General features: G+C 30.8%; 7 protein-coding genes and 2 long non-coding RNA genes across 12 annotated transcripts; 6 read left to right on the top strand and 3 right to left on the bottom strand.

Annotated features, from left to right (window-relative positions):
* The first annotated feature begins 9780 nt into the window (after nt 1–9780).
* On the top strand, nt 9781–12619 carry LOC105121387 (autophagy-related protein 8f-like). The gene is made up of 6 exons (XM_011019997.1): nt 9781–9931; nt 10547–10588; nt 10687–10742; nt 11511–11563; nt 12138–12256; nt 12358–12619. The coding sequence occupies exons 2-6, from the start codon at nt 10552–10554 to the stop codon at nt 12459–12461; spliced, it is 369 nt and encodes a 122-aa protein (XP_011018299.1). The 5' UTR covers nt 9781–9931; nt 10547–10551; the 3' UTR covers nt 12462–12619.
* Nucleotides 12620–15500: 2881 nt separating this feature from the next.
* On the top strand, nt 15501–17668 carry LOC105121386 (uncharacterized). Its single transcript, XM_011019996.1, has 4 exons — nt 15501–15693; nt 15819–16044; nt 16464–16525; nt 16866–17668. The coding sequence occupies exons 1-4, from the start codon at nt 15586–15588 to the stop codon at nt 17019–17021; spliced, it is 552 nt and encodes a 183-aa protein (XP_011018298.1). The 5' UTR covers nt 15501–15585; the 3' UTR covers nt 17022–17668.
* Nucleotides 17669–18483: 815 nt separating this feature from the next.
* On the bottom strand, nt 18484–24715 carry LOC105121385 (uncharacterized). Of its 2 annotated transcripts, XR_841541.1 has the most exons (5): nt 24273–24715; nt 22747–22823; nt 22572–22657; nt 19801–19946; nt 18484–19724 (listed from the first exon to the last, which is right to left on the bottom strand). It is a non-coding gene; the product is annotated as an uncharacterized LOC105121385 (long non-coding RNA). The 2 variants fall into 2 exon arrangements; XR_841540.1 differs by having other exon boundaries at nt 18484–19946; nt 24273–24714.
* Nucleotides 24716–33616: 8901 nt separating this feature from the next.
* Nucleotides 33617–35892, top strand: LOC105121382 (L-lactate dehydrogenase B-like). Of its 2 annotated transcripts, XM_011019995.1 has the most exons (3): nt 33617–34317; nt 35062–35539; nt 35694–35892. In XM_011019995.1, exons 1-2 carry the CDS (start codon nt 33709–33711, stop codon nt 35503–35505), a joined length of 1053 nt encoding a protein of 350 aa, XP_011018297.1. In that variant the 5' UTR covers nt 33617–33708; the 3' UTR covers nt 35506–35539; nt 35694–35892. The 2 variants fall into 2 exon arrangements, with proteins under 2 accessions (XP_011018297.1, XP_011018296.1); XM_011019994.1 differs by having other exon boundaries at nt 35062–35710.
* Nucleotides 35608–36025, bottom strand: LOC105121384 (uncharacterized). Its single transcript, XR_841539.1, has 2 exons — nt 35918–36025; nt 35608–35881 (listed from the first exon to the last, which is right to left on the bottom strand). It is a non-coding gene; the product is annotated as an uncharacterized LOC105121384 (long non-coding RNA).
* A 4227-nt stretch (nt 36026–40252) lies between these two features.
* On the top strand, nt 40253–44479 carry LOC105121381 (NADH dehydrogenase ubiquinone 1 beta subcomplex subunit). 2 transcript variants are annotated; one of them, XM_011019993.1, is made up of 4 exons: nt 40253–40539; nt 40625–40711; nt 41323–41418; nt 42161–43208. In XM_011019993.1, the coding sequence occupies exons 1-4, from the start codon at nt 40402–40404 to the stop codon at nt 42194–42196; spliced, it is 357 nt and encodes a 118-aa protein (XP_011018295.1). In that variant the 5' UTR covers nt 40253–40401; the 3' UTR covers nt 42197–43208. The 2 variants fall into 2 exon arrangements, with proteins under 2 accessions (XP_011018295.1, XP_011018294.1); XM_011019992.1 differs by lacking the exon at nt 42161–43208 and adding an exon at nt 44094–44479 and having other exon boundaries at nt 40255–40539.
* A 3785-nt stretch (nt 44480–48264) lies between these two features.
* On the top strand, nt 48265–48846 carry LOC105121380 (pEARLI1-like lipid transfer protein 1). Its single transcript, XM_011019991.1, has one exon. The coding sequence runs from the start codon at nt 48289–48291 to the stop codon at nt 48640–48642; it is 354 nt and encodes a 117-aa protein (XP_011018293.1). The 5' UTR covers nt 48265–48288; the 3' UTR covers nt 48643–48846.
* Nucleotides 48847–64912: 16066 nt separating this feature from the next.
* On the bottom strand, nt 64913–65732 carry LOC105121379 (14 kDa proline-rich protein DC2.15). Its single transcript, XM_011019990.1, has one exon. It carries the CDS (start codon nt 65623–65625, stop codon nt 65203–65205), a length of 423 nt encoding a protein of 140 aa, XP_011018292.1. The 5' UTR covers nt 65626–65732; the 3' UTR covers nt 64913–65202.
* Nucleotides 65733–69241: 3509 nt separating this feature from the next.
* LOC105121378 (14 kDa proline-rich protein DC2.15) lies at nt 69242–69922 on the top strand. Its single transcript, XM_011019989.1, has one exon. The coding sequence runs from the start codon at nt 69322–69324 to the stop codon at nt 69715–69717; it is 396 nt and encodes a 131-aa protein (XP_011018291.1). The 5' UTR covers nt 69242–69321; the 3' UTR covers nt 69718–69922.
* Nucleotides 69923–71521: the final 1599 nt, after the last annotated feature.

Here is a 71521-nt window from a genome sequence, read left to right as displayed (position 1 = left end):
ACAGTTATGCAAATCTAAATTCCACCAAGGATCTATATTAATATCCCTTGATAAATAGATCGATGGGGAGCTCTTTGCTTTCATGACCTGTCCTGCTAACAGATGTTTCCATCTTCGTAAAAGAAAATAAAAAAAGAAGGGGCGGAAAGGAAATAAAAACAAGTCAAAGTTTGAACGGTCCAAATTATGTGACTCACGTTTTCCTTTATATTTATGATCATCATCTGTTGGCTCATAGCCTTGCGTCTGGGAAGGATAGTCCATGTTCTTTCCTCCACCTCCAAGAAACTATAGCTCAAAAACAACTGTGAGGTATATTAATTGCTTCTTGCAATAGGAATTACATTCCTTGATTATTTTTCAATCTCAAGCATAAACGGGGATCAATCCCACACTGTGTGCTTGAAATGATACCAAACTAAGCTAACTATCCACAAACGAAAATAATGTATAAATAAACTCTTAATTCTAAATTCTTTGATGTGGTAATCTATGAGTAGTAAAGTGAGTTTTATGAATTTTAATTAAGTGATTGGTTTGCTATGAAAAAAGTAACCACAGCCTATATTTATATAAAAAAATTTATTATATAGTATCGAATGAAAAAATATTGCATTTTATATAATTAAACGAAGACAACTATCGCAATAATTGAACAGAGAAAGTGAGAACGGAGGGAAATGAATGAACAGCACAATCACGACACAAACAGTCAAAACTCTCAATTTTCAAGCTTTTAGAGAAAAGATAAGGCAAAAGGTTGGTTTCATTCATCCGCATCATATGTATCAAGCGAATGGAACGATCCTACAGCATGCAAACGACGAGAAAAATGTGGAGATTATGATAAACATGTATACAAAAACGACTTAGGAAGAATACTAACATGCATGCACGGAGGATGGAAAATTTCAGACCGGATCCATCTTGTAAGACACGATCAGATTTCTAGACTGAATCGAACGTCTTGGTCAGAATAAGTTATCATATTATATGCGTCCTTCCCATCCCCAGTCCAATCCTATGAAAATGAGGTTTGTTCAAACGTACAGTGGTAATGACTCCTCTAATTCTGATTGGAGGGAAGACGTGGGAGTTAAGACAAGGCCGAGAAGAACAGGTAATAGAAGGTGGCTGGTGGTTTTCATGTCATGTGGGCATGGCTATATATTGTACTAGCGTGTTCGTTGAAATGATGGCCTACAGATATGTCGTCTGACAACTGGGGAAGCTGTTCACTTTAGTTGATTGGGCAGGGGTGTTCTGTATCTCATCGCTGTCGCCTGTTAGGGGCGTTATCAGTCTTCGGTGATTTTAGAACTTCACTCTGGTACGCGTCTCCTCCTTTTTGGAGATTCTGCAGCATGGCTCTAAAACCTCGTCCGGTTGAACCGGTAAGAAACTAAAAGGAGAGAAAAATATGATTATTCGGTAAAAAACTAGGATTAATCTCATTACTTGATTAACTTGATAAAATTTAATTAAAAATTTAATTATAATTCATTGATTATTTATTTATTTTTAATAAAAAAATATTATTTTAATATATAAAAAGATATTATATATCTAAATAACTCAATCAAAAATTTATAACCTGAGTCAGCCACCAAATATAAAACATATTGTGTTGTGGATTGTTGCGGTGGAATAATATCCTTACCCTTCATTACAACAAATGAATGACCTTTATAAATGAATAAGATGGTTTTTTTAAAAAAAATTATTTTATATTATGAAATTAATTGAGTATATAATGATCTATTAACCTTTTTCACACAATAAAATTAAATAATATACCCTTGACATGTTAGCAAAAATGAAAAGATGAGAGGGCATTTGCATCATTTTTTTTTTTTAAGAAAAATATTTCATCGTCCTTTAGTTAAAAAATCTTTTTTTTTTTAAGACAAATATTTCATCGTCCTTTAGTTAAAAAAATAAATAAGGGGTGAAAGGATATTTTAGTTTTTTTATTATGGTTTCTTGTTATAATTTATTCAAATTAGGGGTAAATTAATATTTTAACATGTATTAAAAAAATAATTGAGATATCATTGAGTGGTCACTGTTCATACCTTTCAAATAACATATATGGTGTCTTTCGACAGCTAAAAAGATCCAACTACCGTGTCATCCAAATGACACAACGTTCAGTGGTTGCAAAGCTAATGGAAGGATGCATGTAGTCCAATTCATGGTGTGTTGATGCTGAGTGCTTTTCTTCTCCTCCTCTTCTTTCTTCTCTCTTTTCTCCTTGAAATTTATGTTAGGTTTGTCAAATTTTAGAGTTGTCTTCTCATTTGGTTTTCTTTCAATCGTGGTTCTTCTTTTGATTGGTATTTGTTTGTTTTGAATTTGTTTTGATATATTTTTTATCAATTTATCTCTTTCTAGTTAGTTTTATATATTTTGTCATGTCAAACATGATACTCATCCTTTTTATTGTTGTTTTTAATCCTTTTCTTGATTTGTTTATTTTTTAGTTTTTATCCTCATTCTTGTATTATTTTCCTAGTTTGTTTTTTTAATTTTACATCCTAATATTTGATTTCACTTAGTTTTTTTATCCAATTTTAGTCCTTATTCATTCAGTTGCTCCTTTTTTTTTATCATTTTCTTAATTTTTTTTCATTTTATCCATAAATATTTCATTTTATTTATTTATTATTCAAATTAGATCTTCATTCTTTTAAATATTATTTTTTTATGAGGCAACCCCTAGTTCTAGGTTGACCAAGTGAACCTAAATTGTTTTGAATTTTTATTTTATTTTTTAAAATCATTTCCATCCATTGATATTAGATCCTGAGCTTTTGTTTTTTTATGTTTTTTCTTTATATAATATTATCCCAGGTTGTAGATTAACCCAATATAATTTAGATTTTTTTAATATTTTATTTAAATTTAATATTTTTTATAGGTTATTTTTTGAAAAATAAATATTTAATTTCCTATCTAATATCACAAGTGATAAATTAATAAAATTAATCTAGATTCATTCAGGTTTTTTCTTCGAAATATTATGAAACGATTTTCTTACTCCCTCGGCCCACCAACCCCTCCCCCCCCCTCCCCACCAAACAATTCAATAATTAATAGTAAGAGCATTCTTGATAAAAATTAAACGAGCAAATTTTTTTATTACTCGTCAAGAAATATTTCTATTAAAAAGTTTTTTTCTTCAAAAAATATCAAACTAGGCTAAACAAAGCGTGAATTGACTCACTAAAATGATAGTATGAATCTTTTTTAAAACTGGGCTCAAGCGCGATGTCGTGTCCTGTATCAATTTACTAATCTGGATTAGATTTTATAATTGGGTTGCAAAGACACCATGCTCCGTTAAATAAAATAAAACCAACACTTAAAACTTTATTGGGTAATGTGATTTAATTTATTTTTAAATTGTTTTTCAAAATATTTTTCATTTTAAAAATATTAAATTAATATTTTTGAAATATTTTTAATTTTTTTTAAAGAACTAAAATTAAAAATATATATATAAATATTTTAATACTGAAAAGCATTTTTACATTGCATTACAAAATCATTATTACCACAATGATTTGATTAAATCATTATCACGAAACACACACTGCGCTGTATTTATTTGGTAATGCTTTATTAAAGGCATGAAGCCAAAGCAATGATATGTCATGTGATCTTTTCCTAGATACTCCTATTGGAAATCATTATTACCATCGTTCTAAGTCATGATTACCATTTTCTACTCTGAAAGAGTTATCAACTCAAGCAAGAACACTTTCATGTTTACAAGTACCCTTTTTATAGTATTTTGAATTTTTTTTACTTTTTATTTTAAATTAATATATTTTTAATATTTTTAAATTATTTTAATAAGTTGATATCAAAAATAATTTTTAAAAAATAAAAAAAATATTTTAATATATTTATAAATAAAAAAATTTAAAAAAACCACAATCACACTTCTAAACATATTAATATAAAATTATTAAAATCTTCCTTCAATCATAAATCCAAGACCCCGGCCCATGCGAAAATTCTTCTTTTTTCCCCTACTTTTCCTTAAATAATTATAAATTTTACCCCTCTATCTAAATTTTTATTTCTAAGTTTTTACCCCAAACCTAGTATCCTGCCTGTAACCATCCTCCAATATGCACACCTTTTCACTCTTGGGCTATTTAAAGTCTAAGGGACCTGCGTAAGCCTTGGGGCTTGGGAAAGATCACTCTGGATTAAGCCCAGCTCATCAAAATGCAGCAATGGCATGGACCATACCTTGCCTGACCACATAACAGTATAAAGATATCTTTATCCCTCCCACCCAAAAAAACTTGTATCTAGAGGCATTAATATTTTTCACAAGACGGATTGGCCATTTCAAAATTAATGTAGTATATTTATGTATCTTTTAATTTTGAACACATTGTGAAAACACCAAAATATCCTTAAAAACAAAAATATCAATATTGGCATCAAGAAGCAATATAGTATTTTTATAATATTTTTTTTTATTACCATATAAGATGACAACCAATTTCATATTTAGATAAGTATAATAAGATAAAAATAAATAAATAAAATACAATGAAACAATCAAAATTCCATTAGAATTCGAAAAATTAAAATTGGTCTCGATGGGTTTTTTCCAAAGGTTTTTTCGATATTAACATTCTAGATCATGGGCAATTTGGTACTTAGTTAAAAAAAAAAGGATAAGTGCGTGTACAATACTCAACGATGCAAACAAATTTTGAATAGTGTATGCGGTGTCCCTAATATCCAAAAATGTTTTTTCATTATATTTTTGAAAGTGTCATTGTATCATATTCTTGTTACATGTCTCTGATGATGGTTAATTTTGTCACTAGTAATCTTCTATTGCTAGTAATTTTTTTTTTCTTAAAAAATTATAACGTAGTTATTTTGATTGATAACATTTTAATTTTAATTTTAATTTTTTATTCTTAGTAATTTTATAAAAATTTTATTTATTTTCAATTTCATCATTCACTCTTAATTTACTAAATATTTTTTTCTTAACATTTTTATAAAATTTTTATTAGTTTTTAATTTTATTATTTAATTTAGAATTAGGTATTATATTTTTTTATCCTTATAATTATAATTTTTAATTTTTAATTTTTTTATAAAAATTATTTTTTTTAATTTTATCATTGTAGCATTATTTTTATATTAATTATTATTATTATTATTTTAAAACAAATTTATCAATTTACAAAACACGGTCACCAAAGCTGTCACTTCATCTAATAAAATCACCATGACCTTGCAAATGGGAAGCTCCATATGGATGAGTAGTCAATGCTTAAAAAACATTTTATTATTAATTTTTTTAATAAATCCTCTGTCTCGAAACAATGTCAAGCATTTCTCCATTCAAACTAACCACTCCATAAACTTGCTCCGAAGCTTTTAGGCATCTCAAGTAGTCTTCGTGTTTATGATATAAGTGATTAACTAATTAGTTATCTACTTAATTTGTACTATCGTCTTTTGAATGATTAGTGTAAAGTATAATTAACATGAAGAGTGCTGATCTTTAGTTATCTTCCAAACTGTAAAACTGGTAGCGTTTTGCTTACAGTAATTCACTAGATCTCAGATTTTTTATAGTGTAAAAAAACATATGAAGAAAAAGCAAGTTATTGACTCGGTTAAATTTAATAAATTTGACTAATTCAAATAAAATGAACCAAAAAAAATACAAAGATAATAAAAAATTAAAAAGCAAAAAAATAAATTCTTCTCTCCACATGGAACGAATGGCAGAGAAATGAATTTTACATGAAATGACATAAAATCCTGAGAAAAATAAAAACAACAAATGCTACACACTAAAAATTTAAAGACCTTTCACCAAATTTGGATTTAAATCATCTTTTAGTCACCAAAACTAGTCTCAAACACTGTCCTAGAGTTAGAGCAAATACACCTTCGGTTGTAACAATGGCATGATTAAGAGAAATTAGCAGATGTGTTTTTCAGAGATGTGAGAAGAAAAGGAGGAAGGAGAAGGTTGAATAATTTTGTTACGTAGGAAAGAGAGAAGGGGAGAGGTTGACGAAGAAGAAGACGGGTGAAAATGATGCTGTGAGAGAAGAGGAGAGGGTAGGGTCGGTTCAGGCGAGAAAGAAGGACGACTCTAGGTGAAAAGGGGTCCGGGACAATAAATGAGGAACAAAAACATGCTGTCACATCATCATTAAGAGCTAATTTAAAGTAAAATAATTTTTTTGAGTCAATCATTCCGGGTTGATATTTTTGACCTGGATTTTGTCCCGACCAGCTCTGTCTGTATCCGATTATAATAACTATGCACTTTTTGTATTTTTTTTAATTAATAATTTTATGGTCTATTAAACATTTGACAAGTCCAATAAATAGGTAAGACATCATGGGAATGACAGACATACCAAATAAAGAGGACCCAATAAAGACACGAAAGGAATAACTTTCCAGCCCCACTCCCACTAAGACTCAAACCTAAATTCAAAGGAAGAAGAGCTGCCCAACAACAACTTAGCCACGACTCTGTTGGTATACACTTCAAAAACCCAATAAAAATATGAAGGGAACAACTCTTCAATCTCACTTCTACCAGGACTCGAATCTAAATTTGAAAGAAAGAGAATTGCTCAATAACAAGTGAGCCACGACTCTGTTTGTATACACTTCTTTGTATTTGAAAATATAAAAGCTTGTTATAGTTTTTTTTTATTTTAAAATATATTAAAATAATATTTTATATTTTATAAAAATTATTTTTAACATTAATATATTAAAATAATAAAACAATATTAAAAAAATAAAAAAATTAATTTGATGTAAAGTTTTCTCGCAGTAAGAAAAGATCTGCAAATGCCTTTCAAGGATATAGTTACATCATCCAAATGTCATTCGAAGAACTGCCTGATTAAGTTGATGAAGCCTGATGATCCATGACAGGGAGGGCCAATCACTTGCCAAACAGATTAATGGCGTCCGGTTGCCCTCGTCCTCCAAAAGGAAGAGGAAGAGGAAGAGGAAGAAGTCTGGCTTGTAGATGAGCTTGCTTGTTGACACTTGTATAAGCTAATTTCTTTTTTAACCTTGCTAAATGAGGCAGCAAGAAAAAAAGGACACCATGAACAGCATAGCCTGAACGGCAAGAACATCCATCTATATCTGAAACCTCATTTAATACCTTACATTAAAAAGTAATTAATTGCCTCCCAATTGGACTAATCTAATTTGCCGAAACTTTCTAGCAAACTTTAACAGACTCAAGCACTTTAAATGAAGAAAATCAAAATCTTACAATTATAGTTATGATCTACAGATGAAAGTGGAAGCAACAGAAATTAGAAATTGTTTATTTGATGAAAAATAATTTTTTTACAAAGTAAATTTTTTAAAAGTTAATTTTAAAAAAATAAATTATTTTTTGATATGTGGTAATGTAATGAAAAATAAACTGAAAAATATTTTTCAGTATTTGATTGTATTATGAAAAATAACTTATTAATTTTATATTTTTTTAAGTTTATTAAAATAATTAAAAAAATATTAGAAATTAAAAATTTGAATGATAATAAAATTGAAAAAATATAATTTTATAAATTATCTCATATAAAATAAATAATAATCAAAATAATATAGATCAAATCTAACAAATAAATAAATTGAAAGATAAAAAAATTAAAATAATAATAATTACTATTTCATAAATTATCTCAAATAAAAAAGTAACAATTAAAAGAATGAGAATCAAATTTGATAAATAAAAAAATTTAATTAAAAAATAATAAGAAAAAAACAAATAAAAATTATAAAAATAAGGACTAGAATTAATATAAAAATCAAATTTTAAGAGATAAATTTGAAAAATACTCAAAACAATATACATAACAATCAAAGTTTGAGGACCAAGTTTGATGTAATTAGTAAATAATATGATATTTCTAAATTTTTTACAACTTCTGAAAAGCGTTTTGTGCTCAAAATAAAAGAAAAATATTTTATTGAAAAACAAGCCATTTTTTTTTTACTGAAAAATGTTTTTCATTGATCAACTATATTAACAATAATTAAACACAAGAAAATTTAAAAAATAATTTTTTAAAAATATTTTTTTATCAAACAAACAAGATGAGTGTTTGACCATTTAGCAATTTTTAAATATATGTTTTTTATTTAATTATATGTTGATTAAAATAAATATTTGTAAGAGTTTAAAATATTTAAATTATAAAAGAGAAAATGTGTTTCTTAAGTTGAAGACCTCATTTGTTATTTGTGTGTTTTTTTAGTTTTGATGAAAAAACTTATTTTTTAGTAACAAAGTTATTTTATAATATAAACATTTTTCTTAAGTTGAAGACCTTATTTCTTATTTGTGTGTTTTTTTAGTTTTGATGAAAAAAATTATTTTTTAGTGACATAGTTATTTTATAATATAAACACAATATAATTAAAATAAATATTTTCAAGAATCTCAAGAAGTGAAAATTTTTTTGCGGAGGCAAAATTCACATTTCAAGAATTTTTTTATTAGTATTATGTTTTTTTAAGCAAAAAGAAATATCATAACATAAAAAGAATTTTTCAAAAAAAAATAAAATATCTTCATGGTTTTTAAGCGGCTATATGAAAAAAATTAAAGAATAATTAATTCATAAAAACCATATAAAAATAAAAAAATTATTTAGTTTCCATTGAATATTCATATGAATTTCTTACAATTTATAACATAATAGGCTCACGTGTAATTGTTAAAAAAGTTATTGCAAATATAATAAAAGAAGGATCTAGTCTCATTTAAAAAGTATGACATAATTTTTTAAATGGCATAATAATTATTAATTTAAATAATAATTAATTTTAAATCTAAAAAAAAAAAAGTTTGAAGGAGATTTGAAGCCAAACCCACGCGGTTAACCTCAGAAAAAGAAATGCATGTTTGCCTGCATACTAATAGGTTTCGGATGAATGATGTGATGTACGCTCCATGTAAAACAATTTACAATCACCTGTATCGTATGCTAGAATATTTTTTATTTATTTTATTTTATTAATTAATATTTGATTCATTTTATTTTTATTCTAAGCTTGATTTTTATTTTTGTAATTATTATTTATTTTATTTTTAATTTTTTTGTTTGATATTTTTTTTATTTTAAATTAATTTCTCAATATTTTATTAGATAAAAATTTAGTTTTATAAATTTTTTAAATCTAATTTTTATAAAATTAGTCTTGATTTTATAACACTTGTCGCTAGTTGTATGTTGGTTTTGATATTTTTTTTAAAAATTTATTGAAAAAATAATTTTTTAATTATTTTAATTGAATTTCATAACTTTTTAAATTTGTTTTTTATAAAATTATTTTGTTTCTATATTTGAGTTACAAACTTAGTGAGTTACCTAGGTTGATTAACATATTTTTTTTGTTGTTTTATTTAATAATTTATTATTATTTCATGATTATGTTACATATTTATTAAGTTAATTTAAGTAAAATTAAATTATTATTTTTTAATTTTATTATTTAACATTTAATTTATTGATAATTTAATTTATTTTAAATTTATTATCAATTGATTTCATTGAAATATTTTAATAATATTAAAAGAATATCTTCCCATAATATTAAAAAATATTATTTTTTAAATTGATATTTATATATTTTCTTAATTCGATTTTTATAATTATTACTTTTTTTATTATATTAATAAATTAATCAAGTCATGCTCCTCCGAGTCTCAAATTTTTATCCTCAAAATCTTTTTTTACGTTGGGACGCGCGGGAACCAATGTGGTAAAAAACCAAACTAAAGCAGCTTTTACTTAATCTGCAACCAAACCAAACTTAACACCCACGAGTTTTTCATCTTCATCAACAACAGCAACTCTTTTTTCTCTTCTGGCTTCGTATTCACAAGGTTAGGCTCGCACCTATTGATTCACTGTACTTGATTTTCCTAACTTAGCATTGTAATTTCTTCGTCTCCTTCTTGAATTATGCAGTTGGGTTTGATTTTTCCTTTATTCTTTTCACGTGGTGGGTTATTGATGTCGACAAAGATGGCTGAGTTAAAAGTTAGTTCTTTTTGTTTCAGTGAAGTCTTAGATTATTGTTGTTTAGGTTTCAACATGGGCTTTTGATGTTTTTGAATAGATGGTTGTTATTGTTGTCTGAAACTATTAGCTTAGGGTTCGTGTTGTGTAATTTTGTTTTTTTTTTTTTTAATTTACTTTGGGGTTTATTTTGGATAATTCATTTCTGTTAATAGTATACCATGTACCGTGATCATTTAGCCCCCCCCCCCCCCCCCCCTGTTTTTTTACTTGGGAAAAGAAAGGGGAAAAGTTAAATATTGTGTAAGTTTAGTTATGGATTGAAGCTGATATTCTCATGGACCTTACGTTTTGAAGAATTGAAAAAAGGGTTTTAGTTGCTATGTTGTTGATCGGATTAATGCATGCAAGTTCTCATTTCCTAGAGGGGTGATGGGCAAAGACTAAGGATTTTTACTTATTCCTTGTGCTGTTTTCAGGAGGAATGGCGAAGAGTTACTTCAAGCAAGAGCATGGTCTTGGTATATACTTTGAATTTTGTAGGATTTTTTTGTTTTGATCATGGCAAATTGACGAAAAGTGTTGACTTTTTGTTCTTTTACTTTTTTCTTTTCTTCAGAGAAGAGGAGGGCAGAGGCTGCTAGGATCAGGGAGAAGTACCCAGATAGGATTCCGGTGATTGACCAATGATAATTTCCTCTCCCAATTGTTGGTCATTGATTCTCATGCGTGAAATCTTTTGCATTAGAACCAATAATGAGATTATTATTCTTCTGTTTGTAAATTGGTGTCTTGTATCTCCATTTATTACCAAGGTTGAATATATGGTGGAAAGTTGGCTGCAGAATGGTGCATTACTTTCCATGTGGACAATATATTTCCGGAATTTATTTTAAAAAATCTTTTGGGGTTTTGACAGTTTAACACATGAATATGATGAAAGCCTTGAACAGTAGTCTTTTGTCCAAATAATCTACAACAAACTGCTTCTGCTTTTCTATGGAACCAGGTTGAACAATGGGTTAATTCTGTTTGCAATTATCATTCATAGGGTTGCCTCATGGGTGTTATTTACAATAATTGGTTGGAAAGTTTTAAAAACGAGGAAATGCAGTAGATGATGAATGCATGGTGCATTGCACAGAAAGTAAAAAAATGGATCTGCTGCATGCTCTGGAAACTTCTCTTTTCTCTGGGTTGTATTGAAAAGTGCCATATATTTATGATCTGTCTTTGTTCTATTATGTAAATAATATTACTAGTCAGTTGAATTAAGTTTCTTTTTTTTGCAGGATACAAAACTTGATTAAAATGTCTCCCCTCAGAAAATATTTCATGATTTAATCTCTGACTTTACTTTCTAGTTGCTGTATACAATTGCATGAGTTGTGTTTGTTTGTTTTTAAGGTGACCTGTCTCTAATTGTGCTTGTTTGTTTTTAAGGTGATCGTGGAGAAGGCAGAAAGAAGTGATATACCAAACATAGACAAGAAAAAGTGAGTAGAGTGGATAGCTTTCTGATTTTCTTCATATCTCAACTTTGCCACCATTCACATGAAGGGGAACCCAGCACAAATGATTTCTAGTTTCTTTGACAGCCTATGAGTATGCATGTGGGAACACACCACCCATTCCTGCAGGTTGCTAAAATATAACCTAATGCTCTTAACCTGCTAGAACTTAAAGATGATTAGAAAACTGACGATTGCAAAATTGTTTTTGCATGAAAGGGAAACACCATATAACCTACAGTTTCTACCTTCATTATTTTCATTTCTGATTGCCAGAATATACCAGAGGTATCCCCGCCACATCCCCCCCCCTCCCCAGACCAGCCCTATAACACCTGAGCACCTTTATATCATTGTGTCACTGGAATAGTTTATCTTACATCTTTTTTTATCACTGTGGGATGGTCTGCCTTTCCATCTTTTAATTATGGCCTGTTCTCAAGTGGTTTAGCCCTAGAAAATATCTATTTTTTTTATTTTTTATTACTGGGATTTTGATAAGCTGCTATGATTAATGGCATTGAGCTTTCTCCCTATAAGCTGAACCTGAAAATTGCAGGTACCTTGTTCCAGCTGACCTGACTGTAGGACAGTTTGTCTATGTTATCCGCAAAAGAATCAAGTTGAGTGCAGAAAAGGCAATCTTTATATTTTTGGATAATGTCCTCCCACCCACAGGTAAACTCTTGCGCATATATATAGTCTTTCTCTTAAGATCTTGTCATCAGCCTCTGGATCGGTAAAGGTGCATGACATTTTCATCTGTTTGCTGTTTGCAGGTGCTATCATGTCTGCCATATATGAGGAGAAAAAGGATGAAGACGGGTTTCTCTATGTTACCTACAGCGGAGAGAACACTTTTGGGTCTCAGATTCCACTGTAGACATCTGTGGTTGCCTCGTTTATTTCCTGGTTCCACCAAATTATCTGTCATCACTATTGTCTTCACCCCCTCGTGTCAATCGCTCTTTGTTCTGCCTAATTGTAAAGATATTTGCAGTCATGTATATAAGCTTGACGAACCCTTTCATTCCCAAGTCATCGTTTAATACTTCACAAAGGGCTTTTTAATCGAGTGGTTTCGATTTCAGCCTTTATCTTGAAAATAAAGCAAATATTAATCAAATTGAAATGTCAAAACGAGGTCAAGTTGGTAGACCCCAGAAGACGGTGAATATATCGAGGCCTTAGTGACAGTCCGATGCCAGGCAATTCAGGAGGGACGGACTTTCGATGATGGCTTATGTGCCGTCACTTGGAAAAATCTCTGGTGTATTGCGGTTCACGCTCTACTGTTTGTGTTGTGGGTCTTGCTAATGGTTCTCACGGTTGTAACAATGGCGTACTGGGCTTCCATTGTCGTGGGATTTTGTCCTCTTGTAAAATCAGTATAGACTATGCAGTGTAGAACTCCTTATTATATAAAATAAATCTGTGCAAGGTGATAACACAGAAAATTATCAACAAATTAAAACCTGAAATCCTTTAAAAAATTATAGAAAATCCTATTTTCCTTGCATTATTTCATTTCTTTCGACAAAGCCCTTATCATTGTTTATTCAGTGTAGCTTTAAATGTCTTTCCCTCAACTTGCAACCGAATACAGTGTCATTCATCTGTAAGCTGGGAAGAAAAAGAACTAGCCACCATGTAAATTCTATCTTTACTCCATTTAAGAATCGGGGAAAGCAACAGAATGGTGAATGTTAAGCATTAAGAGTAAATTCTTCAACAGTTTTGTTATGTATATTGTCATAAAACGAACTCAGAAATTAGGTTTAGCCGTTTACATGTGGTATTGATCAATCATAAAGGATTTAACTGTGACCTTCAATATTTTTATTTGTTTTTCGAAACGAAATGGAAATTGTACGAGCAACTTGCAACGTTAGGATCATATTCTTCGGAATGCATTGCAGATGTTAAACGAAATTGTTTGGCAGGTTTCTCCTCGTCAATTGGATGTCCACATCCTTCCCAGTTGTCTAGGTCAAAGCTCCCTCTCCCTGCTCCTAGTTAAATTGACCCTTGAGAAAACCATGAAACCAAGAGATCACCACAACATGATTAAAACACATTGCCTTGCTTGGGCTACCAATGGGAGGCCCAAGATTCTGACATGGTAATGCCGTGTTTATGTGAATAGCACATGGTTTACCTGCCTAGTTGATGCTCGTTGTAGGCGGTGAGAGAGGGCTTCGGACCCTCTCATGTCCCATTGAGGAGGTGCAAGTTATGGTCTAGTCATGCACCTTTGTCGCTCCAATTTTCTGTCCCCACCTATGTCCCTAGTGTTTCAACTTGCTCTTGAAAAGATTTAAGACACCGCTCTCTGATCAGGCCAGGTTTCACTTGGTTTTATATGGACGTACCATATCCATACATACTGCATAATTAACTCCTTTTAGCATTGCAGTATGGATTAATCTCCAGGAAAGAAAAGAGAGAGAAACAATCAATAACACTTAGCATGGATAATTAATGATATTAAGAATCAGAGCTATATATCAATATCATTGAAAATTAAAGAAATCGATGTGAGGAAAAAAAAAAAAAACCTTAGTCTGATCAAGTCGGTGACAGGACATTGCCAACTTAAATGGTGATATATATGAAACAACAGCTGTTACATATATGATGTTTCTGTTTGCTTCTGTGAGTTCCAAACAATGCCATGAGCTGAGTTTTCTTTTATCTAGAAATGTCATGAGAAGCCAGCAGCAATTGGTAAACAAGAACAGAAAGCATATATTTTAAGGACGATCATGTTCTATCGATGCCTCCCCGTCACCGCCCTTCTTCTCCTTCCATTCCTTTCTTTATGTTTTTTTTGGTATTCTAGCAAGTGATATGAGGTCTATGCTCATATATCCTTCATGAAATCGTGTTCTGTTTCGTGCGTCGGCGCAGAAAATCGTTATATTATGCTTGTTTATCAATTAATTAATTATTATCAGCTAAATTAATTCAGAAATGGTCATGAATAAAATCGAAATGAAAATGAAACTAATGAAAGACCGCTGCATTGTTAATATCATGCAATGTCTGGCCTAATAAAAAGGGAGTAATAATTATGCACAGTAAATGGTCATGAACATTGACTGGTCACCCCTTTCACAGGTTAGATTAAATTCTCCATGGAAATAATGTCAACAAAGATCAAAAACGTTTGTCTCAACTGACAAGCCCATATGCAGTTAGTAAATCCCATGCAGAAAATAAGACAAGGAACGGAATTCCTCTGTAGAAACACATGGGTCGGACCTATAGATTTGTTTTTTTTATATTGCTGTATAGAGCCTCAAGTGTATCATGTACTAGTAGTTCTTAATTTACCATGGTGGATCCTATACATGCTGATAGAAAATAGAATCGCCCAACTTGTTTTCTGGTAAGAAAAGAAGAAGAAGAAGACGTCTTATAGCTTCAGATGGATGCAAGAAGGCATGCAAAATAACTTGATCGTCTGCAATGTCAACCTGTTTAAATTATTTTCCCTGGAATATTGTTCCTGCAGATCAGCAGAAATTAACATTACTCGTGCTAAGAAACCATTAGACTAGCTAACTGGTTGTCTTTGAGTTACAACATAAACAGACTGAGAAATACTGTTGGTATATACATTAAACATATATTTTAAAATTCAAATTTGAGGAAAACCACCACCACCACCACCACCACCACCATGCACATTTTCATTATGTGGCTCTCTAATGAAGTTATCTATTTTCTTGGTTCTCCACGATTGATTTTAAATGTGTGTATGTGTGAGAGAGAGAGAGAGACAAAGGAGGCCCCCGAATATCTTCGATTTCGTTTTCAAGGTTCATCACCCAAACATTTGCATGTTCTCTTGTAGAAAGTCTCCCAGACCATACAAAACCTGCATTAAATGCTCTTGCTACTCCAAGCATTACAAATACTTATGAGCCCTGACGGTGAACTCACCAAACAAACTTTAACAATTATTCATTCTGTGACATCGATTTCCAAGATCATCTCTCGCCATGTCTACTCTCTTTCTTTTGCTTCTCATCTGTCTTTCTTTGCATGCATGCAATGCTCGCTTTCTTCGCCTCACTGACAAGGAAACCAAAAAACAAGTCCTGAACAAGGTTATTGATATAAAAAATAATAAAAGTGAACGTATACATTTAAGTTCATTTTGCTTTTATAAAACATTTCAGTTTTGGTCTATACTTTTTTACGTCCACGATAATTGATGCAGTCGGATTTTCAGGATTTGGTGCAAGATGTCGATAAACTGAATATCGATAGAACTACTTTAGCTCCATCGGAGATGATGCCTCCAGTTTCAGAGGAGCAAGGAGCACAAGGACAACAAGTAGTTGGAAGAGATGATACAATTACTCGTAAGATCAGTTTACTTAGTGCAACCACTATGAAAAAGAAAGACGAAGAAGCTTTTATGAAGCAAGAAGAAGGCACAAAAGGAGCAACTTCAGGTAATTTTCCAACTCAGAATGCAACCTACCATAAATAAAACATATACAAACAAACCCTTACAATAACAAACGCGATAGCTTGGCCTAGAGGATCCTAGGTTAGTCTTCAATGAACTAGTAGCATTGTCGAAAATCAATCATGCAATTCAAGTTCTGTAATCTACTTATTCAGCTTATCTAGGGTTCCAAATATTTAATACGGTATTGAGTCTCTTCAAGTACCCCTAACTAGATCTTAAGATACCCATGTCTTTGCTAAAGGAAAAACTAAATCTTCTACTCAATAATCTATGGACATGGAGAAATGATGTCTAGCCTTTGTCTTATAAATATTTGTTCAATGCTTACATGTTAAAAGAAAGTAATATGCTCTATAAAACTGCTTTCCTATGTGATAGTAATTAATGTTTTACCTGCAGGAAATAAAGTTATCGTATCTTCACAGGCTGATTTTCAACAGTCGTCTAAAATAATAATAGAGGTGAGTTAAATACTCCATGATCATTAATTTATTAAAGGATGGTTTTTATGGTTGCTAGGCTGTTATGTTCTTGGTGTGGTACTGACCAAGACTCATGGCCCATCTTCCTCGCCATGCCCTCCATCAGGATGGCAAGGCAGATTGGTTTGCTCATGCATGCACCATACAAGCAATGAGATCATGAGTAGCATATAGTACGAATTTGCTTAATTACATGCCGTAGCTGATCTTCAATAAATTTTGTATAAACATGCATTTATATTTACATATAATAAATGTCAAGGATATTCAATTAAATGGATGTTTATAGAGATGTTAATTTGGTTGATTGTTTGACCAGGGATTGAAGGGCCGAGGAAGATCTATGCTAGGATCAACAGCAAATGATACGGAGGAAGCTGTGCGATCTGAGGAAAATGACTTTCCCAAGGATGTAGCTGTCATGGATTATGCACAACCCCATCGGAAACCACCCATCCACAATAAAAAACCCTAGGCCAGTATATATTGTGATAATACATGTACTTAAATGGCTTTCTCCTCCGACCCAGCTCCTCCAAATTTCTGTTTGATGGAAGATGATCATATTTCCAAGATTTGCATGCAATAATATAAAAAAGATCAGAACAAGGTAAAAAACAATTTTCAAGAACACTTTCATATTTTCTGCCAGTAATAAGATCAGTGATACCTGTGGTCGATATTGTTAAGCATTTTCGTTAACAGAATATTCGTCTTCTCTACTGGTTTAAAAGGATCACTAAAGCCTTCATTATACAACGAGCTAGGGGCAGCGAACTCTCTCAATTTAAAAACCCTTGCAATATTCATTCCAACCGAGTTCTAAAGCCTTTCAAAACATGGAGATAGGTCTTAGAGACATGCCATAATTTCAATTTTTAGATGGTGGCTTCTTCGATCTGTGACTGGACAACAAGGATCGATGCCCTAAAAAGTCTAAATTTCTGACATGCACAGCATCAGCTCGCTCCAACAACTGTGTAATGTTTCAGTGGCTAGCTACTTTAAATGAGGTGGTGAAGTGATAGAAGATGTGAAAAGATGGATGGAGGCCCCATTCACTGTATTTTACGCTTTTGCATTAATGACATTGGTGAATAAAAGGGACAAACTTGACATGGATTTCTCGCCATTGTTGACATGGTGTTGGTTGGTTGGCGTTTCTAAAATGAAAGCAATCGTATCTGTTGCAGTTTGATTTTTCAGTTTTCTCTCTCCGTAGACAGCTGCAATAAGGTGAAAACGATTATACGCAAACGTCAAGTGATATCAATTGCACCGACGCATGGGAACGAAAGGAAATTCAGCTAACCTCCAGGAGATACCATGAAGAATCATGACTGAGAACCCTCACCTCCAGGCTCCATGGATACTGCGAGGACCCGTGCAATATTGCTCCTCCCATCATTCTTGTAAAACCTATTAGGATTGGTGTTCTACAAATTGTGAAGGATGATGGTAATACCTAGTGGGCGAAGTTGCCAGTAGTGCTCCATAAAGATGCTCCTCTATAAAAATAATGTGCTCCATTTACCAAGATTTTAAAGGGATTTAAGCATTCGCATTCAAAGCAACATGGGATCATGTTATAGTTCTAGATTTCCCCTGGATTAAACAAAAAGAGGTGAGAATAAAAAAACAGTACACTGAACAGGCTCACATACGCAGTATCAAGGATGATGCAGTTGAAACTATCTAGCTGGTGGTCAAATAGTAAAGTTGCCAGTAGTGCTCCATAAAGATGCTCCTCTATAAAAATAATGTGCTCCATTTACCAAGATTTTAAAGGGATTTAAGCATTCGCATTCAAAGCAACATGGGATCATGTTATAGTTCTAGATTTCCCCTGGATTAAACAAAAAGAGGTGAGAATAAAAAAACAGTACACTGAACAGGCTCACATACGCAGTATCAAGGATGATGCAGTTGCTGTCATATTGGCAAAAGTAGACTTTCCCCTGCCATAACATTAGCTAGAAACAAAAATTAATGAATTCGCTACAGATCTAAAGATCTTCCAACGGAATTTCAATCCCAAGAACCAATGAAGTGCACGGCAAAAGTTTCTACTTCAAATATCATTACTGTCCTAAAAAGAAAAAATAAATCCCTGTAAAAACGTGATGGAAATGTCTTCTTCATGTCCTGAATAAATTCCAAGGTCCTTATCGCCAGCTTCAGAGAAACCTCTCCGCCACCCAACAAGAAGAAATCAGGATTGAGTCTTGCAATTGCTTACCTGAGATCAAAACTCTTCAATCCAATTAGTAAGACAACAATGATAGGCATAATTCTCTCACCTCATGCATATCTATCCATACGCTTGTGTGTCAATCTTTCAGGATCATCCCCTGCTAATCTCAAATATTTTTGAAAGACCTCATCTTTCCCTGTCACAATTTACGATGTTCCTTGTACAAATATATGTGCAAAATCACGGAGACAGATATGCATCTCTACAGCTGTTTGCAGTAAATATTCCCGGCTAGCTCAGGCCTTTATCTATGCGAGCAACTCAACGTTAAGTGTCATCCCGAATTTTATTTTAGTGTCGGACTGGCAGAAAATCATTGATCTTGGCCACATTAGAGTGGACCACTACATTACATCCCAATTTGACAGTATGATGTTTAGAACCATGGACCACTTGAATACTCAATAGCTGGCACAGCAGTTGACGATTTGATTAATGAAAAAATAGTTCCATGTTAGCATTCATGATACGAATAACAAATCAAGAGTACCGTTTACATTTCTTTTTTGCCAAAATTTCCATACCGTGTATACAAAACAACAGCCACACCACCCTTACGCAAAACAGGGATAAGTATCTACCTCAGCCATTAATCCTTGGGACAAACTGTCCAAGTGTTCATACTGGCATCAAGCAAGACAGAACACTGAAGCGTGTACTGTCTGGAAAACATGTACATGTGCACATCAAAAAGACCTTAGGTAAGCTTTACACCACAGGAAGTGAAAAGGCATTGAAGTGAAGAATTTGGATCAAAACCAACAAATCTTGATCGAGATTGATCCTAAATTCTCTAACTCTGGGAATTGCATTAAGCTGTACAGCTTAGCAATTAATCTTCCTTCCAAAGATTACCAACATATTTGCAAGCCAGGACGGAGCTTGAAGAGGCATTGAATGCTAAAAGTTGCAATATGAGATCGGCTATAACCAAAGAAACATCCAAGTCAGAATGAGGTGAAATAAAATACTTAACAGAAGAGAATGTCAAGATACTTACTAAATAGTGAAAGAACAGTTTCCATCTCTTGATTTCATAGAAAAAAGATGAGTATTTATCGGAATGTATGTTTTCAAGCTAACACGTCACTGCATTATGCTCACATCCAATCAGCTTAGCTGGTGTCTCCTCAGGGGCAAGCCTCACTGAATGTTAAAAATAAGAACGAAGGAAGACGACATTGCATTACCTTCTCACTTAAGAATCACATAAAGGTTGATGAAACTGCACTTGTGTTACAAGCTTACCAGGGGAAAAGAGAAAAAAACCAACAAAAATGAAAAAGAAAAGGGGAGTAAAATTTACAGCAAAACTTGCATCTTCTATGATGCAGAGTCTTACATAAATAAGTATTCATCAAACTTACTAGTTCCCAGATGCTTTTAACCATGTCCAAGTCCTACAGATTTATTAGTCAAAGAAACAAAAGGGCATTCAAACATAACACAACATCCATCACTGGACTATTTCTATCGTGAAGACATTATTCAACACTTCTTGGGTAGAGCTCTCAATGACGCAATCCTTTTAGCATTTCCTGTGGTATCTTATGTTTGTTTTATGTTTCCCTGTTCAACAAAGTCTTCATGCAAATGACAATTCTTGTGACGATCATCGTTTTCTCAACTTTTCACGATGCTAACTCTTCAAGTATTTTCTTTATAACCATACTTGGTAGTTTTTAATAGTGCATGCATATAACCACTTAAGCTATAACTTCTGTATGAATACGAGAGCAGATAAGAAAAGGTGTCAATGAAACCCGACATGTCATGTCCATTTTTAAAACAAGCCATGTCCTCCACAAATCTTGTCTATGTGTTCTAATTTTTACTGACAATAGGCAAATCATGACTACTTATGCGTCTATGAAAGGGGACAACATTCTTATCAGTCAAATCAATTGACTTATGATTGTTGTTCACAAGCCATTTACTTGGACACACATGCTCACAGGGTCAAATGGGAATCGAGATTCTTCAAACAATGTTTCCCCAATCTTGATAATAAAAGAATATTGTAAGGTATATGTAAATTTTAAACAAGAAGAGATATCGGCAACTTATGTTAATGATGCTGATAAAAGATACTGAAATATTTATGCAATTATGATATCTTTGATAAATTGGGTAATTAGCATATAAAAAAAAATGTCGAATAAATACAAAAGCAAAAATTTTGGTGAAATAACATAAGCAAAAAGTTTTGATTAAATAAAACACTTTTAAACATTACAGTTTTAAACCGTGATATCAATTAAATATCATAGTTAGAAATCACGATAAAATTTTAATTGATATCATGGTTTATAACCATAATATCAATTAAATTTAGAACAAATTGGTCAATTAATTCATAAAACAAATCACAAAATTACCAAAATCAGGGTGTCAAGACCAAATTTTTAAAAGCGGTTGAAGTAGCGATTCCATAAGAAAAATAGCCTCTAGAAACTTCTGTTAAAATTTAAGCACAATCAAATAGTCAGACAAAAAATTATAGCCTTTTTAAGCTATTATTATATTTGACATGACTAGACCTTCTCTTGGACTTAAATCTGTCCCACTAGTCATAAATATATTTGCTAGACCATTCATGTAATCTGTTTGGGACAAATCTTTATATAGTTATGGTAGACCCACAACTGACTGCTCAGAATTACCCACTATCATAAGTCCGACTATATCATTAACAATGAAAAACAAAAAACAAAAAATAACTAGTGTGAACAATAAATTTTTGAAATTTTAATTGAAATATGTTTTTGGATCTACATGTTGGAAAGAAAAAAAAAGATATATTTTGATTTATAAAATATATTTGGAAGAAAAGGTTCATAAAATTATAGTTTTTTGTACAAAATAGTTAACCAATTCATACAACTGGCTCAATTGGCCAACCGATTGGGCTAAAGAATTGATAATAAAGACTCTATGTTAAGTTGTCATGCTTTATAAATATTACATGTTTAAATATCGCTATTTTAAAACAAGACATCGTAAAAATTTACTATTTTACTAAAAAAATTTCAAATGGTGTTACACTGTTAAATTTTTTAATTTACTGTGTTAATTTTAAAAATAATCCTGATATCTTCATGTGAGGAAGCATGAGGTGAGTCAGTGTCCCATCTTGCTACTCCATTCCACGGATAGACAAAGGCATGGAAACTCTTAATTCATTTATTGTCAATTAACCATTGGAAGTGATCTTTACATTTTTCTTCATATTGCTAGGAAACTATAAGAGTATATTCAAGTTATTTATGTATAAGAAGGAAAGGGTAATGAAAATAGTAAAACATTAAGAAAGACATATCACTAGCAAAATGGAGTGCCATGGCACAGCTCTGTTGGAAACTATGATATACTAGATCAACAACCCAAAAGCTTTGGGTAGATGGTGATTCCCAAAGATACAAGAGCCATCAATATTATTACTCTGCATCAATTAAATTGAATTAACCATCCAGTCTCCAGTACCAAATGCAACACCCACCCACTTCTAATACATAACCAAATAGTTAATGGAGTGTTTTTAATTGTTACCCACCTCTTATGCCCAATAATAACTATTGAATTCTATTGCAATTGTTGCTGACTGCTGAGATTATTGGTTCACAAAGGCATAAGAGAATTCACAGAAAATGTATTCATAATGACTTGAAAAACACTTGCAGCCTATATTAATAAACCACCCTTTCCATCAGAAGAATGATTATTTAAGTTGTTATATGAGCCTTTATGATCATCAAGAGGATAACAACTTACAATTGATTTTGTTTTTTAGATATCTTCCCTTCTTTGAGTGCAAACAAATAGTTTTTAACCGCTTCAGCATTGAATCAAACAGTGTGCTGAAATAAAGAAGGTGTCCATATGTAAGATGTCCAGGCATCACATAAATGGAAAATTGTAAATATAGATTATGGAAACAGCAATGTACCAGAACAACACACTGTAATACTTTGAATTATTTTGATCACTGCAGTCAATGATTTTGGATGGGGCCTGTGTATTAACCTGAGGAAAAAAATGAACTTAACCCATCATTCAGTAAGTCAAAGGATAAATCTCTTGGTTAGGAACTCATACATTAAGAAAAAGAAGATAGTTCAATAATGAATTTAGATACTCCATAGTATGATTCCATTCAAAGTTATACAGTACGCAAATGATGAATTGTGGCTTATAAGATGAGTTTTACATAAAAGAAAATGATAATACTTTGATGCTAATTGCCAAAACATACAGTTCTATTCAGTAACCATCCTAATATTGATGACTGATGAAAAATATTGAATTGACACTATTAGAAGAAGCAGGTTAGTGCTGCTATTGCTAATGGATATTTCCAGATGAGTGCTCGCTTTACAACAACTTTCCAGCAGTCTCAAGCAGAGATTATTGTAAGGATTACACTTTATCATGAGAGACCAGGTTACATCTAAATTGAGCGACGATGTCAAACTTTTAAGTTTTTGCAAACTACAACATAGCTAGTTTTCAGATCCACAAAATGCCACTTGATTATTGTTAATTGATAAATGCATGCTCCAAATAGGTCTAGTAATATTTTTCACCAACTTTTGTGAGGTGGTGCACGTGCAGTTAACCTTTTGAGTCCTCCAATGTCCAAATCCCTTACACCCTCTCCCATTTCTTACTTCTAGAGCAAAAACTAAATAAGATGCTCATACTCCTTTCCTAATCATTGATATAGACTATGGAATGCCGGACATGGTATTTGTAATGGAATACCAAGCAAAACCGAATTGTCTGTAATTGTTTTGTACCCAAAACTCAGAACTTTGAACTCCTAGCTAGTTACCACCAAGGAATCTAATATCTAGCAAAGAATATCCCCACTGAATCTTCAGTGACGATCCCCGCATTCTCCTCTCGCCTGCCCTCTCCTTTCCCATGTTTCCCTAAACCTCAGCCATTTGAACAATACTAAAAGCACAAAAATAGCTACCCATTCCATAATTATCTATAATGAACCAAAAAAACAATCAATAACTTCCAAAGATTGCATTCATTTCTAATTCCAAGCTCCATAAGATCTCATTCCCTCGGTAAAACACACGGGGCATCCTAATTCCATTTGCATAGGAAACAAATTCAACAATGTGTAGATTACTGCAAACAAATTTTTGACACATCCAATGGAACGAATGCATTTATGCACCATCTTCTTAATCTCTCTTTGATGAATAATCAATCAAATGCATAAAATTTAGTCATCCATTCACACTCAATACTCACTTAATTCCACGAGGGTATCCATATTATAAGCATTTTCGCTGAGTCAAAACTTCCTTTAACTATAAAGGTCAGCGTCCAATTTAATTTACGCCTCAGAAACTTTTTAACATCCAAAAACCTCATTTCAGCTTAATAAAGCTATAAATTTGACCAAATTAAGATGGTAAATAAAAAAAATAGCGAATGTGTTAAATAACAATATACCAAGGCGATGCTTTTACAACGGTGATGAATAGAGGCGGCACCGAGATTGTCGAGTCGGGACTCGATAGACCAGTCGTAGTAATCGGGGGGGCTTTTACGAAGACGAAGTCAGTGGCACCGTTTGATCGGAGAATGGCTGAGAGACGAGCTTAGGTGGCCCCATGACGTCGTTGGCGGCGGCGGAGAGGTCGTTGTTTGGAGAGGAGAGTGAGATCGAGGTTTGATATTCCATTGAGGATTCCGGTTTGGACTCTCACCAGCTCTGCTAGATGCGGTAGTCCCATTTGCGGCTCTCGTCAGACTGTGGCTCTCTCAGTCGAACGGTGATGCTCCGTTTTATGTTGTGATCTTCTGTGAGCTTGACGAGGATGAGAATGCAAGGTATGACAGTTTGTGCAGATCGTGGCCGTTCGTATCTCTCAAGATAATGTAGATATAAAACATGATAGTGTATACAAAAATTAAAAAATAGATATCACGAGTTAGAATTTTTAAAACTTAATTAAAATGATTTTGTGTGTGTGTGTGTAATTTGATTGTTTATAGATTAAATATTTGTTTTTATTTTATTTAAAAATATTTTGAATTTAAAATTTTTATTGGTGATTTTTTATTAAATTTATTTAAAGTAACAAAAAAAATAGCTTGTTTTTTGGTAGGATGTAGAACAAGTTAACTGAAATTTAATAATGATACAATATATAAAAATTAGATTTAATTTTGAAAATGTCACAATGCCTAGAGTCCATGCTATAGATTTATATCTAAATACAGACCCATGAAAATAAGGAATATAAATCCAATATATGTAATATTCATGACAAACTTAGTTAAACCCTGTATATATAACTCGCTTGAATTTAAAAGAAATTAAATGCGTTAGGTTTATAATTTGTATACTATTAGAATTATGTGTCTAAATCCAAACCAATTATATTAAAAATAACCCTACCCAAGATGATCAGGCTAAATATTTATTATTTAAATTATTATTATTATTTTTGTTGTTGTTATAATTTTATTGATAATTTTCTCGATATAATTTAGCATATTATCAACAGTTAAATCGTATGTAATTTTATCGATAAAATTATATATCATCAATAAAAAAATATCAATAATTTTATCGGTGAGTTAATAATAGTAATGATATTTATATTTTTTTTTTTTTCAACTCTTTAAAATATACTGACAAACTTTTTTCATCGATAAATTAACAATAATAATGACATTTGCTATTATTATTTTCTAACTTTGTAGAATGTACCAACAGACTTGTTCCGCCAATAATACCATCTTTAATTATTTTAAAAAATATTTTTTAAAAAAATATATATTGAACAAAAGAAGAAAAATAATTAAAATAATATAAAAATAAATTATCTTAATATAAAAATATATATTTTTATTGTAAATTTAATATCTTAATATAAAAATATATATTTTTATTATAAATTTAAAGATTTATACATTCAAAAACAATAAAACTAAAATAGAGACAGTGTTCAAATACAATAAAACTAAAATAGAGACAGTGGTAAAGGAGAAAAAAGCTAATCTTCACTAGAACTATAAGGCCAAATAAAAGATATATATATATATGTATCATTGATTCATAATCTCGTCTTTATTATCATAAAATGAAATGGGTTATTTAATATTGTACTTACTAGTCCAATATCATTTAAAATTATAGAGTTTGAATAATCAGAATCAATTAAAGATATCCAATTATTGAAACAATACAAGACCTATATAGGAGTATTATAATCATATGGTTATTTTTATAAACCTGTTTTGGTTAAGATAAAAAGTGTACTATTTAGAAATATAGTTGGGGAAAAAAAAAAACCAAATCTTGGATTACTCAGTGTAAGTTTTAACGGTCAATAATCTATAGCCAACTTTTAGGCACCTAGACTTTCCCTCGATCGGTTTTTAGATGATATCTTCCACATTACAATAAATAAATAAATAAGAATTAGGGATTCATTATGGATTAAGAGTGTTTTTACGCTGGATTCAAGCAATGTTTCTTTGTTCGATCTCGCTATAATTTTGTTCATTTTATTCTCCTGTTTTGTATGTCCTTTTTGGACTTCCTGGCGGCTGAAATCTCATCTTTTACATCACTTGCTTCTTCTTTTTTAAACAAACAAATGGAGAAAAACACGTGAAAGAGTCTATTTTTCTCTTCTTAGGAAAAACAACTTATTTTTTCTTGATATATATCTTCTCGATCTGTAGCTCTAGAGATTATGGCCTCAGATGGCTATTTAATAGTTGATGTTATTACATACGACGTTAATTTTATCATACGACAATTTACTATTTTTGGGTTATTGTTAATGAAAATGCTAAGATGCTTAATGCTGCTGCTGCGTGAGTGTGTTTATACTTAGGGTTAGTATATATTCAAACTAGATTTGATGGAGAGAGTGAAGCTGTAGAAATAATGAGCTGATTCTGTCCATTTTTACTGTTTAAACAATCATCATAAAGCAATATGCATAACCTGAACTTGACTATGTTGAATTTGCTTTGTTCATGCTCAACGATAATTTGTCTTTAAAATACGCAAATACGATCATGAACAACTGCTTTAACTAATTAAATTTGTTTTGACTCGACCTTGTACATTTACATGGACGTTTTTCCCATGGAAAATAATATTTTTATATTTTTATATTTTTTTTGTTGACCATTGTTGGAACCCAAAATAGTTTATAATTTGGATGCAATCCAGAGACACATCGCAAAGAACAAATCTAGTAATCTCTCATATGTGAATTATTATGATAAATTTTATATTTAAATATATAATTTGTATCATAACTAATAATTTCTTGTTGTGTGCATGGTTTTATACTCTTCTTCGATGTAGTCGAGGGATGAAGCTAGAAATTTTTTTCTATTCTGGACTATTAAATAAATATATAAATTTTTTTATATAAATTTTTTTAAGATAAATTATTAATTCATGTAAATAAATTTTTAAATGTAACAATAAAGTTTTAATTCAAATACACTATCCAAAATATTAAAAAATAAATTTGAAAGTATGTAAAATTAAAATAAAAGTAAAAATAAAATCACTATTAAAATTATATTTTTCAATATTTTATGAAATATAATTCATATATAATCGAATTTGAATCGATATTATAACAACCTCTCGAACATGATAAAATAATAATCTTATATCAACTGAAAAACAAAATAATTAATTTTTTTCTCATTCAATTTCTCTTTCCTTCACTTGATTCTTTCTTATATTAGTATTTTATAAGTTGGACTTTGCAAGTTTATAAAGTTATTTTCATATTTTTTTTTATTTTTTTCCTTGAATTTTCTTTTTATGTTTTTCTTTTACATTTTTCTTTTTCTCTCTCGCCTTTTCTTTTCTTTCTTTTCTTATTCTGCTTCTATCAAGTTGTCAATATATAAAAAAAAGAAAGAATTGATTTGTTTTATTTTTTAATAGTAAATAACTATTTTACTTTTAATGAGTCATTTTGTTTTTATTTGACGATCTTTTTTTATTAGCACTACCAAACTTTGTTTATCCTAAAATTTTAAATAGATTTTATTTAATATATTTTAAGATGCCTTGTAAATTTTTTAGCTTAATCTGATAGTCAGATTGAAAATCATACAAAATAGATTTTATTTAATATATTTTAAGATGCCTTGTAAATTTTTTAGCTCAATCTGATAGTCAGATTGAAAATTATACACAATAACGTAAAATTGATCAAATTGTGATTTTTTATCATATTTCTGAATTTTTCTAAAAATTCTGAAATTTTAACCTAAGCTAAAATATTATATTAGAAGGCTTTATGTTAATTTTCAAAAAAAATTGATACCTCAATCCAAAATTAAAAAAAAATTATATAAAACTAACAAAAACTATTAATAAAATCTTAACTTGAACTACAGCACACTCGATCCCTTGCATGCCTCAATTATTCAAAACTTTTAAAACATAACAAAGTTTGGTAAAATATTATATTAGTCTATAGATACTTGAAGTTAGATTAATTTAAAATACTTTAATAAACCTTTTGAAACCCACTAGCTTCACTATTATAATTTAATTTTTTTATTATCAAAGAAACTGATCATTCTTTATTAGTCTGTGTATATGGAGACGACAAGGTATTGGTATTATGGAAGAGAGAAACAACAGTCTCCGTAGTTACTATGGGTGCTATTTAAAACTAACACGTGGTTTTGTTTTATTTGTTTAGGCTTTTAAATGCTTGTATATGTTCTTAACGCTTGGTATTTACTTTCTTTCTTTCTTTATTTTCGACAAAGTTGATGTTTACATCTTTCAAAAAAGTAATATAGTACGTACATATACATTTTCGATAAAGTTGCTCCTTCATTTGTATTTTAGTGGAATTTAAAATTAGATTATGACATTATTATAATCATTGCAGAAATAAAATCTAAATGGCTTATCCCTACAGCCAACAAAGAAACATTATTTTTTGGATTTAGCATCAATTTTTATACAACAGCGTTGAAGTCAATATGAACATAAAAATATAATTAAAAAATATATTTAGTTAAAACAAGGATACCAGAAAATTGAAAGTACCATAGTAAAAAAAATTCTCTAAATTAATTAAATTTCATTCCATGGGGTTTTCTTTTATTTTTCTTAAGTTCTTATTAAAAAACTATTTTATTAATATAAAGAATATGTTTGGTTAAAGTGTATATATGTGTGTGTGGATAAAAAAATTAGCTAAAAGATAATTTGTAAGAATTTAAATCGTTGTACTTTTATAAATATTTATTATAATTGTATCGGAATCAAATAAAAAAAATTAAAACGCCCCTTGACTGTATCAGTTTTCATACAAACGCCGGTCGTTTTGAAATACTGGAAAATCTTCCGGGCAAGAATACTAGAAGAAAATTTATTTTTTAGACTTTGGTTGTAATTTTTTTTAACATATTTTTTTATTAAAATATATCAAAGTAATTTTTAAAATTAATATATTAAAATATATAAAAAATTAATTTTTCAAAAAAGTAAATTTTTTTAGGAACGCGGTGCAACCGCGTTCCTAAACAGCGTTCCTAAACGGCTTCCTGCCCACAGATTTGGCTATTTTTTCCACGATTCTGGAAACTCCACCCAAAAAAGTATGCACAGAATCAATAAAAAACCGCTGCCAACAGATTTGTTTCTCTTGTGAGTTGAGACCGTTCCATTCCTCCGTTGTAATAAATGAAGAGGTACGGACACGTTAACTTGGAGCGGCCATTAAGTATTCAAATTTCAAAGTCTCTCGTCTCACACGACATGCTTGTTTTTTTTAAGGAAAAAACAGCCACCCCCACGTGATCTGACGATTCTTCGATGTACCTAATTAAAGTAGGGTTTGTTAGTGTACATTATTGTTGTGCCATGGTTTAAAATATTATTTTTTAAGATATATTAAAATAATATTTTTTTATTTTTAATATCACTTAAAAAGATTTAAAATTATAAAAAAAATAATTTAAAACAATTTTTTTTAAAAAACAAATCGTGGCTGCATAAACAAACATGATAATGACATGGTTTAATTTGCCACATCACCGTTTATATGGGCTCCACTTTGTTGTGCCATGAGCATAATAGTATATAATTTCTTCTGTAAGTGACGACACCTGGCAAGAAATGAACGAAACCTTGAAATTCCAAGCGCAGTTGAAGCGCGTGATATATGTCCTCTCGAGTAACCGAAGGTGGAGCAAGGGTATTGGTTTTTGCTCATGGCTCGTTTGTCCAAATTCGTGCACTTGCAGCGTGTTTGAGACTAATTTCCTATTAAAATTAATTTCATTTATAGTATTTAAATTGCATTCAAAAAGTTAAAATCATGTGTTTAAAAGAGATATATTATCATTGAATTTATTTTATTTTATTTTATTTTCTACAATACCATATCTTTTATTTTATTCATTCAAAATATCTCTTTCTTTTTGCATCTGATTCCTCTCTGTTATTATCATCTTAAATAATCCATTAAATCAAAATTAAATACCTCATGGAAGTAATGTTTTATCGTGATACATATTTACTCTTTATAATAGAGAGAAGAGTGATATAAAAAAAGATCGGTATTTTGAGAACGAACTACTAATTTTTAACATCCACCTCTCCTATTTATTTATAATTTATTTTGATATAATTTTTAGAAATTGAACCTTATTTAGAATAGTTACAAATATAAAATTTAAATGAAAACTTCTTAAATGAGTTCAATGTTAAAAAAATATATATTTGTATTTTTTTATGAAATTATATATATAGATTTAGACACGTGAAAAAACAAGTACAATGAATAAAATAAAAACTCAGGAAAACCGAACCTCCAATGGCATTATTTCTTGCATAAAAATAATTATCATTTAGGTTTATTTGTTAAGAACATGAAAATAACTTTCGAGGAATTGTTTTTAGTTTTTACAATTTTAAGAGGTTATCTTGTATGTTTGGTATTAACAGGCAAAGACGAATAATACTATCCCTGTAATCATTTTTTATAGTGATGTTATCCTTGATGGTTGACAGCTTGACATCAAATCTGATAAGTGACTCTCTTTTTTAAAGTACAAGGTATTATTTTAATTATGTCTATTAATTTAATTGTTCCATTACCATGAATCTTTCTTAAGTCGTGTCTGGTTTTAAATTAAAAAAGGTTGTCTTGGGAGTACCTTTCCTTTTAGGTGTCATGCTATTTCGTTTGAGCTTCCTCCACTTATTTTCGCTAGTTTCAAACGACATTTCTGTTATTTGTCATGCTATTTTGTTTTATTGTTTTTTTTTTAAAAAAAAACTTAGACTGCAATATTTTTGTGTTGTGATACCTTATTGCTTTATTTATCTTTTATGTTATTTTATGTCAACCTTTCCCCTGTCTATTTTGTTTTTTTTACTCTTACCCAAACAACACTTCTTTAATCCATTGTTCTATAATATAAAATAATTTTTTTATTCATACTTTCTATATCACATTTAAAGTTATCACGGAATTAACTATGCTTTAAATGAGTATAATTTTAAAGAATAATTTAATTAATTAAGTTTTAAATTTGCTTTTTAATAATTATAAATTTAAATTATTTTACGATTATTGAAAATTTATATAATTATTAATTTTAAAATTTATAAAATTAATTGAAGTGCATATAAAAATATTTAAATACCCACATATTAATAAAAAAATTATAAATACAGTTTTTATAATATTATTTTGTATTAAAATCAAGGAGTTCAAGTATAAAATGTTTCATAAATATATTAAATTTTAGATATTAATGACTCCACAAATATTGTTTCAAGATTTCAACGTTAATAATAGTAAGCTTAGCTTGTCTTCAATGACTAATTACTTTTTTTTTTTAATTATATTATCCGAATAAAACTTCTTTTTCTCTCTCCTGTTTTGTCCCAAGTGTATTTTTATTTTTTTAATGTGAGAATATTCTCAGATTAACTTTTAAATATTAAAATTGTATAATTTTCTATTGAATCTGAAACACATATTTAAATGCAATTCCATACAATAATACAAATTATGTTCTGCAACCTGTTGTAGCATGGGAGCTATTGTCAACAGTTATATGCACTTCACGATTTCTAAATTAGACAATACAAGCGGGCATTTTGATGCTTCTAGTTAATAATCATATCGTACCTGCGACATTAACTATATATATGGTTAGAAATAAGTTATCATATAAGGAAATAGAAAATTCTTAAAGTCAAGATAATACACCCCACGCAAGATTGCAATGAGCCCTGGGTACATGCTTCATTTATAGTTTTTAAGCAATAGTAATGTCGATTAATAGTTGGTATAGCTTTAGGCTTGTTAATTTGAAAATTATGTTTCGTGTTTCTTGTATTTTATATAAAATTGTATTGGAGTTATTAATGTCATATATATCCATACTTGTATATTTATAAAAAATCAAATACTATTTACTAAAAAAATATGTCAACATAAAATGTAACAGCAACATGTAATTTTGATATATAATTTATATTTGTTTTAATTAAATTAAAAAAATAGTATATATTATACAAAATTTTATCACTATCCCATCCCAATCTTGCACTTGAGTATTTTTTAAATAAACTCACAAACATGCAAAAGCTAAAATTAAAAGCTTTTGATTGTAAATTATGTTTGTGATGAAATTATTGCATGTTCTTTTTAAAAAATTAATGTGGGGTCCGAACTAACTTACGCGCACCACAACTAATCCTACAGGTCTTGAAGTTAACGATCATGTAAGCTTCTAGTGACCATCATATGAGTAATCAAGGACTCAAGTCTAGGACCACAAAGAGAGCAAACCTCTTAATTCCAAGTGCTTATCACTTGGATATCACCTAAATGATTTTTTTTAATGAAACTATAAAAATATATAAAATATATCAATAATACAATGCACATTAATGCAATTGCAAATAATAAATTAATGCAATTGCAAATAATAAATTAATGTGTGTACTTTTTGTTTGTTTATTATTAATGTCAATTTTAATTATAGTTATAATTAAATATCTATTATATTTTTTTAAGTTATAATTTCAATTATAATTTTAATGAAACACATATTTTAATTATATTCAACTTAACTAAAAATATATTTTTTAAAATTATTATTTTTTAAATTATAAACATAACAATTACAACAATATAAAAAACATACCTTGACATGCTTGCTCGAAATGCAAAAGATGCATTTACCGTAAATCTAAAATTTCACAGATATTATAAAAGATTGAGATGATGTTTGATAATATAATAAATATTATTTTTAAAAATACATTGAAATAATATATATATATATATATATATATTAAAAAACCTGTTTGTAATTAACACATTACAACAATTTAAAAAAAAATTAAAATTTAATAAAATGCCGTTTGGAAGCGTTCCAAACGGCCTCTGACTGTTCCCTTAAACATCCCTCCATGACCCCCGCTGCCCGCCTCGTCACTTGCCTCCCACCTTTCCCACCTTAAATACTCCCGTCTCTCCTCCCTGAAAACAAACCATCTCAAAAACAAAAAGAAAAGAAAAGGGAACTCTCATCTCTCACTTCTCACCATGCAAAAGAGCGCTTCAGCTTCTTCATTAGGCCTATATATATATATATATTAAAAAAAAACTATTCTTGTAATGAACACATTAAAACAATTTTAAAAAATTAAAATTTAATAAAATGCCGTTTGGGAGCGTTCCAAACGGTCTCTGACTGTTCCCTTAAACATCCCTCCATGACCCCCCCTGCACGCCTCGTCCCTTAGCCTCCCAACTTTCCCACCTTAAATACTCTCATCTCTCCTCCCTAAAAACAAATCATCTCAAAAAAAAAAAAAAAGAACTCTCATCTCTCACTTTCCACTATGCAAAAAAGCGCTTCAGCTTCTTCATTAGGCGCAGGAGGCCTAGACCTGTCTCAGATCTTCTTCAAACCAATCCAAAACACATCTCCGCCATCACCCACCAAACGCCACACCAAAATTTCTGTTATTGGTACCGGCAATGTAGGCATGGCAATAGCCCAAACAATTTTGACGCAAGACTTAGCCGACGAGCTTGCCCTTGTTGATGCCATACCTGACAAGCTCCGCGGAGAAATGCTTGATCTCCAACATGCTGCAGCTTTTTTACCCCGCACCAAAATTCTTGCATCCACTGATTACTCTGTCACTGTTGGATCTGATCTTTGTATTGTTACTGCTGGGGCTCGACAGATTGCCGGGGAGTCGAGGTTGAATTTGTTGCAGAGGAATGTTACAATGTTTCAGGGGATTATACCTCCGCTTGCTCGGTATTCTCCTGACGCGATCTTGATGATTGTGTCGAATCCTGTTGACGTGTTGACTTATGTGGCCTGGAAGTTGTCGGGGTTTCCTTCGAATCGGGTTATTGGATCTGGTACCAATTTGGATAGCTCCAGGTTTCGGTTCTTGATTGCTGATCATGTTGATGTTAATGCCCAGGATGTACAGGTGAGGACATCGATTGATCTTGTTTGTTAATTTTTTTTTGAGTAGTTATGCAAAATCACAATTTATCCCACCGCATTTTTTTCGAGCATATGTTCAATTTGATTTCATATCACTTTGTTTGAAGCTTTGGTGCGTGAAAGCTGGCAGATAATGCATTGAAATTGAATTCTACAGAAAAGAAAAAAAAATACTGAATTTCAGTTATGCTCTGTAGAATTTAGAGAAGAGGTAGAAGAACAGTAGATATTTTCTTCACTAGTTTGTGTTGTTGCAGAGTGTTTTTAAAGTAGAAGAAGTGCACAGCAGATGCCAGGAATCGTGCAGGGAAGTTACAGTACAGACTTTGAGAGATTTGATGTAGCTAAACTTTAGGAATCAATCTTCCCCTAAACAATTATCTCTAGCTGAACATTAGGAATCAGTGATTGTAATTTTCTGATGATATTCTGCAATCTTGTTGTCCTGCTGACATGCTTGATGATTCACGTTTCCATTTCCATCATTTACATGCTTGTGCAACGTATTTCTGTACATTTTGATTAAAAGAAGAAGAAGAAGAAGAAGGAAGTCTCATTAGCAAATCGTATTTTGATTAAAAGAAGAAGAAGAAGAAGGAAGTCTCATGAGCAAATCATGTGGTCAAAATTGAAAATTGACTTTCGCTATCTGCGTTTGAATTTTTTAGTTGTTAACATTTCTTTATAGGAAAAAATATTTCTGAATCTTTACTTTTTCTTTGGGTAGGCCTACATTGTTGGTGAGCACGGGGATAGTTCTGTGGCATTATGGTCTAGCATAAGTGTAGGAGGAGTGCCCGTATTGAGCTTCTTAGAGAAGCAGCAAATACCCTATGAGAAGGATGCACTGGAGAAAATCCACAAAGCAGTTGTAGAGAGTGCATATGAAGTGATTAGTCTCAAAGGCTACACATCTTGGGCAATTGGGTACTCAGCTGCTAACTTGGCTCGGTCCATTCTCAGAGACCAGAGGAAAATCCACCCTGTTTCCGTTCTTGCAAATGGGTTTTATGGCATTGGCGATGGGGACGTGTTCTTGAGCTTGCCTGCACAGCTAGGTAGAGGAGGGGTTTTGGGGGTGACCAATGTGCATTTGACGGATGAGGAGGCACAAAGGCTCAGGAACTCTGCTAAGACCATCTCGGAGGTGCAAAACCAGTTGGGACTTTGAGGTCAATGGACATTTGTTCTATTCGTTGCGCTTTTCTAGGTAGTATCTTGGCTTGTTTTCACTCGTAACTCCTATGTTTCCAGTTTTCATTCAGTGTTGTCATTTGTCAGTATAGATACATTTTTGGAAAGGTTTCCCATCCATTACGAACTAAAAATGGCTTTGTTTTGCTGTTGCAACAATTATGTGGAGTAATTGCGATGGTGATATTCGTCCTGTCACTCTTGCTAGAAGAACTTGGACTGTGGGAACTTATGTTGCAAAAGCACGCTGGCTTTAAGACATGCTTAGCCAACTGTACGGATTGGAACTCTTTTTGGAAAATCTGCAGCATTCATTTCAAACAAGCCTGGTTAGAGCATCCAGAAGGAGAGATGTTATTTAGAAGATTCAAATCCAGAAGAGGAGAGATGTTATTTAGAAGATTCAAATCTGTAATATAGCTTTATGAACGGGGTGTGTGTGTTTTGTGTTGTGTGTTTTTGGTTAGAAGAGTTGATTGTATTTTAATATATTTGATGAATAAGTATTTTAACAATTTCATATGATTTAGTTTGCTTCACCTGTTTGAAACAACTTGAAATATAATATTTAAGGATGGTATTGAAAAGAAATTAATTAAAAAAAATGATAGGGATTATGAGATTAAAATAATTTTATAAAAAATAAATTAAAAAAATATAATTTTTAAAAAATATAAAAAGAATCAGTGAAAAGAAATTATTTAAGGTTTTAGTATTTTTATAAGATATGTATAAATAATATATTTATAAAACAAACAATATTTTAACATTTTACTTAGCATTTTTTTTTGAGGATGTTACACGAAAAGCTAAATTAAATTTTTATATAAAATTGTATTTGGAGTTATATAACATCTATAAAAAATCAAATTTATTTACTAAAAAGATGATGTTCTGACACAAAATTTAATAATAATATATATTTTTGATATGCAATTTATATTTGTATTTGACTAGATGAGAAAGGTAAGGCACATTATATAAAATTTTATTAAATTATATTTACAATTGAATTACTGCATGTTTAATGGAACTATAAAAGTAGATACAATATATATGCAATGCATATTAATATAATTACAAATAATAAACTAATGTGTGTCCTTTTTGGTTAATTTATTAGCAATGTCAATTTTAACTATAGTTACAATTAAATAATTTTTATATGTTTTTTAATTATAATTTCAAACATAATTTTAATAAAATATATATTTTAATTAAACTAATTTTAATTAAAAATATATTCATATTTGGGAAAGGTTTCCCATCCATCGCGAACTAAAAATGGCCTTGTTTTGCTGTTGCGACAATTATGTGGAATAGAAACAAGCGTGGTTAGAGCATCCACGAGGATAGATATTATTTAGAAGATTCAAATCTGTAGTATAGCTTTATGAATTGTGGGGGGTGTTGTGTGGGTTTGTTTAAAAGGGTCACTTGTATTTTAATATATTTGATACAACTATTTTAACAACTTCCATGTGTTGTCAAATTTAAAGATAATTCGGAATACAATATTTAAGAATAAAATAAAAATAAAAAAATAACTCAAAAAAATCTAGATAAACTTGTTAAACGAATGATAATTTTAATTAAAGAAAAAAACAGGTGACATTTTTTTATAAAAAAAACAATATTTGAACATATTATTTAGCATTATGTTAAACAAGCATTGAAAAGTCAAATTAATATTTTTTTTATTTATTTTGGTTTTTTATTTAGCACATAGGAGATGCCTTTACGATGGCAATTCCCCTCAAAGAGACATGGCTATTGCATTAGCAATTTATGGTAACTTAATTTTTTTCATTTAAAACTTTTTATACCCAAATTAATAATCAATTTTTTAAAAATTTGTTAAAGAGAAAAAATTCAAGAAAAGAGAATTGAAAACAAGAAAAAATCTTATAATTAATCTCAAATTCACTATAAAAAATTTACTCCACCTACTTTTAATTTTTTGTTACCTTGCAGTCTGTTTAATTTTTAAAGTTTTAATTTAGATTTAAAAATTTATTTTCTTAACATTTCAATCCCTAGTTTAAGAAGAGAAAAAAAACTTATTTAAAAATAATAAAAAAGAAAGTTGGTGGATAACTATTTTCTATCCTTAAAATTTATATTTCTTGATGTCATTAGGTTCATTTAATAAGAGGCGTTCAATAATTATGATTTTTTTTAAATATACTTAAAAAAATAGATCAAGTTTTGTTTAGATTTTGTTTTAGAGATTTTAAAGTATTTTTTGGCCATTAAATTATTTATGATATTTTAGGCCAAATCAATTTAAAAATCAGGTTTTAAGATAAAAAAACTTACACCTCGATTTTTTATTTACTGGGGGTGACCGAAAAAACATAACAATAGATCACTCATTGCCTTCTTAAAAAAATTAAAAACGAATGATGTCTCGGCTGCTCTCAAGAAAAAAACATGTGCGGGCTTACGCTTCAAAGCCTAATGCTTTTTTTATTAAGGCCAATTTACTTTCATTAATTGTTTCTATTAATTAAAAAATATGAAAGAATGATTTTTTCAAAAAAAAAATCATTCTTTTATGTTTTTTAATTGCATAATATTTTAAAAAGATTAATTTGATTTGTCTTGAATCTTTTTCCATGTATATTTTGTACAGCTTTTTTTATATAAAAAATATAATTTGTTATGAGTAACAACAATTAGCCTCTAAAATAATATAAATAAAAAAATTTAAAATAAAAATATAATAGATGTAAAATATTTACAAGTGCATCTATTTTTTAGTTTTACTATAAAAATTAGCCTTTTATTTTAATATTTAATTAGTTTTAGCAACTTCTTTGGATTTACCCGTTCATAAATTCCTTAATTTATTTTATAATTTTTTGATTTTTCGGTTCATAAATTCCTTAATTTATTTTATAATCATAAATAACATATCTTCACTTCTTATTTTTTTTTAAAATTATATTAATAATAGAGTTTTATAGTTTGTTTTGTTTTACTCCATGGAATTATCATGGATTCAAATAATCTTCCCAACATTGGATTATTGCTTGACATTTTTAAGTATTTATTTTTTTATTATATAATTAAATAATAAATAGCTTTACAGTAAAAAAAAAATACATAAAAAATTTGATGTCACCCCTGCTGCAGCACAGGCCCATGATTGGTCACTTTCAACCGGCGGTCTTCACAATAAAATTTCTTTCTCCCAATCTCTCAATGACTTTGAACAAGGGCCAGCCCTTCAACGGTGCCCATTGAAGTAATAAATCTTCTGTATTACATTTTAGTTAACAAGAAAAGCTAATCAGGCTTGAGAAATTAGTGTAGCTCTCCGTACTTATGAATAATGCTCACTGCATAATGTTACAAAAAATTTAAACATGCCATCAAAGATCTTCTCGTTATTTTCACAATAGCTTTTTCTTGAGATTATAAAATCAGCTAAGGATACTTTAGCTTTTTTTTTTTTCAATTGCAATGCAGATAGTTAGTGATCTGGATGGAGCTTCTCAGGTTCTGAAGAGAGTATGATGTATCATGTTCCAATTTTTTTTTTTTGATAATTGTTATGTGTATAATTTAATTAATCAAGTTTTAAATTTATTTTTCAAAATTATCCTTTTAAATCTTATAAATTTTAGAGGCTACTAGAAGTAAGTTTATATTATCATTAATTTTAGGACCTATGAAATTAATTAAGGTATGCATAAGCTGATTTAAAAAATCTTATTCTTGGTTTTGAATGATTTGGATTAAGTGAAAAAAAAACAGTTGATTTTTTTATTTATTTCAATGATGCATTAAATGCTATTATATAATTTGAATTTAATGATTTATATTTCAGGAATATAACAATCATCTTCGCCACTGTATTCCAGGGAAATGGTCCAGTAAGAGTCCAGCTCAAACAGTAACAATCAATATTATACCTGGGAGCATGGTTACAAAACTCTACTCGGTTTGTGAATCAATCTGATGATCCATGGACCTGAAGCTAGTCGGGGTTATGTTTTCCTTTTAATTGATTTTTTTGAGACCAAAACAATACCATTTCCGCTTTATTTAAACTCTATTTAAACCATGTTATTTTAGAGGTTATTATTATTATTATTATTATTTTTATTTACGTGGAGTGTCCGGGCCAGCTTGCGCGCACTACGACTAATCCCCACGGTCCACTGAATATCCTACAAACCCAGTAGGCATGTAAGGCACCGTAGGGGTGACAGGCATGCACGCTAGGGCTCGAACCCAAATACAATGAAAGGAGACAAGCCCCTTCCACCACTAGACCAAGCCCTAGTTTGCATTATTATTATTTTTAACGGAGCAGCTCAGTAGTAAGGGTAGTTCCAACTTTTAACTAAGCAGCTCAGTAGTAAGGGTAGTTCCAACTTCCAAGAGTTTGAGTGTGCTGTTTATTAACATGGTCGCTGTGCTTTTTAAAAAATTAAATTTCGTCTTTACATTAAATTTATTTTTTTAATATTTTTTTTTTATTTTGATGCATTTATATCCAAAAAAAATTTAAAATAAAAAATATTATTTTCATAAATTTTTTAATAAAAAGTTATTTTTTAAAAATAATTACGACTATAATATTAAATATTAACTTTAATGATTAATGCAAATGAAAATATTAAAACGAGCCAAGCTGCTGGGCTGCGAGCCCAAAAACATTAAACCTCACGTAATATCTGAAACGCTATCGTTTAATAGACTGTAGTAAGTAGAAACAACTCTTTCTGGCTAAGTGCTCAAATTCGTCAATTCACGAACACTCGGGAAAATCACCAGATAGGTAGTGAAGATTGGCTGACAACAACAACAACAGTACTTCAGGAAGTAGAAGAAGGAAGATCAAGCTAAGTCTAAACCTGAAATGGCAGGTAGATTGAGCAACGTGGCTTCACAGATCATGGGAGGAAACGGCGTCGTTAGCCGCTCTGTCGCCTCCTCTATTCGTCTCCGTTCCGGCATGGGCCTCCCCGTCGGCAAACACATCGTCCCCGATAAGCCCGTTAGTATATATTAACTATTTTCAATTTTTTACAAAAAAATTCAAATCCATAAAGAAAATTCATTTGGGGTTTTTATTCTTTCAGATTCCCGTGAATGATGAGCTGATGTGGGACAATGGGACTGCATTTCCAGAACCTTGCATAGATCGAATCGCCGATACTGTTGGAAAGGTAATCAGTGACTATTGATTTTATTATTATAACTTGTAAATATCAATTTATTATTATCATTTCCAGAACCTTGCATAGATCGAATCGCCGATACTGTTGGAAAGGTAATCAGTGACTATTGATTTTATTATGATAACTTGTAAATATCAATTTATTATTATCATTTCCAGAACCTTGCATAGATCGAATCGCCGATACTGTTGGAAAGGTAATCAGTGACTATTGATTTTATTATTATAACTTGTAAATATCAATTTATTATTATCATTTCCAGAACCTTGCATAGATCGAATCGCCGATACTGTTGGAAAGGTAATCAGTGACTATTGATTTTATTATTATAACTTGTAAATATCAATTTATTATTATCATTTCCAGAACCTTGCATAGATCGAATCGCCGATACTGTTGGAAAGGTAATCAGTGACTATTGATTTTATTATTATAACTTGTAAATATCAATTTATTATTATCATTTCCAGAACCTTGCATAGATCGAATCGCCGATACTGTTGGAAAGGTAATCAGTGACTATTGATTTTATTATTATAACTTGTAAATATCAATTTATTGATTTTCCTTTTCCTTTTGGGATTGTTTGATGGTAATAGTATGAGGCCTTGGCGTGGTTATGTGGAGGTTTGGGATTTTTCGCCAGTCTCGGGTTGTTAGTTGTGTGGAATGATAAAGCTTCTACGATTCCATTTGTAAGTTAAATAACTCATATTTTGGTTATTAGAGCGCCCCTCCCATCCTTTAATTTGGATTTAAATATTTGATTTGCTTACTTTAATGGAATCGATATTTGTTGGTATTTTGGTATCAATTGGTGAATGTGTTTTTGTTGGTGTGTTTAGTTAAGTGGAGAAATAAATTTCCTTTCGAGTCATAACAGATATTCACACTTAATATTATCAAGTTAAGCTGTCAAACTTGTATAATCAATTTAATAGCTGTAGTGCAAACATTAGTTAAAGAGACAAAACCTTGATCTCTTTGGAAGTGAATTTCGACCTGACTAAATTACAAGTTAGGACATGATATAGTTCTGAACTTATGCTTTCAGTAATGATGCAATAGAAATGGCTGATTCCTCTGATTAACACGAGACTATCTTGAAAAGTAAATGACCATCAAGTGAGTGGGGTTGAATTTAAGACCTACTTGGTTATAGAGCTCTGATTTCTATTCTAATTCTGTGATTGAAATGTTACTCTAGTGTTTTAGAAAGAAATTGCACATATTAGGATAGTCATGAATGTTTAAATGTTAATAAGATTTAGCTTTGGTATTTGAAAGGAATTGGTATTTGTTGCACTTTTGATATCAGTCTAGGAAACTAGTTCTTGTTATCGAGTTTTGTGATGTGAAAATAAGTTGTCTTTTGAGTTGAAAAATGCTTTATGATGACATCTACTCCAATTCAACTTTGTTTTGATGCCATGGTAGAGGACATGTCGGTGGTTCTTAGTAGCTCTTGGATAAAGATTTATCTACTTCATCAGCTCATTTTGTTTTAATCAACCCTTTCCTAGTGTATTGCTTTTGGTGAAGCGGGGAAAGCAGATGTGCTTTCATTTATGATGGCATTTCCATTGTTACATTGGATAAGAGCTATTAGATATGTGCTTAAGAAGCTGGTATTCATGTCAAAACTATTGTTAAGTTAAGCTCTTGAACTTGTAATAACCATCGAGTTTCTATAATACTCAGCTTCAGTGCAAAAAATATTGAAAAAGTTAAACCTTTGTCTTTCTGGAAGCAAACTTTGAGCTGACTAGATTACAAGTTAGGACAAAACATGATACTGAACTTAGGATTCAGATGATGACGCAATAGCAAACAACTGATTCCTCTGGTTACTCATTTGACCTTGCAAAAATTAGTGATGGGAGTTGATTTCTTATAACTTTAGGAAGAAAACTCGAGTGAGAATGTGATGTCCATGCTCCAAATCTAAAGCCTCACACTTGACAGAGAACCATAGTTTTCCTTAGATGCATCTGTCTTGGGTTTGTCCTTCATCCAATTATAGCCACAGCATATTACTGTTCAGCTCAGCTTAACTCAACTAAGTCACAGGCGATGAAGGAGTTGAATTTTGAAGTGTGCTACATTTGAACACAGCAAATCTATTTCCTATTCAGTGCTCAATCACTCTACTTTAGGACAAGTTTTCAAATATCTTTCAAAATTCTGCAGTTTTATACTGATCTGAATTTCCTATGTCTTTAAGTATAGGATACATTAGAACCTGTAAACTTGCAGGAACTGCTTATTCTAACAACTGCTAGTCATTGATAGAGTTTATATACCCTTTCATATTCGTAGTGCTTGATGATACTTGAGTCTGTCTCGTGCTTTTCCTTAGGGAAGCCTTATGTTTGTTTGTTGTCACTGATTCCAAAAGCAAAGGTTTTTCTATCGAGCCAGTTGATATGCCTCTGGATATATGAAAATTATCCAGTCATTAATATCACACCCTATGTTTGTTGGAGAAACAAGTGGAGCTTTCAGGCAAAAAATGTCTATCCTTCTAGGAATTGTGAATCATAAACTTCCACCACCTCACATGATATAGGTTCTCTGAGGTGAGATTCATCTCAAAACTTGATTAGAGCATTTGAATATCACTGTTACCGATATACTTAGACTGGACAATTCAAGCCCATGTATTAGAGTGGAAATTCAACTTGATCATCTCCTTAGAAAGCTAAACCAATTTCCAGATATGTTTTCCCAAATGTACAGTCCTTGAGAATTATACAGGAAGGCTGGAAAATTTTTTGTGGGAAGCATCCTGTTCCCTCGAATTTTCTTTTGCTTTGGCATTATGCAAAATTAATTATTCTTGAGAGATAACAATTGTAAGTTTAAACATATTGATCAAGCATAAAAGTGTTTGCAGCAGAATTTTGAAGATCATATCCATTTTAAGAGTATCTCATTTTGGTAGTCTGATGTCTTTTATCTTGTCTATCATTAGTGGAGCTCTGTAATTTATGAAAATTTTTGGGCACTTCAATAATGATTCTGCATTCATAGTGGATGACGATGTTATGCTTCTTCCTTGTGAATAACCTTGCTATGTTTTGTCAAGTATCACCTTATCTCATCAGCTGCATGCGTTCTCTGTATAACTTGTTTCATCTTCATATTTTGTTCTATAACTTCATTTCTTATGTTTAACATTTTAGGCATCGTCTTTTAAGGCAATTGTGCTGCTTCTATGCACTAGTGCACTTTAAACATTTTTCTTATTCAGCACTTTACATTTCTGATGCTTGCGTGGGCACACACTCAACATTTTTCCTGTTCCACATTTAGCATTTCTTATGCTGACAACAGCATTTTTCTTTTCTTTTTTTATTCTTTTGAGAAGACACCGAAGGTGTATCCATACGACAACCTGAAGGTGGAGCTTGGTGGAGAACCGTAGGTTTGATCTAGGAGTGGTTGTATCCTTCTTGCTCTTTCTCATGGCTGTCCTCTTTTGTTCATCATTTTACCCTTGTGAATTGTGATGGTTAGAAATAATGGCTTTGGCTGAAATTAACATCAAACAAACAGCCTTTTAAGTTTCTCAAAGCTGGTTCTCAAGCAAGATGGTGTTGCTTTTTTCAGATTCCTTTTTTATGTTTCTGCCAGTAAATTGGATTATTTAAAATAAGGGTGACTATCTCAACTCTAAGCATGTGGTTTATGTAATGTCTAACCTCATGTTTTATTCCTTATCCCTGGATTATATCGTGGGCAATTTTTTGTGAAGCTTCAATTTACTTTTTCGAGAATCATCAAGGGTAGAAACCATCTTTATTGAGTTCCCCATCTACATGAAAATTGTAGTTATTGGTGGCAGGAATTTGGCCACCTACCTCCTTTGAGTTCCCTACATGAAAATTGTAATATTGGTGGCAAGAATTTGACTACCATCTTTTGCCTAACTTTCTCTCTTCTTTAATAGTCAGGGATTGAAATTTAAAAAAATTGAGATTTTATAACCAAAGTGTAAACATTAAAAGAATAAGGACTAAATAAGAAAAATATTGAAACTTGAGGGATCAAAGTAAACTTTTACATCTCTTTTGAGCAAAGCAAGTTGATTGAGGTTTTTTTTTTTTTTTTTGTTAATTTTGGTCTGGTCTATGAATTTTTTAATTACAACATAAAATTTTGCAATATAAAGTTTATTTTTAATTTCATATTAACATATTCTATAACAAATCGGATATGCGAAGGGTAACATATCGAAACAAATTCTAACATGTTAATATCAATTGAAATAAAGCTCAATGATTGAAGAGTGAAAAAAAAAAAAATAAGGGGCATGGTACAGAACAAATGCACCCTTTTTAATTATACTGTATAATAATAAATATCATCTTTCTTCTAAATTCACAAAATCTTATCTAAAATGAGGCCATCTGATTTATAACACAATGAGCAATTAGTTTATTAGTATGTTAGAGTGAACTGGAATATGCTGAAGGCTAACATGTTTTTCTAGCCCCCCATTCAATGCCCAATGTGATGTCTAATTTACCAAAAGTTGTTAAAAGAAGAAAAATTTAATAAAAAGGGGTCGAAGTGTAAACAAGGAGAAATCCCACGTCCATCGTAAAATTGGAGAGAAAAATTCTTTTTTTTCCTCATACTTTTCTTGTCCTATCTTTATAGTCCCTATAATTTTTGTACTTTCAAATATAATTAAAACATTTTTTTCTTTTATATTTTAGTATGTGTAAGCGAGAGAGGAGAGAGAAAATTATTGGATTTTAGTTGAAAAGATATAAAATTATTGATTGATATTTATTTTAAATATAAAAATTAATTATCTTGATTTCAACAAGTTTTATTCTATGAAGAGAACTTGATGATAATTATTTTAGAACTTAATTTTTTATAGAAAAAATATAAAATATAAAAATTAATTATCTTGATGTCAACAAGTTTTATTATACGAAGAGAATTTGATGATAGTTATTTTAGAACTTAATTTTTTATAGAAAAACAAATAGGAGGGATAATTTTTTTTCCTAATTTGATTTTGTATTTTTGAATATTTTTGGAGGGTTATTAGGTTGATAAATGAGTTTTTAGAAGTTCTAAAAGTATTTATTATGTGTTTTTAAATAAAAATTAGTTTGGAGAAAAGTAATTTTTTTTTTAAAAATCAAACTGGAAATTCTGGCCACCAGAATTTTAAATTATGTGGGAAACCTGAGTGGTTGTCCTGGTTATGGAAATTTCTGAAGGTTGAAATGCTGATCACAACTCTGGTTTTGAACTCTCAATCGCCCTGTCTGGTAATAAATAAGATATCTGCAGTAATGCATGCATTTATGGTTCAGACATCAACTTCCGTCCCAAAGACCATTGACTTGCTATCCACTTCACATGCTTCAGCAACGGCAAGCATAGGCCAGCTCCTCTGTTTGGTTACAACCCCGATGCATCGAGTGTTGATTTAACAAAACAAATTGACTGTACTAATGTGCTTCTTCAGAGATTAATCCTTCTCCCTGTTTTTTGTCTATGTCGGGGAAGATTAAAGGATAGTCTTGAAGGTTTGAATTAGTGTTTATTTATTTATTTAATTTTAACTTAAGCTTTTTTCTGGTGACTATATTTATCTATCATATTTTGATGAAACAAAATTTATATTTTTCTTTTGGTGACATATTAGAGAAAATGTAAATATATAAAGAAGAAGTTCAAAACAATTTTTTTATAAAATTATTTCATCAGATAAACTATATATATATATATATATATATATTAATGAGAGGTGATTTTATATTTGTATCAATTAATGTTCGCTAAAAGTCCCTACTTCTTCCATTTACTCTCCGATGCCTGTTTGCCTTGGTAATTTCACATGATTATATTATTTTTGATGATTGAATTCATAGTTTTTAGAATACAAGGGCCTGTTCGGTTTTTGGTTGTCTTAGAGGTGTTTTTGATTGAAGTTTTAGCTTATTTTAAACATGTGATTCAAAGTCGTGCTCTAGTATTTATATTTATTTAGTTATTTATTTTGTTTTTCGTTGTTTGTATGCTCTATATGTGAATTCTTCTTTACAAATAAATATGATTTATGGTTTTAATCTCTAAATTTGGTATGATATATAGCAACAAAACAACAATATTTCCAACCAATCCTTTTCTATTAATTTATAAAAGTTATTTTTCTACAATTTATTCTCTAAAGATCCTAAGAGATTTTGAGGGCCAATATTGATGAAGTCGATCGAATTTGAACCCATTTCTTTTAGAATTAGTTTTCATATTTGCAAAATGCGTTCTTCAACTGAGGTAATCGAAACATCGATAAAAGAGCTCTGCAGTTTTGCTTTTTAATAGTTTAGTGTTAATGCAGTTTTGTCTACACTTCTGAACACTCATTAACTTGACTAACCTTGGGTTCCAGAGATCCATTACATTAAAAAAAAGAAGGTCAAAAACAGGTTGCAAAGCTTGCATGCATGGAAGATCTGGGCAGTTTAGATCCATGAAATCTTTCCTGACCAGCCATATCCTTAGGAATTTAGATCTGGGCAGCGACAGTGTGGATGCTCTTATTATGCCGAGGACACATAAAATATGTACCTTCTCTTTTTTCATGTCTCCCTAGGTTGTATACCATTCTCGTGACCACATTTGACTTCTCTTTTTTTTTTTAATTTATTATTTGATATTTCGGTGATTGCAACTTGAATTTCATTTCTTGTTCAATTTTTTTTTCTATTTTGATTTTTATATGGCGAGAAAAGTCAAATTAATTTAGGTTATCTTGAGTTAATTTAATTTTTTTATAATTTTTTTTATAAATTTATTATTTTGCATTACATTATAAATCCTTGAGCTTGTGATTTTTTTATTTTTTTATAGGGTTATTTCTAGTATGGATTTATCAAGTTAATTTGAGTTATTTTTTTTTAATATTTTTTTTTAATTTTAATATTTTTATTAGATTTTTTTAAATTATTTTTATCTTGATCTTATATAATGAGTGGTAAGTTAATCAATCTAATCTGAATTGAATTTTTTTTTTTATATGTTCTTTTTACAATGATCTTCCTTTTATTTTCGTGACTTTGCATTAGATTATTTGGCAAAGAACTTTACATTTCGAACTGATTGTTCTGATACTAAAATTAACCATTAACTACCTCAAAGAGACGGAAAAAAAGATCTGAACTGATTGTTCTGATACTAAAATTAACTATTAACTACCTCAAAGAGACGGAAAAAAAAAGTCACCTCCACCACCCAAGGTGAAGTCACCTCCACCACCCAAGGTGAAGTCACCACCACCACCCAAGGTGAAGTCACCACCACCACCCAAGGTGAAGTCACCACCACCACCCAAGGTGAAGTCACCACCACCACCCAAGGTGAAGTCACCACCACCACCCAAGGTGAAGTCACCACGTCCACCACCCAAGGTCAAGTCACCTCCACCACCCAAGGTCAAGTCACCACCTCCACCACCCAAGGTGAAGGCACCACCACCACCCAAGGTCAAGTCACCACCACCACTGCCACCAATTGTCAAGTCACCACCACCACCAATGGTGAAGTCACCACCACCACCAATTGACAATTCACCGCCGCCACCACCAATGATCAAGTCACCACCACCTCCATCATTACCAAAAGGCACTTGCCCTAGAGATACCTTGAAGTTGCAAGCATGCGCAAATGTGCTGAATTTGTTGACAATCTTTGTTGGTGAAAAAGAAAAGGCCAAATGCTGCAGCCTCATTGATGGTCTTGTTGATCTTGATGCTGCTGTTTGCCTTTGCACTCGAATCAAAGTTGATCTCTTGGGCGTTATTAAGTTAGATGTTCCTGTTGCCGTGGAGTTGTTGCTCAACGAATGCGATAGGAAGGTCGCAAAAGATTTCAAGTGTCCGCCCTCCTAAGTCCTTCAGTTTAATAAATTGCCGCGTATAATTTAGCTTTCCTTGCTGTCTCTCCCCACCTCATTTTATTTTTCTTTGGACTTTAGCAAGGCTTTTGCTGGCTCGTGCCATAAACATTGCTATATCAATAAACGCTGTAATTTGAGATTAGTGTAGTGACTAGCTTGAAAGGCTCGTAATCTATTTCTATTATGCTGCAATAATACGAAGTTTGATTTATGTTCTCGCGCTTTTTTTTCTTAATTCGATTTAATTTCAAAATTGTAGAATTAACAATATAATATTATGTATTTCTGTTATGTTGTTAATTTCCAAGGATCTTGGTTGAGAATATTTGGTGGCACAGTAAATATATAAATTCTAGAATGAAAACAATTAGCTCTTGTTTGATGATGAAAGGAAGATAAGTTGATAAATTTATTAGTTCGCCTTTCTAGATAAATTGCTATATCAAAAGAGGAATTTTGCTCTTCTAGACGGTGGCGCATATATATATATATATATATATTACCACTTTTCCCGCGTTATATTATAATTAAATACAATAAGCACAGTAGTAGCATCTTCGAATTCCAGTTTCCTTCCAATTAAAATTTATAATTAAAATTATTCAAGTCCAATTGACTTTCAAAAAACACAAGCTGAGTATGCCCTTCGTGGGTGTTAGTTCTACCATTCACTAGGGGGTGACATCGGTAGGTAAATTGTCATTGACCTACCACTGTTAAATTTATGCCCTTGCATTTAACGTGGAATATCAGATTACTCACTAGGATAAGATCAGAGAGGTTCTGATTTTATGAATTATGCCACAATGGAGCATGGGCCGCATGCAGTCAAAATTATGCACAAGCAAACCGTATCTCATACGTGTATGCAGTTGTTTGGGGTGGTGGTTATTCTAGCTAACCTCACTCTGCAATATTGTGATTGAAAGTCGTGAAATACTTCAGAAGATAATTGAATTTTTTCAAGCCTGCGGATTGGTGCTGCAAAATACTTGTAAACACATGAAACATTCTGATATTTAAATTAGTAAGATGTAATAACAGAAAAATAATATACGTTAAATGAAAATGAAAAAAAGGCAGGAAAATATAAAAGAGAAATTTAATGTTCTAAGAAATCTTGAATGATCGTTTGTAGTTTTAGAAATTATTTTGCGGTTATTTGTAGTTTTATGAGAAGTTAAATGATAGTTGATAATTCATGAAATAATTAGGTGATTAATGATGATTTTTAGAATTGTTAGGTGATTGATGATCATTTATAAGATTGCATAACTAAGTCTTTAATGATTGTATACGGTGTAGACTTACATGACCTTCTTATCCTTTTACATGTGACTGGGGTATTTATACACTCAATTCTTGAATTTACTATATGAAGAAGGAAACAATTTTTCTAGAAAATTATGTAATTACATGTTGGGCCAAACTTGCCATTGAAAGTGATATTAATAACAATATTTTCATAAAAAGTTGAGAGTTGTTGTGTTATGAACATCATTGGTAAAGATATTGGCAATTACAATATTAGGACATCATTGTTGGTTAGAAAAGTGGTGCCTGCATTGCATTGAAAAAATTATGTGCATAGAAAGTTTATGTACGCGACTCATAAATACTTGAAAAAAATACATTAAGATGTGTGCCAAAAAAAATTTAGAAAAAACAAGGTGAGTTAGTGTCTTAAAGATGTGTGCTAAAATTTTTTTAGAAAAAACAAGGTGAGTTAGTGTCTAAAATGCAAGGTTTCTAACTATTGAGTAAGCTTATATAACCCCAAACAATCAGCATGGCTAGCATGTACATGCAATTTTTTTTTTATATATATTATTTTTCTGAATCATTACAAACCTTATCTTCAATTTCAATGATATTAAGTATAATTGGTGTTAATGAAACTATCATTTAATAATTAACTTCAAATTTACTAAAATTTATGACCTAGTATATATACTTGTGTTTTTATTTAGAAGTAGGATAAATACTTGTTTAAACTATAAATTAATTTATTTTAGTTTGCTTTCTATAAAGTTATTTTGATCTCATGATCCAATTTATGAGTTTTACGGGTTAACCTGAGTAGACTCATGTCATTTTATTGTGTCTTTTTTTAGATTGAGTTTTTTTTTTCATTTCATCATTTAAAAATGAGTTTATTGAGAATTGATTTTCATAATTTATTTTAATTTTATTTCTATAAAGTTATTTTAGTCTCATGATATAGATTAGAAGTTTAACAAGCTAACCCATATTCAATTAGGTCTTTTTCTTGGTTTACTTTCCATGAGGATAACTTGATCTCATAACCCAATTAACAGGTGTGGCGTGTTAACCTAACTTGACTTGGGTTATTTTTTGTATTTTTAATTGATTTTTTTTTAATTTCATCATTCAATATTGGATTGATAATGAATTAGGCTTTATAATTTATTTTGATTTACTTTCTCTGAGGTTATCTTATGACTCGAGTTTTAGGTTTGACAAATTAACTCGGATTGAATCAAATTGTTTTTTGGGTGTTTTTCTAAATTAATTTTTGTTTTATAATTTCATCTTTCAATACTGGATTGATTAAAGATTGAGCTTTATAATTTATTTTAATTTGTAGGATTGAGCTTTACAATTTATTTTAATTTATTTTATTTAGGGTTATCATGGTCTCATCAACCATGTAGTAGATTTGACCAGTCAACTCAGGTTGACTCCAGTTAATCAAATATGTTTCTGTATCAATAATTAAAAAAAAAATATCACCTTAAATTTGTTTTAGTCAAACTATGATTTTATCGGTAATCCAGGTTGTCTTTAGACCTATCAAGTTAATCAGGTCACATTAAGTTAATCCCCGTATGATTTATATTTTTTTCTATTAGAAAAACATTAGTAATGCTTGAATATGTTTTACATTAAAAAACAACTTGATCCAACTTGCGGCATAGCGCAAGCCAACAATCTAGTATTAGATGAAAAAGCATGTATTAGATAGTTTATCATAGCAAAACTATTCTATTTAAATTATATGTCCAATATTAAACTGGAGAACATACAAGTTTAGATAAAAGAATGTCTTGAAAAAATTGAAATCAAAACTAAAAACATATAAAGATTCTAGCATGCATACAAAACATATATTCAAAGGAGCATAAGATACAAAAATACAAATTCTAGCATGCATATTAATATATTTTAATCAAAACAAAGAGAGATACTTACTTGTTGAAACATTTTAAAATAACAAAGCTTTTATTATTATCAATAATAAATCATTTATTCTTAAAACTTTATTGTTCCTCTCTTAGTGCAACTAAAATATTTGTAATAAACCTTCTAAGATTCTAACAATACCAATTTATTTACATGCACTTTTAAATAAGATCTACGAACCAAAAATAATGAACTAAAGTATGTCTCAATAAAGACTGAATTTAAGCTCCAAATTGGAGGAAAATAAAACTTAAAGGAAAGGAGAAAACACACAAGATTAAAGTGATGAAAAGTATATGAAATTTAGAAAAATAGTGTAGAAAACTACTAATAATTCTCTTTTTATAATGAGTTTTGGAACCAAAATTGATAAAAATTAATTCTGATTAAATACATAATAAATTCCCTTCATAATCAGTTTGATTAAACCTGACAATTTTGATTTTTAAGAGGTGAAAAAATTATTTAGGTTATGAAAAGTAAGTTTTAAAAAAAAAAACTAAAGAAACTCATCAAACTTAAATCTATAAGTTGGATAAGATAATATATTGGAAAAAAAAATTCTTTATTAAATAGAACCAAGCTCAAAATCAAGTTTGCAAAAAATACCTTTTTTTTAATAACCTATTATATCCCAAAAAATCATTTTAAAATAAGTTTTTCAATTTATTTTTACAAAAAAATCTAATATATTTCATAAAAATATTTCTAAATCATTTAATAACCCCTAAACACCAAAAAAGAAAAGAAAAGAAAATAAATCAAATAAAAAAATCTAAGCAAAGTCTGATTTATTTTTTCAAGTAAAATAACATTTGAAAACTATTATCATTGAGCCTCTATTGTAAAATTAAATGTATTGATATAAAAAATAGTGAGTTTCTTTACTGAAAAGTAGCAACTTTTTATCAGACTTGTTTCATTCTTATTTCTCTAACATAAAAATTAAAAAAATAAATAAAATAATTTTTAGGATCAAAATGAAAATTGGAGAAAATTCAAGATTGGCTAGTATTTTCTTCAAGTTTTACATTTCAATCCTTTTTATTTTTATTTTGTATTTTATGATATTTTTTAACTTAATTTAATTATAAAAAGATTAAATTGAAAGGAAAAAAACTGTGAAAAAATGAAAAAAAAAAAAGGGTTAGTAGCTGTAAACCACGAAACCGACCCCATGGCGGCATTATATAAAGCTAATTTGTTAATTGTTAATAGGCAACACTAGTAATACTCTGATTACAGATATTATTGCCCAATTCGAGCACACATTTTAATCATAGCATCATCACGTTTCCAGTTCATCCGTGATTGCAATTCGGTATTGCCACATTACCCCATTTTTCTTCTTCTACAACAGAGAAATATATATTCTAAGGAGGGTTTTTCCAAGCAAAAGAAAAAAAACAAAGGAAACTCAATCCATGGCGGTGATTTGCATATTCATAGGCGGAGAGAGGGGGCTGGCGACCCCTGCTTTTATATATATATAGTTTTGGTCTTGAAACTAGTAAAATATAAATTTTGCCCCTTCTAATTTATTTATTTTTTTGTTTTCCAATCCGGCTTTCTTAACTAAAATTCTTGGCTTCGGTGATTTGCGGTAACTTTATTTATTCTGATACATCAACACTTAGGTCTCACTCATTAACGTTGAAAATAGAATATTCACGGTGCCTTATTTATTTACTGGACTTGCAGGATGTTCAGTGAACCGTATGGATTAATCGTAGTATGTGTAAACTGACCCGGACACTCCATATAAATTAAAAAAAAAAAAAGAATATCCACACCACGGCTAAAAACTTCACCATAATTTTACTCCATTTGAACGGAGATTGCAGGTAAAAAACAAGGAGAAAAAGAAGAAGAAAGAGAGTACACGGTAACTGTAGGTTGCAAAATAAAATTTGGTTCAACTTATCAATAAATGCTTTCGAAGTTGTTTGTTATTGTGTTTTATCTTATTATTTTAGTACATTTTAAAAGTATATTTAATAAGAAAGAACATTAAATTAATTATTTTTTAATATTTTTTAAAGTTCTTGATATGCTAATATAAAAAATTAAAAATTATTTTAAAATATTTTAAAATAAAAAATATTTTTAAAAATTACCATCCGTCGTAATAGCAAACATACATAGCTAGAGGGCTTAAAATTGCTCTTCTAGCGCATAATGCTAAGAAGTGAAGCAGTAAATTGAATTGGCTTGCGGAAGTCCAAACTGGGAACTGATTATTCTGTTTTCGGTTGAAGAGAATTAACAGAACATCATTAGCAATTGGGCGGAGAGAAAAAAAATAAAAATAAAAATAAAATCGTGGTCACCAAAAGAAGTAGAATATTCAAACTTGCAAATATCAGATCCTGACTGATGTGCAGAGCATTCTTTTAATCACCGTTATAGATATGAAAACGAGAAGCTTTGACGAGTTAGATATGCGAAAGATTATTGTATGTGTGAGACAACTAATCAATACAGGAAAATTACAGCAACCGCGAAAGATTCTTGAATAAAGTCTTCCAAGAGGGAAGTTTTGCAGAGCTTTCTTTTAATCACCGTCATAGACATGGAAACGAGAAGCTTTGACGAGTTAGGTATGCGAAGGATTATTGTATGTGAGACAACTAATCAATCCAGGAAAATTATAGCAACCGCGAAAGATTCTTGAATAAAGTCTTCCAAGAGGGAAGTCGTTAGTCTCCTCCATTTTTCCCGGCTTCATGGTTCACGGTGAGGATTTTAAAAGCCAACTTGTGCCCATCTCCTCCCCTTGAATCTCCTCCTCTTCCCTTCGGTGAGATCTACCTATACCTATAATTGCCTAAAGGATGGCCTAGAGTTGAAAGCATGTGCAAATGTGCTGGGTTCGGTGAGGCTTGGAATTTGATCTCCCCGAACATAGCCTTCCTGTAGCCTAGTTGAAAATCTTGTCAATCTTGAAGCTGCTGCTTGTCTCTGCACTGTCATCAAAGCTAGCGTCTTGAACTTTATAAAACTGAACATTCCCGTTTCTATGCGTTTACTCCTCTGCGACTGCCACATGAAACCTCCAGATAGATTCTCGTGAAGAAGAGCGGGAGATAACAAGTCTATTATAAATTAAAATCTTTAAAAATCAATAACATCATAACTTAACTACAGGAGACCCTCAAAAAATTTAATTTTATTCGAGCTAAAATTAAAGCTTTGTATTTATATTAGTGCTAGTCTTTGTTAAAATACGAGCACCGCAACTCTATTTATATTAATCTTTGATTTAAACTCAATAAAAATATAAAATTACTAAATTAAATAAGAAAAAATAAAATTTATAAACTAAAAACTAAAATAAAAAACTCTTCCATTGGTTTCCCTATGCTAGACAGAACTCGTTTTTGAGTTCAAATTATTCTTACCTCAATCTTATGGATGCCTAATTAAAGCTATCCAATCTTTGTTCCTTCTTCATTTTAGGTGTATTATAGTTTTATATTTTAACTCTAGTTCTTTTATATTAAATTTTACATTAGAAACATCATTATTTCTCCCTCGTTAGCTTCTAAAATAATAAATTGCAAACTTCAAACATGTTTCATCAACATGAATTGCATCCATACTTTTATGGGGTGCGCGCAACGCAACATCGTTTGGCGATAGTAGAGGCTTTTGTCATGCCTCCTATGTAAGATATGGTGTTAGAAAGGTTTTTAGATTTAATCATAAAATTATAATTAATGTTCAGAGTCATCACCTAGTATTATGATCACTAGGAACCTATGGTCGATGAGAGTCTCGGTAAGAGACTGATTGTGTAAGGGAAAGACGCATTGCTCCCATTACACCCTACCTAAGGTAAGTTGCATTGTTGTTTGATTGTTTTCTAGATCGGGTTTCTATTCGTTAGTTTTTTCTAAAGTTCAAGGTAAATCTCTCTTTATGAGATAGTTTTACCTTATCGGGTTAAATTCTACTATTCTAAAGTCTGAATTTTAGCATCGTATTTATTTACACCTTATATCTTTAATACCTGAGGATGTACTTTATCATATAAGTTTATACCCTACAAATATTAGAGTCTACATTTGGACCCTAAAAAATTTTGAAAAAAAGTTTTTGATATTTTGACCAAACTGTAATGGATGATTATAAACTGGTCATGATATCTATTTTGTTAGATTTTCAAAACATGAGAAAGATGTAATTTTTTAATGAAAATGTGGATTGAAAATTTTTGGGATTTGACCGTATGCATGAAAACAAAATATTTTTTTTTATTGTTAAAAAGGAAAATTAATTTAAAAGTTTTTTAGATTTTTTAAAAAAATAATTTGATTTTTTTTAAAATATTTTGGAGAAAACCAGGTATTTTAATACCAGATTTGCATTTTACAATGTAGGAATTTCATTATCTTCTTATTTTTCTTTGAAAAAGCTGATCAGGTTACCTATTTTGCAGCTGCATTTAATGTACCTAATGTCCATCAAAGTTGACAAATCTTATACGAAAATGATCCTCTACACTTTTTCTACAATAACATGTGATTAGTTTAGGCTAAATGACAATAAATCATCTCTAGTGACAGCCTAAAAGGGCTAACGCAGTCAGCCTTTGTCTGCAGATTTGCAACCCATGATACCTACTTTGAGCCAACGATTGAGATCTTTCCCAACTAAATCAAGTGCTGGAATTTTTCCCCAACGTAAAAAAAATTGCTCTCTTCCACTGTCTATAAATAGAGGTGGATTTCATGGTCTGAGAGAAAAAATATTGAGGTCCAAAATCAGCCAAAAAACCAGTTTTTCTGCCGGTTTCTGCAAATTTTCTTCTTTCTTTCTCTCTCCACCATGGCTTTCAGCCACCACCACCACCACCATCATCGGCTTTACCACTATCATTTCCATTAACCCAAATCCTCTCCAGTGGCGGATCAGCCACCATGACTTTCTCTCTCCCCTCCTTCCTCTCCTTTTTCTCCTCGCTACAGCTTTTCTTCTTCTTCTTTCTTCCTCCGCCGACCACCATTTGTCACAGCCTCAACCACCATCCTCACGACATACCCTCATTGTTTCTACCACCAACCGGCCACCAAACAGCCATCGTGACCTTCTCTCTCTTCTCTTTCTAGCCTTTCTCTCTCTTCTGTAACCTTTTCTTCTTCTTCCCACAGCCAACTTTAGCCACCATCACCTCAACCGACGCCCCCTAAGCCACCAGCCAAACCACCTCATCACAGTAGTAATGACCCCTTCAGCTAGGTGAGCCTCCTTTCCTTTTCTTTTTTTTCTTCTTCTTCCTTCTGCCCCTCCCTACTGTTCACTACATGAACAGTAGGCGTGAAATATAATTCACGTCCTACTGTTCATGCAGGATATGAATTATATGTATGTGTGTGTGTGTTATATAATAAAAAAAATAAAAAATTATGAAATCATTTCTTAAAAAAATGTGATTTTCTCGTATATTTTTTTATCAATTTTGTATAATATCAGGTTGTGTATTTACACTGTAAAATATAAATCTGATATTAAAATACTTGGTTTCCTCTAAAATTAAAAAAAATCTCAAAACAAACTTTTAAATCAATTTCTATTTTTTTTTAAAAAATATTTTGTTGCATACGGCCAAATCATGAAATTCATCCAAGCATCTTTTTCATAAAAAATAAAAATTGTATCTTTTTCATATTAAACAAAAAATCCAAAAATGGATATCGTAATTAGTTTATGATTATCCATTAGGATTTGACCAATATGTCAAAAATATTTTTCCAATCTTTTTTGTAATCTAAATGTAGACTTTAATATTTGTGAGGTATAAAATTACATGATAAAGTATACCCTCGGATATTAAAGATATAAGATGTAAATAAATGCGACGCAAAAATTCAAACTTTAGAACGATTAGGATTTTACCCAATAAGTTAAAGACTCTCTTACGAAGATAAATCTGCCTTGAGCTTTAGAAAATACCAATAAATACCCGACTAAAAAAAAATCAAACAACAATGCAGCTTATCTTAGGTAGGGTGCACTAGGGGTGATGCGTCTTTCCTTTGCACAACCAGTCCCTTACCCAGACTCTCACAGACCATAGATTCCTAGTGACCATAATACTAGGTGGCGACTCCTAAACTTTAATCATAATTTTATGATTAAATCCTAAACCCTTTCCAACACATAACACCTCACACCGAAAGCACGATAAAAGCCTCCGTCGTCGCCAGACGATGTCATGTCGGCTCGTACCCCGGGACAAACACTTACCTCTCCCTTTCTCTTAGCATCGGTATCCATTCTTTCTCGTAATTGTGATAAGTTATTATTGTTGAAATCTCTTCTCTTCCTGTTTCGTTCTCTTTGTATTTGATAAGTTATTATTGTTGAAATCTCTTCTCTTCTTGTTTCGTTCTCTTTGTATTTTGGTAACTCTTTCAAAGTCATGTTTAACCTTGAATGCTATTAATAAATTCCACAGCAATAGTCCTTTATACTCGGAAAGTAATAACAAAAATGGCTAACCTAATAGCATATTCCGCTCAATCTTTTACACCAATATATCATACTCTCTCGAGTAAGTCATCATAAGAAAGGCCTTTCTATAGATGCTTTGATTTTTTCCTTGATGATTTAATAATCATCAACCATATAGTCTTGTGACTATGTTATTTGCTTTTTGCTCCTTAACATTATTGGCTTCATTTTTTTTTTGGATTATTCTTCTTGTTGCTTAGAAGTGATCATTGAGATCTTGAAACATAATATTGGCCATTCTTGTATTTCGAGATTATGGATATAAGTTTCTTTATTTTACAATCTAATTTTAGATTTATTGATATATGGCAAATATAAATGATCTAAGCATTGGAAATTGGATACAAAGCTAGCTTGTATGGATGCATTTAAGGTGAATGGATTCTTTATTTGACTCTCATCACTCATATGACTTCAAGGATGTGTTATAAATGTTATAAATAACATCTTAATAATATATGATTTGTATTGGTAGGCAAAATTTAAAAAATAGGATTCACCAATTAATTTTATGATAACTAGAAATTTAAATTGGTCTTTAGAGTTTTAGACAATGAGATAGTTATGTAATAAAAAAAATTATAATCACCATGTAAATCTTATTTAAGACAAAATGCTTTGTTGCTTGTTTTTAATGATAAAAGAGAAAATAAAATCTATGATCCATAAAAAAATAATAAAAATATCTTCGCATAATATTTTCTCTTGCTTATATTTCTTTATTTTTTTAAAAAAATGAATCCTAAAAAGTAACTAGTATGACATTATTAGTTACTCTTAAAGTACTATAATTGTTTTTTAATCTTAAAAATCAATATTAAAAATTTTAAAATTCATTTCAATTACTTGTTAAGCATAGTATTAGAATTAAAAACCTATATATAGCATGCGAATGGCAGCACAGTCATGTATAAAAAGAATAAATAGCCTTGGAGGAATGTTTGATAAGGGGGAGTCAACTACTTAGTCCTTGTATATTTTAGGAGTTGGATTCGAAATTAATCCATGGGCTAATTATTAATTCTCCCACTGGACCATTACTAGAAAAGCCCGTTACCGGCCTTTTTCTCAGATGTCCAGAACCCATTTCCCACTTCACTTCTGTACATGGCTCAGCGTCTAGAAAGACCGTTGTGATTAATTAGCAGCGAAAGCATAACCAAACAGACAAAATTATGAACACAATATACCTTTCTTTTCTTTCTTTTGTGACTAAATTTACCTTTTTAGAGTTGTCTGTAATTTTTATTATTATTTATTTTATTTTAAATTTTAATTTAATTTTTTATTTCATCCATATTTATATATTAAATTTTATTTTTATTTTTTATGATTTTTATTTTAATTTTTACCCTTAACATTTGATTTTATTTAAATTTTATATTAACTTTGCTCTCTATTCTTTTGATTATTATTTTTTTCTTGTTTTTTTAATTAAATTTAGTTTTCAATTGTATTCCTCAACATTTAATTTAATCTTTATGTCAAATTTAATTATTACTTTTTTGTTATGGATAAATTTTTTTATTAAATTTATTTTTTAATTTTACCCTATATAATTTGATTGATTAGGAATTTAGCTTATTAAATTATATTATTAAATTAATCAAGTTTATTTAAAGGATTTCAATTTTTTCTTGTTTCTTTGTCTTCTGAACATTTTTTCCTTTTTACATAAGAAAAAACCTCACTTGATCCACAACGGTCTCCTATATTGATTTTTGATAATTTTAATTTTATAGCTTGCGAGCCGGAAGCTTTTGCAGAGGCGTGCATCGCTTCAGTTCAATGCGTTACAACGTGAAGAATAATCTGTCCTTGTCTACCACAAGTCAACAAACAAGTAATACTGGAATATCAATCAACATGAAAAGCTGCAACTATCAAATCACCGATTCGAACAATACTTAGATTAGTCTTAAATACGCCTTCAAGAAGAAGAAGAAGAGGTATTATTTTCGATTTGAAGACGTAGTTGGAGCATTAATGAGATTGTTTTGCTTGTCTGGGACAGCATGGATAAAGCGTGTAACAGGGGTGATAATTTAAAGTATTAAAGTGTGTGATGGGGTGATAATTTAAAATATTTTTTATTTAAAAATATATTAAAAAAAATTTGAAAAAAAATTATTTTTGATATTATTATATTAAAATAATCTAAAAATAAAAAAAAATATTTTAAATAAAAAAACTCAAATTTTAAAAAATATAATTAATACCACATTCTCATTTGTAATTACAGAAAACTCCAAAGGGATCCACAATCATCAAGATCCTTATCCTCCATGTTGCCACGCTGGATGTGTCTGATTTATAACTTGTCCAATGTGCCGACATGCATGGGTCACAATTATAGATTTTTTTGAGAGCCAAGCAAACTAGCGCATGACCTTCATCTGTAAAACCCTCGCGCCTCACACCGTCCCTTACAGTATCGTTTCTTAAATATTATCAACCTAGATTACTTCCTATCAAAATTTATTTAAACATAAAAAAAATTTAAATTTTTTTTTTTAATTGTTGAGAAAACATTATATTAAAATGATATATTAATTATATATTAAAATGATTTAGATCAACTCAAATTAATTTGTTAAACATATAATATAACTAATAGATTCCACTAAGTTCAATATTTTTTTTTAATTTAGCTAAATGATAGAAAAATATAAAGACTAATTAAAAATAAAAAAAAATATTAAAAATAAAATTAAACACAAAATGAAATTAATTATTCATTAAATATCATAATATGTTATACAAATAGAAATTGAGTATAATTTTGTTTTAAAAGGTAATTCTTTAGCTCATGTATTTCATGTAGTGAATATATTGGTTACTATATTTTACATTTACCTTAAAATATAATTATTTTTAACAATTTAAATATATCTTTAATTATTAACCTGGTTGCATACATATATATATATATATATATATGTTAGTTTTCTATATTATATTTTTTTCAAAAAACCAAAAATAAATCTTAATTAGCAATTCAAACATCTAATGAAAAAAAAATTATAAACTTCTTGGTTGTAATATAATCACATTTTCTCTTTTATGTTTTATGAAAATTTCCCTCAAATCATCAAAAGAAGAATTAATTAAAAAAATATAAAAATAAATTAAAAATCCTATCTAAAAAAAAAAAATTCAAGCATACAGGCGTAGCCCAATTGACCCAGTACACCTTGATCTTTAAAAAAAATTCAAGTGCATGGGTCTTCGAGCTCCAGCTTGCATATTTGATACTATTTATTTACATTCTATAAGGGTGGATAATATATTATTTATCACTTTTTTTTTATTAAAAAAAATAATATGTTGATTGCTAGACTATCCAGTTATCAATATGGTGGTTAAAAATTTAGGGGAAGGATTCTTTATGTCACAATTTTAATTTTTCATGTCATTTCCAACCCAAAACATTTCAAAAACAATATAAATTCTTTATAAACCACTGAAATGACCCTAAAATCATTAAAACAAAATCAAAATCAATTGAGTAAAAAAAACCAGTGTTTTGAAACCCGGCCCGGCCCGACAGGTTGACCCGGGACCCGGCCGACCCAAGACTAGAACCAGGCCGGGTTGATGAAAAAATAGGATAATCCATCACCCGATGTGACCTGGCCAACCCGGCGGGTTGACCCGGAAACCCGACGACTTGGCAAAATCCGGTTGCAACTCGTTGATTTTTGTTTTTTTTTTTTACTAAAACAAGGCCGTTTTGAATTTTTTTTAAAATTGATCCAGCCGGCCTGTCCGACCTGATCAAAATCCGGTGACCCTGTCAAAACTCGGAACCTGGACCTTAAACCGGGCCGGGTTTAAAAACTTTGAAAAAAACCTAAATTGAACTTGATCTCCATTTACAAGACTATTTAAAGAAAAAAACCATTTCCATTAAGCTTCCTTGCTAAATGGAAATTGTTGACATAAAAAACAATAATTTTTATCACCAAGAAATAGGTAAACCAATAACTTTCTCTCTTCACACTATTTTTATAAGATTTTATCTCTTCTCTTCCCAACTAAGCAATGAAAATATAAAGAAAATGAGTTTTCATATCAAAATTGAAACAATAAAAAATATGGGGACTCTAGAGAAAGAAGAAATGGTATGAGGGAGAAAAAAGAATTCATACCAAATAAATTGGTAAAGGACTTTCTCCTTATTTTACACTTTGACCCCTAGTTTTTTAATTTTCTTTTCCCCTAACAAATTGATCATTAATTTTACCTCTAAAAGTTAATTATTATTTTTTTTACATTAATATATCAAAAATATTAAAAAAATATCAACTTAATATTTCTCATGCAACATAACAAATTAAAAGGCATGTTAAACCAAAAAAATAAACACACCCTTAATAACCAATCACATATATCAAACTGTGATCGCTAGCGTGCATTTCACGTGCAGACAACTTGAACAAATTGATGGTAGGATGACATTCCAAACAAAAAAACATGATAAGGGACCAAAATCAGATTAAAATAAAAGGTAGTGACTAAATTAGTTCCAATGTACTGAAAATCCAGGCTAGTTTTTGTTTTTTCAACTGAAATATAATTAAAGCGTAACTATCCATCGTTGTTCGTATGCAGAATGAAAAGCTGGAAAGCACAAAGGATTGTTCACGGGATTGAAACTTGTGTACTTAATAGCCATCAAGGACACAAAATTTATTGATTCCTTAATTGGGTTTATTTTATAACTAACAAACAAACATTTGACAGGAGGTCAAATGACACGTCGTTTTCGCATCATTAGGCCTCAAAAACATACAGAAACAAGGGTATGTATATTCAACACGTTTAGGACGGCCATATATCATCATTAACTTCTTGAAAACTAAGCGTTTTGGTAAGTTTGAATCGAACAAAACATGGAATCTTTGTCTTTTCGAGCACCGGGGAAGTGAAAGGGAAGGGAATGTTAACTGTTTTTCTCTTTGCATGTGACCATGGAACGCGTTTACCTTAAGCAAAGTTCTCAGTCACGGGCTGAAGTTGCTATCGACTTTTTATGGAATGCGTTGGTGCTCTTGATCAATTAATGAACTAATTAAAGAGAGCAGTACTCTCCTTTAACTGCTACTTCTAGCAGTAGAAGTGCTCCAAGGAATAATTAGAAACAGTTCTGGAAAATAAAGACATGCTTGCTGTCTCCACTTAGTGCGATCCAAGCTTGATTATTGTCGTGGCTTTGAGTTAGTGTTAATTTTCTTCTGAATATATTTTCGGGGCACAATCCAGTGAAAAGTCCTTTCACACCCGGAAAATAAAAACCCCAAAACTTTGTGTGTGTGTGTGTGTGTGTACACAAAGTTTTGGACCGAACGATTTTGGGAAATTAAATGTCCGTTTTGGAACTGCACTAGCTTTCATTTGACAGAAAAGGGTACAACTGTTATGGAATTTTGCTTAGATCGATGCAAAAATAATGTTCAAAGGCATCGATCTGAGAAAGCTCTTGTTAATATTAATTGCAAGCGAAGGAAATTAATGGCATGATCACCGATATTTTTCGACTTGGCTTAAACTAGCTAGTTCGTATTTGCTGTCTTCTTCTTCTTCTTCTTCTTTGGTTGATAAGAGATGACATGTGTAAACCTTGAATTAAAGACCGCATTCCTTTTTGGAAAAGAAGCACTCCATTGGTAGAGGGGTATTTCTATGATCAATTTAAAATGTTGTATATATATAACTTCAAAAATAATAAAATAAATTTTATGATGCCTTACTAATTCCTAATAATTTCAAAACATATTTTTACCAGATTAATTATACCTTTGTTTTTACTAAGATAACAAGGTATTTTTATAGAGAGAATTATACTTAATTATTATTAAAATTATGAAAAATAAATTTGTTCGGTACATTAAGTAAATGTCTTTAATATTTTCTAATATTATTGTCGAAAAATAATATAAAATCATTCTTAAAATCTCATTTAAATTAAAATTTTAGAATTAAAATGGTTTCTTAAAATAATATGAACCTTGATGATCAAACAATACCATCTTCACTCTATCTTCAATTAAAATTAAATAGTTAAACACAAGATAATGACAAGAATGAGTAAGTTTCAAACCCAAGAGGATTCTTAAGTTAACAATGGCTGGTTGAAAATATTATCAATTAAATTAAATGATATTCTCTTCTTAATTCTTCTTTTTCCTTGGATAAATTATCCCACATGCATCTAGCTAATAATTTAAAAATACTTGATAATACAAAAAAATAGGAAAGGATTACCAATCAGAAGATTTAAGTATTTTTAAATGGAACCCAGACTTAACTATTAGTTGTAATATGGTATATATTGCCTTAAATAGCTTCAACGAAGGAGTCAAAAATCCTAAATGTCAAACCAATTGAGAACATCAAAAGGCTGCTAGAATAAATGCATGATATAAAAGATCGAAATACTTAAATCCTTTGAAGCATCCAGTGTAGGCATACATACTTTATTGCAAAATTGTAGACATGCATGGGACATGATTTTACCACGCAAAGATTTTAAACAGGAATAGACAAATTAAAGGGTTTATTTTAACAGAAGATTGGAGAACATTGCATTTCAATCACGACCATCAACTACTGACAGAAACATTCATTTGGTATAAAAATATTGAATACATTGGAAATCATCAAGGAAAACTAAACTTATTCGTGGAAACTGAATAAAAGAGAAAAGCACGTAACAAGCGAAAACAAGCAGCTGTTTTCCTTACATCACACAATTCTTAATAGAAAATCATACTTCAGAACATGCAAAATGACACTGTAATGAAACCATGATGGAAAGATATAAATATATTTAAGGACATTGGAAGTCTTTGGGAACCTTCTTTCCACAGACATTGACAAGCAAGCTTAGGGAAAGTGGAATGTTAAGGTTGATCCCCAAGATGTTAGCTTTGATGGCAGTGCAAAGACAAACAGCAGCCTCGAGATCAAGAAGGCCTTGAATGACACTGCAGCAAGGTTTTACTGGGGGTGAGCCAATGGTGACGTTAAGTAATGAACCGAGCAAGTCAGCGCACACGCCTAATTTAAGTGCATCCTTAGGGCACCTTCCACTGGAAGGGCTTGGTGTTGGGTTTGAGTTTGGGTTCGGGTTTGGGCGCTTTGGTTTAGGATTAGGAGAGGAGCAACCAACTCCACAAGCAGTGGCTAGGGAAAAGAAGAGAAGGTTGAATGCAAGGAAGAGAGCAAGAGATGTGGTTCTTTTGGGAGCCATTTCTCTCAAACGCTAATCGCTTTCTTTGAATTTAGTAGTTACAGTGCCTTCTAGCTAGCTAATAGAAGCTATAGAAGAGAGCACTTGTAGTGATGAAGGGATGTGCAATCAGGAGTTGGTTTTTATAGAGGTCAAGGAGGTCCAGTCCGTTAATTTGATGTTGAGACAAAATAACAAGAGAAATGGAAGAAGCCCATGCACCCATGTGTGATCCTGGGAATTTAATTAGCTGGCAGCAGACAGGCAGAATTTTAGGCAAACTCTTGGATGCTTGTTCTGTAGCTAGGGTTTTGCAAATTGCCATGTTCCTTGGCCCTAGCATTATTACCATGGATATATCTAGTTAGCCGAAATCTCGGTCATTCTGGTTTCATTAATCCTGTGCATCCACAGAATAATTAAAGATGTTCTGGTTGTTCGAGTGTCCCGTGATGGAACAAAGTTGAGTCGCCATATGTCCCATATCAGAGTTGGTGGAGGGTTGGATTTTCTAAAATAGAAAATTATTCATTTTCACTTCCTTTTTCAAAGACTGCTATTCTTTTCTACTTTCATTCTCATCATGGAGGGTGTTAAATATCTCTTACGTAACCTCCCTTCTATATTAGGCCAGATCCTACACTGTCTGCTGCCAAGGACAAATCGGTTTTCATGATCTTAAGCTTTCCCCAATGGTCACCCTTCAAAACGCTCCTTCTTCACGATTGACTTCGTAATTTAATCCCTTACCATTTTTCTTCACAAGCCGTATGGAATCACTATGAAAACAACGAGGGTGCAAAATAGAGCTCACAAGGTGAAGAGCAGACTTGAGAAAAATAAAATAAGCATGCAAGGAAACTAAAATGACACTGACAATGCTAATCACAACTCATCTTTCACCGTGGAAGTACTACCACTGATCCATATCAGGAGATCCATTGCAATCAAGCCATGCATAAATTTGCAGAGATAAACCTAGCACCTCAAGAAAATTGTTTTTTGTGGTTTTTGTTAAACACGCCAAATAATGGATAGCCATAATTTCAATCACAGCTGGATTTTTCTATGGGTTTTTTCCCCTTTTAATTAGTGTTTCGAATGTACTATTTATGAAAATAAAACTTGGATCTTGTGGATTTATATAAATTGTGTAGTAAGTAAACACACTTCCGTCTTGGCTTATTTGATTCATGTGGAAGTTGCTTGCTGGATGGAGTGTCACGGGCAACCCTAAAACCTACCATCTGGGGTCCACTGCGGATTTTGATGAAATTATGTCTGCTACAGCCGAAGAAAATATCAACTTCAACCATTTTTACGATTTCTTAATCTTCCCTCCATTCATACCCTGTGGAGCCAGTTTAGATCCACTAGCCTGTGTTAATTTGATTGCGATTTCTTAACCAAGTCAGCATCGATCCAATCTTGCAACCGATCCATGATCTTATTTTAATTATAGGTTTAATCACTGATCACAGATCGGTATATGATTCTAATTGGTTTCATCATTGTCTAGTGAAGATGAATGCTTACGCGTTAATGATTTACATTTGGAAATTCGAAGCTAAAACAAGAATACTAGGAATTTATGCCTGCGCATTAATCTCCTCTGTTAGCGCGCAGGTCGACGGCCATTTGTCAATATTATGTATGTGAACTCACTAGCCAACAGAAAATTAGGGCCTGATCCGTAAGGCAATTCTAACTTCTTCGATAGATTCCTGACAAGGGCGAGTGCAGAAGACTAAATACAAAACAAAACGATTTTTGTTATTTGATTGAATCTACAACATCGTGGGTACGTTATAACTCTGATCAGAAATTCGAAAAAGAAAAAACAAGAAGAATTTTTCAACGATTTCAGTTTTCAATGTTTCGCTAGCTAGTTGAGAAGCCTTAAAGGTAGCTGCTTTGAAAGTCGTTGGCATTGGATCTCGTTCTTTGTCTGATCTCTTGCCTGGTCTTAGATAGCCTGGATATCATTGATTAGAGAATCCTTTGTGAAACATGCACGTAGCAATTTTTGACTTAATTGAATCTCTTCAATTAAAAAAAAAATTATTTGACCAACAATTACCTTTCCTTTCATTATGGTAACTATACACATAGAATTTCACATATTAAAAATGTACTAAGATTCATATCAAAATTACAATAATAACTTTGATTATAAGAAAAAATATTGAGGTGCTCTTAACCTATAAAAATCCTTTAATTGATAGCTAAATTTTAATTTTATTTTAAATGAAAAGATATTTACAGGAATTAAAAAAGCTTTAACTGTGTGAAATATTAACTTGATTTAATGAAGATAAAAAATATTCATATAAGCTCGAAAGCTTTATTCATGTGATGTATAATTATGACTTGATTTAATTTGATGAAGATAAAAAGTCTTCATACCAGTATAAAAGCTTTAATTATATAAAATCTTAACTTAATTTAATTTGATTTGATTTTATAAAGAAATATTTATTCTTTTACTTTTTTGATAAAGTTGAATTTCTTTGAATGAACTTCCAAGTATTTATACTTGTTTTTCAATCTATACTTTTTTATTCCCTTTTGTCTTTTATGCTCATCTTTTGTATTATATGCCTTTTATTTTATTTTAATTTTGTGGCCTTGTTATTTATTTATAGATATGCTAGGTGTAATTTACTTCAAATATCATTTATCTAAATAGTATTTTAGAAAAATTAGCTTGGAAATTATTTAAAATACCCTTAACTAAAGGGACACTAAAGTAAGATTCTTCAAATATATTTGAACTAGCTTTTTTAATTTAATTTGATCACAAATCCAATAAATTTAATTTTTTTTTGTTATAAAAAGCTTGGGTCATGATGGACATGTAGAAATTTTAGTGTCTAGGAGGCTAATTAAAGCTATGCTAGGAAATTAAAGATCTAAATCCAAGATCCAACCCCTCACTCAACCCACGATTGCCCTTCTATATTGTTTTTGTGTTTTTCCTTATATTTTATGTATCAATATATCATAAGAAGTGAGATGGGATCAGAGAAGGAAGAGAAAATTTATTGAGTACCTATTAAAATTGAATTTTCTTCTTGAGTCACTCTCCTCAGTGATTGCGGGCTAGTGTTGTTGTCTAGCCATTTTTTCCATCGTCATGGACCCACATATACTGGGTCTAATGTCAGAGCCTTCTAGTCTTTTCCTGGGTCAGATGCCAGTGGTCTGGTTCTCGGCTTCATGTGCTCTCTTAACTCCCTTTGTGTGGGCTTCTGAACTGCATCTTTTGTATCTCTCTCTGGCCCATTTATAAAAATGGAAAATCCAGATTTCTGTACAATTAAAACGATCTACCTGTTGAGTCGCAAACCCTAGCACGAGGCCGCAGGATTATGTTCACGGGGTGCCTAAGCAAGCCACTAATCAATCTTGTGATCCGGGGAATGAAAAAATAAATACCTAAAAAACTAATTATGACAAAAACCCACCTGTATTAATCTTAGAATCTCTTACGTTGCCAGCTAAATTCACAGCCAGCCTTGCTCAATTCACATGCTCTCCTCTCTGGTTGTCGACATTTTGTTTTATGCGTACTGTTTTGTCGTATCAATTGTAGCAACGCATTCCAAGGAGTCCATTCCACTCTATAAAACGCTCATGCACTTCCACAATACTATAAGCAAATTGCTACTCCGACGGCATTTCGTCTCTACTTTCCATATAGTGAAGTCTGAGGAGATGGGTTCCAAGAGTTCATCGGCGGTTCTCTTCCTCTTCCTCAACCTTCTCTTCTTCGCCCTAGCAAGTGGGTGCAACACTTGTGTTCAGCCTAAGCCTATCCCAAACCCCAATCCAAACCCAATTATGTCAAGAAATCGCTGCCCTAGAGATGCCCTAAAGCTGGGTGTCTGTGCCAAGTTGCTTAATGGTGCTATTGGTGGGGTTGTTGGAAGCCCACCGGACACACCTTGTTGCACAGTACTTCAAGGACTTGTTGATCTTGAAGCAGCCGTGTGCCTCTGCACTGCTATCAAAGCTAACATCCTTGGCATTAACATTGATATCCCAATCTCCTTAAGCTTGCTTATCAACACATGCGGGAAGAAGCTACCCTCTGACTTCATTTGTGCCTAATCATGCACTGTATTGCCTTGCCTTTCCTTGCTTCTGATGCAGCGTGTGCTCCTATTCTAGGAATTATTTCCTAGTTATTTGTGTTTTCATTGTGTGACAAGTACTGTTCGATAATGTTTCATTGGAATCATTTTCTCATTTTAATTAGAATGGCCCTCGTGCATGCGGAGCATAAATTCAACTTCTTATTTTTTTCAATTGGATGTGATGATCAATGATTAGTTTCATTTATTTAACTACAATATAATGTAATTACAGCATAAAAATTACACCAAAGAACCATTTAAATCAAATAACTCCATTTATTAGATGAGGTATCAAAAATTGCTTTATAAGATAAATGTTTTTGTATTCATCAATTGATTTTTATATGAAATCTGATAGGTTTAAGTCTATGACAATGTGTTATTTGTATTTGAGTTTTTAGCATTCTTTAACTGTATAAACTTAAATCTTTTTTCTAATTGTTTATAAACCTTGGACTAATTAGTCTCTGTATTGTATATAGGCAACCTGCCATGCAAATTTGATTAATTTAATCCATATTGCAATTCACATTTTTTATAAAGAAGAAAAAATTCTATATATGCGCCGGAGTTGAAGTTATTACATTGCAAGTATGACGCCCATTTGTGCGTGTGTGTGTGAAAGGCAATCGGACAGAACTTGTTAGTTCCTTTTCTTTGGTTAAAATAGTGAAATTTATTTGGTTATAAGCAGCATTTTGAGGCCAAATCACTTGAGAAATTTTACCGACTACGCAAGCTCCTCGTTTGTAGTTTCGAACAATCTACCTAAACTTCATCTATTTCATACCCGTGTGGCATGTTATAACTAATTATAAGGCTATCGGTTATTGTGTTCAACCGGCCATTCCATTCTTTGATGGTTGTTAGGATCATTGAAGTATGTGTTAATGAAAAAAAAATGATTAAAAGAGTATTAGCAAATTGTTTTTCAAGAAATACTTCAACTATTATCCACATCATCCAGATCAACAATAACAGATATGCATATAACAGAGATAGAAGCACAACAATTAAAAGATTTTAAGGTAAATAATTATTTTTTTCTAATTAATTGACTTATCAATCTTGAAAACCATTCTTTGGAAGGGAATCTCTAAGTGTATTTAGGATTTAATGAGAAAGAAGCACCCGGAAACAACTAGAGCAAAAGGAAAATTAATAACTTCAAGCACCTTGAATAGAATTTGAATTACTTAGGATGAATATAGAACAGTCAGTCATAAACTATTTTTCATAAACAATGACAATTGTTAACAAGATGTAAATCCATGACAATAAAATAAAGGATATAACCTTCATTAAGAAAACCCTTAATCATTGATGCCAAAATTCAATTTTATTGTTTGTTCAATAAAGGAAGGTAAGGATATTGATTAATTGCAAAGCTCATTGTTAATTAATGAGCAAAAATTGAATAGATAAGACAAGGAGGAGCAAGTTTTACAAGTTTTATCTAATAATAATTTTTGTACCTCACAAAAAGGCGTAAGATGAAAAGGAAGGAACACAAAAAACAATAATGGTAAATTTTCACCATGTTATAAATATAAAGATAATCAGTTTTTTAATTCTCAAAAATAAAAAAAAAATAATATGATTATTATCATTCAATATTTTATATGCCAAAGTTAATGGACAAATCAAGAGTTAAATGCTTTCAATGTCATAGATATGGACATTACAAATTTGAATGTCACACAAATTTGAATAAAAATGGTGGTAGAAAATCTAATTTTATAAAGAATAAAGAGGAAACGTCTTTATTGATGGCTTGT

This window comes from Populus euphratica, unplaced genomic scaffold (assembly GCF_000495115.2).
Source record: "Populus euphratica unplaced genomic scaffold, PopEup_1.0 scaffold25.1, whole genome shotgun sequence".
Classification (NCBI taxonomy): Eukaryota; Viridiplantae; Streptophyta; class Magnoliopsida; order Malpighiales; family Salicaceae; genus Populus; species Populus euphratica.
Note: the sequence above shows the minus strand (reverse complement) of the source record. Positions and strands in the feature narration are given on the sequence as shown.

What these genes read in the sequence shown, in the direction of transcription:
- LOC105121380 (XM_011019991.1), top strand. Translation starts at nt 48,289, where the DNA reads ATGGTGAAGTCACCACCACCACCAATTGACAATTCACCGCCGCCACCA.
- LOC105121378 (XM_011019989.1), top strand. Translation starts at nt 69,322, where the DNA reads ATGGGTTCCAAGAGTTCATCGGCGGTTCTCTTCCTCTTCCTCAACCTT.
- LOC105121381 (XM_011019992.1), top strand. Translation starts at nt 40,402, where the DNA reads ATGGCAGGTAGATTGAGCAACGTGGCTTCACAGATCATGGGAGGAAAC. An exon ending in ACATCGTCCCCGATAAGCCC is followed by an intron (nt 40,540 to 40,624) that starts GTTAGTATATAT and finishes TTATTCTTTCAG; the next exon opens with ATTCCCGTGAATGATGAGCT. An exon ending in TCGCCGATACTGTTGGAAAG is followed by an intron (nt 40,712 to 41,322) that starts GTAATCAGTGAC and finishes TGATGGTAATAG; the next exon opens with TATGAGGCCTTGGCGTGGTT.
- LOC105121386 (XM_011019996.1), top strand. Translation starts at nt 15,586, where the DNA reads ATGTCTACTCTCTTTCTTTTGCTTCTCATCTGTCTTTCTTTGCATGCA. An exon ending in AAAAACAAGTCCTGAACAAG is followed by an intron (nt 15,694 to 15,818) that starts GTTATTGATATA and finishes TCGGATTTTCAG; the next exon opens with GATTTGGTGCAAGATGTCGA. An exon ending in CGTCTAAAATAATAATAGAG is followed by an intron (nt 16,526 to 16,865) that starts GTGAGTTAAATA and finishes TTGTTTGACCAG; the next exon opens with GGATTGAAGGGCCGAGGAAG.
- LOC105121379 (XM_011019990.1), bottom strand. Translation starts at nt 65,625, where the DNA reads ATGGCTCCCAAAAGAACCACATCTCTTGCTCTCTTCCTTGCATTCAAC.
- LOC105121382 (XM_011019995.1), top strand. Translation starts at nt 33,709, where the DNA reads ATGCAAAAAAGCGCTTCAGCTTCTTCATTAGGCGCAGGAGGCCTAGAC. An exon ending in TTAATGCCCAGGATGTACAG is followed by an intron (nt 34,318 to 35,061) that starts GTGAGGACATCG and finishes TTCTTTGGGTAG; the next exon opens with GCCTACATTGTTGGTGAGCA.
- LOC105121387 (XM_011019997.1), top strand. Translation starts at nt 10,552, where the DNA reads ATGGCGAAGAGTTACTTCAAGCAAGAGCATGGTCTTG. An exon ending in CAAGCAAGAGCATGGTCTTG is followed by an intron (nt 10,589 to 10,686) that starts GTATATACTTTG and finishes TCTTTTCTTCAG; the next exon opens with AGAAGAGGAGGGCAGAGGCT. An exon ending in CCAAACATAGACAAGAAAAA is followed by an intron (nt 11,564 to 12,137) that starts GTGAGTAGAGTG and finishes TGAAAATTGCAG; the next exon opens with GTACCTTGTTCCAGCTGACC.